We start from the raw sequence: 63,167 nt of genomic DNA on the forward strand, positions 1-63,167 counted from the left end.
GCATGAAACCAATACGCCTTCTTATAAACCCTGTGGTTTAGGGAACACGTTTTTGTCTCTCCTATACATTTTGTACTATTAGTTGTGAATGGTTTTCTAAAAGATACAGTAGATTCTCTGTATTCAGACACCAACTTGAACTCCTCCCACCCCACCCCAGTACGTGAGACCCGTAACATCAAAGGTCACCCATCACAATTATTTTTAAACAAAATAATCTCAGTTCACACAAACCAGACTGTATGCATGATGGGATGCACAGGAGGCATAGAATAATGTGAATTACAGTCTTGCTTTAAGGAGAGAGCTTCAGCCTTGGGTCTTACATTTTTCAGCTGACATCATGAAAAGGGACAAGAGTTAAGAACGAGCTGTCAAATCAGCACGTGAAATTCAGCCTCGCTGCCTCTGGTTCTTGGCTCTCATTGGCCCCTTCAGGTTTCCAGGATATAATGCTGCAATGGCAAGAGCAACCACAATGGACAGAACTCCCTGCTGATAGGGCTGGGTGAATATGTCAGCTTCTCATCTTTCCAATCTTAAGTTCAGTTTTCCACATCTGTTGAATTTTATTTTAAGGTCCTTATGAAAATTCACCAGCATGTTAGTGTGGATTTCTCCGAATATACACATTATTTTTTAGGCAAAGGAATTTCCCCAAATATGATGCATTTTATTATTTTTCCTAATATATTCCTTTTAATGCACATTTTGCCTTAATATATGTGTTTTTGTACACATCACTTGGCTGGAGAATTGCACCCTGCTGGAGAAGAGCAACTTTCAAAGGATGGCTGTGTTTTGCTTCGTGTGTCGTTTCAGAAAGCGTGAATTAGGCAGGTTCACCTTGAAATGTGAACTGAATTGAATTCCTCCCCCATTCCTACCTGCTCAGAGTTCAAGCTTGAAACTTTTGCTTCTCTGCTTCCTTCCTGTCACAGTGCACAACCCATCCTAAAGACCCATTATTGTGTATGCTTGTTCCACCATCTGGGAACCACTTTTCATTTGTCTTCTCAGTGGGTTGCATACTGAGGCATCTTTGCCCCATGAGTCAAGGCAATTCCAGTACTGTGGAAAGCTCCAGGTGAGCCACTAGCTCAAATTTAGGCTGGAGATGCAGTGAATAAGACCATATGGATGCTTTAGCATTACAGGGGGTTCCTTGGCGTCCCTTCCAACTCTACAATTCTATGAGTTCCTCATGCTCCACTCAGCCTGGCACAAGGCATTTTGGCACCTGAGATGGATCCCAAAATGGTGCTTCCCTCCCCGTCAGGATAGAAGGAGTGAAGGAAGATCTACAAAAGGAATAAAGCGGAGAAAGAAAGATTGACATCAGGATCTGCTGCCCCGGTGGATCCTGCAGTCTGAGGCAGTTGCTTCACCTTGCCTCATCGGTGAGCCAGCCCTGGCTCCACCGCTTACCTGAAGGGTGTGAATCCTTAAAGGGCCAACCCCCTGGCCTTAAGATGAGCATTTCACATTTTTCTGGCTTTCCTCATGCTGTACTCCCTCCCAGCCTTCCGATCCACAAGCCCAAGAGGCTCAGTGGTTTAGATCACAGCGCCACATGATGGGGTAAGTTCCTGTTGCTCTGTCCCAGCTCCTGCCAACCTAGCAGTTTGAAAGCACACCTGTGCAAGTAGATAAATAGGTACCACTGTGATGGAAAGGTAAATGGTGTTCCCATGCACTCTAGTTTCTGTCACAGTGTCCCGTTGTGCCAGAAGCGGTTTAGTCCTGCTGGCCACATGACCCGGAAAGCTGTATGTGGACAAATGCCGGCTCCCTCAGCCTGAAAAGCGAGATGAGTGCCGCACCTCATAGTTGCCTTTGGCTGGACTTAACCATCCAGGAGTCCTTTACCTTTACTTTTTTATCTACTCCCTGCACTGTAGGGCAGCTACACTGGGGAGGGGCGACTTTACTTATATCTGCTGAATTGAGCTAAAGGGATAGATAGCATCAACAATGGCTTGGCTGCTGACCACTAGCCTCAGGTTCAGTATCAGGAATCCAGTCTAGCTCCTCAGCAATCTTTCCATGGCCAGCTCATCCTCCTTTGACTCAGAGCTCAAGGCCAGGGTCACAACACACTATTCTTTGACTATAATATAAAATTTCATCTGCAGTTTTGCAGATGACCTCTCTCCAGGGTGTAGGACACTCTGAAGAGTGCAAACCTGTCCTTCATAGGTTTATGGATTCATTGTTACAGCTTTCATACTTTTCACCTCATTTGGTACCAAGAGGGGTCAAAATGTCTGAATGAGATCTCCCTCACATGTGGTGAGGGAGAGAGCTCCAGCCTTACAGTTGCAATTTGATGATTATAAGTTGATGCCTTCCAAGACTGAATTTAGAGAAAGTCAAACTTTAGGATTGGAGCCCCGCTTGGACTGGAGATTGACCTTTGGGACCTGGACTTGGGCCAGAAGGAGACTGGAGTTGTGGGGACTGCCAGACTTGGAGGAACTTTGAAACACGACTGGAAATATCTTTTGAATTTCAGTTCTAACTATGGAGATTTGGCTGACTTGTCGAGAAGGAATAAAAACATTGCTAGATGGGAATCTCCCGGAGATCTACTTTTCAGCATCAAAGGAAGGAAAATAAGAACAAGATCAGGAGAAGACAAAGTAAAGTGCATGTATAAACATGAAGAAGACTTGCAGAAGGGACCTGGAAAAGAGTTAAGAGCCTCGGACAAAAGATCACCAGGTTGATGGGCTATATGGTATTGACGGAAATGACTGGCAGAACCCGAGACCAGGGAGAAGAGACGGTGGAAGAATATTGGAAAAAGTTTAAAATCCATATATGGAAATAATGTAAAATTAATGATTGTTAGAAAAAGGTTGGAAGGGAATTATATGGCTTTAGTAGAAATATTTTAAGGAATTAAGTATAAATAAGTATTATAGTATTAATGGAAAATAAGGTTAAAATATGTTAAGATAATTACATGACAGAAAATAGAGAAAGATGGAAAGGATTTGCTGAAAAATTAATAGAAATGGAATACAAAAAGGAAGGTGAGAGGAGGTCGATGAAACAAGGGAATGAAAGAGAGGATATTGAGATGGTATGATGTGTGTTTTTTGAATTGTTTTTGCTTTTGTTTTGTTTAATGTGTTAATGTTAATGTTGCGTTCGGTATTGTTTATATATTGTATTGTATTGTTTTCTCTTTTGCTTTTTTGCTTTTTTTCTTTTTGTAAGGTATAAAAGCAATAAATATTATTTAAAAACAAAAAAACAAAATGTCTGAATGAGATCAACAGTGTAATGAAATAATGAGTGGAAGCATTAAGCAAATGAAAAAAGGGAAGGAAGGAATACTGAGAAAATGGTGCCAAACAAGTTAAGCATGGGGGAAGGGTGTGTGTGTGTGTGTGCAAGATTTTGTTTTCAGGTTTTGTTGATCTAGATTTTTATTTTATACATCTATATAGTGCCCTCCAGCCAAACGGTTTCAAGGGCAGTTCACAATAAAACACAGAACAATACGTTCAGTATAACAAAACCAAATCGCATTGGAAACCAGCAATTAAAAGCAGGAGATAAACAGCTTTATCCACAAAAACTGTTTTATGGAGCTCAGAGTTTTGATCCATATGCTGCACATTAAATCCTAAAATGCCCTCTCTTCCCACCCCACCCCTATTGGTATTGTGAAACACTGCTCACTTTGCAGATATGACTTTTTATAACATGAAGGAATGGAACGGCTCAGCCGTGTTATGTTCCGTTCTTACTTGGAGAACAGCCGCTTTTCTGTTCAGAAGCTGGTTTTTGCCATGAGGTTCTGGAGGTTACAAGAGGTCCAGAAAGCTATAGGAGGTATGATAGGTCAGCCAAGGAAACTGAAACCTAAAGGGAAAAATAGAAACAAAAGAAGCTGCCCTTCTGGTTAGCCAGGATGTTGGGAGAGGGAGGTACGAGTAGGGAATACAAGGAGAGTTGGCAAGCAGGCAAGAGATTTGTTGGGAATTTCAGAGAAGAGTTAGAAATCACAACAAGGGAGAGTTCTGTTGCGCTCATGCCCTGCTTATGAACATCCCATAAGCAGCCGGTTTGGGCCACTTTGAGAACATGGTGCTGGATTCGTTGAGATTATGTAATCTCCTCTACCAGTAGCGGTCCCCAGGAGAAGGAGAAATCAGGCTCCTTTTCACTAGACCTTGGTCTGACCCAACGGGGCTTGAACTCAGTAAAAGTCAGTATAGAAAGTGTTTTGCAGATGCCTATGAGAAACCTGCAGGCAAGACCTGAGCACAAAAGCACTCTCTCCTCTTGCGCTTTCTGGCAACTGGCCTTCAGAGACACTATTGCCTCTGACTGTGGAGACAGAGCACAGCCATCAGGGCTATTAGCTTATTATTATTATTATTATTATTATTATTATTATTATTATTTACTTATACTCCGCACATCTGGCTGGTTTCCCCAGCCACTCTGAGTGGCTTCCAACAAAAGATTAAAAATATATTAAAACATCAGTCATTAAAAACTTCCCTAAACAGGGCTGCCTTCAGATGTCTTCTAAACGTCAGATAGTTGTTAATTTATTTGACATCTGATGGGAGGGTGTTCCGCAGGGCAGGCACCACTACCAAGAAGGCCCTCTGTCTGGTTCCCTGTAATTTCGCTTCTCGCAGTGAGGGAACCGCCAGAAGGCCCTCGGCACTGGAACTCAGTGTCTGGTTTGAATGATAGGGGTGGAGACACTCCTTCAGGTGTACTAGGCCGAAGCCATTTAGGGCTTTAAAGGTCAACACCAATACTTTGAGTTGTGCTCGGAAACGTACTGGAAGCCAATGTAGGTCTTTCAAGACCAGTGTTATGTGGTCTCGGGGGGCACTCCCAGTCACCAGTCTAACTGCTGCATTCTGGATTAGTTGCAGTTTCTGGGTCACCTTCAAAGGTAGCCTTATCCCCCATAAAGGTGATTCTTCTCGTACCAAATAGCTGCTTTAGGAACTAGGCAATATTCATAAAGATGGTGGTGCAGGAGCAAAGCATTGCCCCACTTCCCTGCATGCTGCCATGCTTGTACTACCCTGGCCCCGATACTATGTACATTCAGAATCAACATTTAAAGGTCTGGTGGCGCTGTGGGCTAAACCACAGAGCCTAGGACTTGCCGATCAGAAGGTCGCGGTTCGAATCCCTGCAACGGGGTGAGCTCCCATTGCTCGGTCCCTGCTCCTGCCAACCTAGCAGTTTGAAAGCACGTCAAAGTGCAAGTAGATAAATAGGTACCGCTCCGGCGGGAAGGTAAACGGCGTTTTCGTGCGCTGCTCTGGTTCGCCAGAAGCGGCTTAGTCATGCTGGCCACATGACCCGGAAGCTGTACGCCGGCTCCCTCGGCCAATAAAGCAAGATGAGCCCCGCAACCCCAGAGTCGGCCACGACTGGACCCAATGGTCAGGGGTCCCTTTACCTTTACCTTTATCCAACCATAGAGTATATCCATTGAAATTAATAGATATGACTAAGGTAGGTCTATAGATTTCAGTGAGTCTCTGAATGCAACCCTGTAAAGTGTGCAGATTGGTGCTGTTAGACCACAGCATGACAACTTATTAAAGATAAATTTCTCCTGCTCCTTGGGAGCACTTTCCCACACAGTGCCCAATGGTCCTTTGGCAAATCCCAGTACATAAACTCTTCTTAATTTCCTTCTGTGCAGGAATAAAGATGAAATTACCACAAAACTGCTGACAGGAGGGTTCAGGTAGAGAAAGGAGCTCCGGATATTTGGCAGGGAGGATGTTTTTCAAGTCCCACACATTTTGGAAGAATCTTTCTTCTGGGGCACTATAAATATACAAAATACACGCACAGGGAATGGGGTAGTGAAGGTTCATACTAAATAAATAGGATGGAAAATTACTTATGGATTTTTTTTTAAGCTTCCCAAAAACCAGAGCACTACGTCAAGGACAGCAAAATGTATGTAATACACCATATTAATAAACATGAGACTGTAGTATACTTTATGATCCCATTTCCTCTGTATAGAGAAAGAGAGAAAGAGAGAGAGTATTTATAGCAGCCCTGAAGAAATTCTGAAATGCATCAAGCTTTAAATAAAACAAAACTATGCAACAGATAGTTATAATAATTTTTGATGGCACACTGCTTAGTAAAGAACTACAATACGATGCTGCCACTGAACAGAATTGGGCTTGCATCAAAGTACTTTAGAATAAAATTATAAGATATAAAACATATCGTTATGCAATACGAAAGCACCGTACAAAAATCAAATCACAATACATTATAAAATATATTATAAATAAGGATTGAGGTAAAAACCACAAAAACAATACAAGTAAACCACTCTTCGCCAACCAGGTGCCATCCAGATTTGGTTGGACTACAACTCCCACCAGCATGTGTTGGCTGCAGCTGATGGGAGTTGTAGTCCAACAGCATCTGGAGGGTGCCAGGTTGGTGCAGGATGAGTAAAACCAATGAATACATTAAATAACGCTGGGCAGAACAACATTTCAGTAGGCTTGGCCTCCTAAAGCATCACAGGAAAAGAAGCTCTTGAGATGCTTCTGGAAAGATGACCAGATAGGAAGGCCTCCCAAAGTTCCGGAGCTAAAACAAAGAAGACCCTGCGCTTCTTGGAATCTGACTTGACCTCAGCATAGGATGGTGCTTGCAGCAAGGCATTCGATCTTAAATTTCAGGGCAGGAGGCGAGGAGTCATGCAGGAAGGGACATTTCCAGAGATAATCAAGCCCGACAGCTTAGGGCTTTGGCACAGATTGTTATCTTGCTATCAAGGAAAATAATGTGGGGTGGTGCCACTGAACAGCTGGTTTCCCCCCTAGCTATTAAAATATTTGGAAAGGAGCACAAACCCACAAAAAACCCCACAACGACCTACAGAGAAGTGGAAAAGCTTTCTTCGTGATGATAAAAATGAAGACACACATAATAAATCCTTCTCATGCTCTACGTGGAAAGAGACAAATCCGCCTTTGAAATCCTTGGCCCTTAGCTCTCTTAATTCTCAGCACTTCTTCACTTGCACCACCCTGGGAGGTTTTAATCGCGTTGGGTGATAGGAAGGAAATTGCCTTAAACTGAGACAGATCGTCGGTCCGTCTAGCTCAGTATTGTCTACGTTTGACTGGCGGTGGTTCTCCAGGGTTTCAGACACTTCCGGCCCCACCTGGAGATGTTGAGTATTGAACTTGGGACCTTCTGAATGGAAAGCAGATGTCCTGCCACTGAGTTATGGCCCTTCCCGAATCCTAATGAAACAAACAGCTTTCTGTTCCCTCGCAGAACCTGGACTGCAAAATGCCGTGTGTTTTGGGCAACTGGTTTTTCACACCAGTTCATCCAATCAGCAGATGACATGTGATTCATAGGTCAGGTGCTTGTGAGTCACAAACTATGGTTTCCTGTAGTCCCTCTGGATTGCCCTTAATAAAGCTCCCAATTTTCCTTAACTTTATGAAAGTCAGAGTGAATGGATTCTTTTAATAACCGGAAATCATTTTCAGATTTTGCATGGCAAAGAGCCAACACCAGGGAAAAAAAATGATCTCATATCAGTGCAGGTTGATAATTTTGGAAGCTTAGCTATGTTGTTATAAAATTCCTGTAAATATCTATCAACACATTAGCTATTGAAGCACAATATTTGCTTTTACATGTCAAAACTAGGAACATTGTTCAAATCCTCTTCTTTGCACGTTTTCCTCATTAACTCGTTAGAAAAATATTGCTGCTTCTGTACAATCTGCTTAATTCTATCCTTCCTGATTTTTCATTTTCTTTCCCCATCTCTGCAATCTTCTGAGCAGATTTTGATTTTAAACACCCATATATGTGTATACATGTGCACACATAGCTCTCTGAAAACCAGTGCATTGGACATTGAATGGTTGAACACCAAAACTGATAGACTCATGGCACTCCTAGGAGGAAAGATAATAAAATCTGAACATCCAGGGTGCTTTCTTCAGCCAACTCAGTTCCGGCACCTCTCAGATGGGCACCAATGCCATTATAAGAGAACAAGGAAGGCATTCTGGGTGATTCCAACACAACTTTTTCTAGAAAAATAGCAATGTGAACATCTACTCTAAGGCAGAGTCCTCTGCACACCACAGACCCAGATTACCCTATGTAATACAAAACCTACATGCCACACAAATAAAGAGGAGGTGGTACCATGGCAGGGTGCCATGTTTCAAGTGGGTGAGCGAATGTGCTCTTTTCACTTAAGCATCACTCCCGGGTACCAAGCTAGAATAGAGCATTGGTCTTACCCAGTAAAAAGCAGATTCCTAAGTTTCTAAGGGTGTGCTAAAGCCAGTTTGACACTGAAAGATGTCACTGACACATCAAAAGATGCAGTCAAAGATGGTGATGAGGTGATGGATATTAAGGGTGGTGTTGACTATTTGGGGGGTTGTGGGTGCGGCCGTAAGGATGGTTTTATGGCATGAATGTTCAGTTGACATATGTTTGGCACATGCTTAGATGCAGCTTGCCACCCAACCTGCATCTGAAAGCCATTTCGTCATGTGTCTGGCAAATACACACAGCATAATCTTGGCCTATTGCATCGCCCCTTGCAACCATCAAGCACTGCCACCCAGGGTCCTCCACCCGAACAACCATCTTGAGATGTGCTTCTACCAAGTGTTGATGAATAATGAATCCAGACACAGACTGTTGGTCTCTTTAGTCTCCGTACTTCCATCTGGGATCCTCTAACTTAGACTGGATGATCGACACTAGTTTTGTGTCAAAACCGTCCTCCAATTTCTCAAAAGTTTCCTACACTTGTGAAAGAGCCTTTGGTTTTTCTTCCTCATCTGATGGACACTTTAGAATTTTGAATAATTCTAGTGGGTGAGCTTACTTTACCCTTGTGAGGGGGCTGGTGTGCGTGTTTTACTTTCCGCTACTTATTTCTCCAGGGCTTGGCAGCCTTCCTGCCTGCCGACATTTCCTGATCTGAAAAAGCTCAGTAGGAGGACTTACCTCATGATACCTTCTCTTGAGTTTTTAATTGAAATGAGGGAAGCCAGGGAGGGTAGCTAAGAAACACATGAAATTGGTGCACTCACTGGTTTTGTTTTTTAAGGGAAGTTCACCTTTTAGCTGCTTTAAAAAAATCTTTCTGTGCTGATTTCTTTAAAAGTAAAAATATGACTTAAAAAATAAATTGTACAGAGCAGCTGCCAGCAAGATGTTAGGCAATCTCCTTGGCTTCCTGTACTTACAACAAGACAGTGTGGTGTAGTAGTTGGACTAGGAGTTAATGGGGAGGGGGAATATATGTTGAAGTAACTTAGTCCAAGAGGGACACGGGAGGTGCTGTGGGTTAAACCACAAAGCCTAGGACTTGCCAATCAGAAGGTCGGCGGTTTGAATCCCTGCGACGGGGTGAGCTCCCATTGCTCGGTCCCTGCTCCTGCCAACCTAGCAGTTCGAAAGCACATCAAAGTGCAAGTAGATAAATAGATACCACTCCAGCGGGAAGGTAAATGGCGTTTCCGTGCGCTGCTCTGGTTCTCCAGAAGCAGCTTAGTCATGCTGGCCACATGTCCCAGATGCTGTACGCCGGCTCCCTCGGCCAATAAAGCGAGATGAGCGCCGCAACCCCAGAGTCGGTCACGACTGGACCTTTACCTTTACAACCTTAGTCCAGAGATAGCCAACACTGTGGCCTTCAGATATTATTGGGCTCCCACTAGCCCCAACCAGGGATGATGGGAACTGTAGCTCAACATCTGGGGTAGTCATTCCTGCCTCTGAATTCACACACACATTTCTTGTGTGAGTGAGGAATAGGCACTAAAGGTGCAATCCTTTGTCTGTCCACCCAGCAGAAAATCCTTAAGGGGACTTACTCTCAGAACAGTGTGCATAGGACTGCAACAGAAGAGTTCCCTGCCAGTGTGCCTCAGCAATATTCTAGAGCTTGTGGGTGTGTCGGGGAGCATTAATAATTCTTAAAGCATGAGCATTTGTATCACACAAATGGGAAACACAGCCATGATTTTTTTTTAAAGCTATTTATTGAAGCCTCTTAGTCCCTCAGCTGTTCTCCCAATATTCCTAGAGTTTAATTAGGATTCTCAACTCTTCACCCCAGCTTACTCCTACGTCTTAAACATCACCATGCTCTGCAGAAATTTAACTTTGCGTGACCAGGCAGCAACCGTCCCAGCCCCAGGGACCACCAGAAAGGAATAAAGACTCGTGACAACGTGTTATGGAATTAAAATTTAGCCACAACTTTATTAAACTTTCAAATGTAGGAAGACCTTGGCTTAGGCATTGGGCGTGTCTCGCTCCCAGCCCCCCAGCTGGGAGAACTGGGGATCCTCAGGGTAAATGGGATATGGGGGTGCCCTGCAAGATGCATGTGTATGCAGGCAGCCCACCCCATATCCCCACAAGCAGGGTAGTTCACTGATGACCTTTTAGTGTATGGCCAGTGACACCCATATTACAACCCCTTTAAGAGGGGACCCTGGAATCGCTGCCGTGGGGGGGGGGGATGAGTCACCACTTCACACCCCACACCCCAATTTAAGGAAGAAAAGACTAAAGGATTCCACCCAAGGCCTTAAACCATCAAAGTTGTGACAAAATTGCTATGGGGAAGACAAAACCTGCCAGTGCAGGAAAATTTCTTCCCGGTTCTTCAACAGCAACCAATCAAAAGACCGTCGCAGCGCCCGCTAAACAGGAAGAAAAAGATTAACCTGCAAATAAGAAACATTAAATAAAGGGTGGGTTGGGTGGGTGAAACTCCTGAGCCGACTGCCTGTAAATTCACTTAACTGAGGCTGGGCATGAACCTCCAATGCATAACACTGAGAGGCAGGCCAGCCCATACAACTGGTAAGTTCCCGGGGTCCGAAGCACCACATGCAATCCCACAAAGGGCACCCACAGTGTAAGTGTGAGTGCTCATTCCATGACAAAGAGATTAAAGTGTTGAAAAATATATATTGTGGGGGGTCGTCAGATACCAATGGACTCTTTGTTCTCTGTGCACTTGGGCAACAGGTGAAAAGACTCTACGGAAGTAGACATACATGTGTGTAGGGCTTCTCCATATGGGGAACCTGGCCTAATCAGGGTCCCCTCTAACACAGAGGAACTCTACATGCTGAAATACAGAGCCAGTGTGCAGTAGTGGTTAGAGTGTCAGACTAGGACCTGGGAGATGAGGGTTCAAATCCCCACTCAGCCATGAAGCTCATGGCCTCTCAGCCCAGTCTGCTTCACAGAGCTGTTGTGGGGGTTAAATGAGAGGAACCATCTACGCCACCTTCAGCTCCTTGGAGGAAAAGTTGGGGTGTAGATACAACAGATAAAAATAAATCAAATTGATTTGATTCACACAACACAGTGAGCAGACTTGTGGGCCACAATGCATTGAGCTAAGGCAAGGTTTGGCTTTACAGTGGTACCTCAGGTTAAGAACTTAATTTGTTCTGGAGGTCCATTCTTAACTTGAAACTGTTCTTACCCGGAAGCACCACTTTAGCTAATGGGGCCTCCTGCTGCCGCTGCACTGCTACTGTGAGATTTCTGTTCTCATCCTGAGGTAAAGTTCTTAACCAGAAGTACTATTTCTAGGTTAGCGGAGTCTGTAACCTGAAGCGTCTGTAACCCGAGGTACCACTGTATATGTCACCCAAACAACTAAGCTCTCTCCTTACCAATCACGAGCTGTAAGCAAGACCATAGTTTGGCTTACTGTGTCATGGAAACCAGTTCATTACTATGCCCAGACTCTTTGCACACCAGCCAGAAACATGAACAGCGGGGAGATGTGATTTCTGGATGCGTTGGTTGGGGTGGGGCTATTCCCCACCAGCCCCTCATATCTTCTCTCAGTGCTTAGAGGAGGAGTAATTGGGGGCAGGGAACAGTAATGGGGGTGAAGTATCCTGCTTTGTTCTGCCCCCATGCAGTTGTTAAGGACACTGGAGCAGAGCTGTGAAGAGATAAATAACGCCAGGATGAACGTAAGCTGAACAGAAGCCGAGGCTCATTGATCTCAGCCAGGGACTGGAGCTGGAATGGAATGGGATGTAGAGGAGCGTATAAGCAGAGTTGGGTCTGCTCCTTCCCTCAGATCTGGAAGCAGTAGTCAGGCTTCCCACATCAACACTGGCCCCTGTCCCATCACCAATGGCTGGCTCTGCAGCAATTAGCAGGTGATTGTGTTTATCTCAATGGCCCCAACAGCTTCAGCTGCTGATTTCTGCATATTAAACTTGGATGGAGATACAGAGGCAAACCACGCTTCTCCCTCTCCCTGCTGTCAGTTGGCAACTGTAATAATGCTTGCGAGTCCCACGGCCAGTAATTCACATCTGCAAATACCCCTATTTTCAGCTTTCCGCACAAGTCTTATCTCCAGGGGATCCTCCAGACAGCCCATTCATGGCCTCATTCAGAAGCTTATATGGCATTACCAGCAGCACCCGGAGTGAGCAAGCGACTGTATGAAAGGCTCTTTGATTGATAAGCTAGCTTATATCCTCCAGCTATTACCGGACCATTTATTTTGGCCTTTGAAACAACTGAAAAGTCTGTCTTGGGAGTCATTGCTTCCTCATTGTTTTATGGCTATGGCCTATCCCTTTGGCCAGGATTTCTCCAGTTCAGGCCAACTCTTCAACCACAATTGGAACCAGATATTGTAAAGTTCTCAACACCTACCAATTAAGAAGACATTCTTTCCCCCCTCCCCACCTCCTCTTTTTTTTACACTTCTCAGCACCGAGAGTCAAAAGAAGATCCCTTTCCACCCACCCAAAAGTTCTAGCCTACCAGATTGTGTAAAAATAAAAGGCTGATTTGGGAAGAACCCCAGGCACCCAACACTTTCAATACTCAACAGGGCAAGGTGTCTACCACACACACACAACACATTTGTAGTCTTCATCTGACACCTAAAAACAGAATGAGTGGGAACCAGTTGTACTCTATGTGGCTATGTAGCTCTTCATTGATGACTGAGTGGGATGGTTCTTGGAAGCACCATACTTGGCTGATGCCATTCTTACCTGTGTGGCCAAGTCCAGAGAGCGACGTTGGGGGACTGCTCTTCAACCCCCTGGCACTTTGGCTATGGGGTTCTCTAGGGCACCACTTTGTCCCCTTGTGTTATTTAACATCTATGTTTAATTTGTTATTAGTGAGTCACCACAATTGATTATCTGTACATTTTTAAAAACAAAACTAAATGATATTTTATGTTTTATAGTGTATACCACCTTGATATATTTTATGAGGTGGAGGTATAGAAATACTTAAATAAATAAAAGTTCAAATTTCATTTTTATAGTGAAATAGGGCTATTTCATTGTAAATTTAAGACGCGGGAAGTGCTATTGGGCTCACCTAGCAGGAGTCCAGTCCACAAGTCACCATTTGAAGTTTCCCCAAATGCCTCAAAGCACACAATGTAATATCACTCTGGTGCATTGTGGGAAATTTAAACGGCGGCTCAAAGTCAGTAGCAGTCCACTTGGGGAGGGGCAGGTGGGTCCTTCTGGGATGCTGTGACCCCCAACAACTGCATAAAGGTGCTGGGTGTTGATATATTATCTATGTAGCCAGGCAGGACTGGCCCACCCATGAGGCAAGGTGAGGAGACCATCTCAGGCAGCAGGACCCACAGGGGCAGCAGATCACAACATTGATCTTTATTTCCCCCTTGTTCCTAATGTGCATCTTCACTCACCCCTTCTTCGCTGGCAGTGGCGGGGGAGCTGCCATTTTGGGATTTGCATCAGGCGCCCAAATGTCTTGGGCCGTTCCTGCATCCAGCTCAGCCTTGCTGCCACAAAGCTAACATACCAATCTGTCTGAAGCTTAAACTACACCACACTTTCTGGATATGAACCATGAATTTTGAGTTGGGCGGCAACTGTACACAGAGCGACTGGCGCCAAGAGGTGTAGTGAGCTGGTGGAGACTATTCCTTTCCCGTTCTTCTACACATTCTCATTCCATTATGTGTAACTGTCCTGACTTATCCTTTTTCTCACTGACCTGAAGAGGATTAAGTAGTTGATTCTTCATACAAACTGGAAAATTCTTCGAACAAGTGTTTGAAGAGCAAAGATATATATATATATTTTAAAAACCACTAAAAAAATTCTCCCTCAGGAGACCCAATCAAGGATGAGCAAGCTGATTTGTTGGCATTCACACAGCCTTCTGGTAATAATGAAATCTGAGGAAACCAAGTGGCTCTCTTTATATCAAATGACTATTGAAAATAAACCAAATGGTCTCACTTCATGAACTGACCCTCCCTGCTGCTGGAGAATGTCTTGGTGATGATGCCCTGTAGGAAATGGTATTCTTTGGCAACTGTTGGCTAATCTGTTCTACGCCATTTAGAGTTTTGGGTTGTTGTTTTTTAAGTAAATGGTTTATACATTCTATAAATATATTCACCATTTTTGTGCATTTCAAATGGCATGTTTATCTTTCTCAATTATAGCAGAGACCATAAAGATTTCTAAGTAATCAAGTGATCATTCATGTACTCATTGCGTAGCCAAACTGCTGAGGGTTTTTGGGTCTTTTTGTAAATCCCACCCATTTTAATTGTATGGTTATGAGTTTGTACGGTGTTATACAATACAATTGTACAGTGCTGTACTGCACTGGATTTTGTTTTAGTGTTTTAGAAATTATTACTTTTTCCTGATATCATTTTTAAAAAAAAATTAAATTCAACTTTGGGTTCAGTACCTGTTATCATCAATTCTGTCCTCCACTTCATCTTAACATTTTATTCCTGTTCCTTAATAAAGGAAGCCTGTGCAGCAAGAACATAGTGGAACCACGTTGCACCCGCTTGAATCATTTTATGGAGGACTTAATAAAGGTAACCGACAGGGTAATTGTCAAATAATTTGTCTGCATCATCACAGCTTACACACAAAGAGCCTTTAATTGTTTTCTGGCATCCAAGGAAAGAGGGCCAAAGAAATGCTGAGCTCACAGACAGCATGTAATCCATCTGTGTTTGTTTTGGTGCATCCTGGATTTGTGGGAGATGCTGGCAAAAGATGTTGCCTGGGGTACAGTGACCTTTGCACACCCGCTGAAGGAATAGCTCACAAGACTAATAGCGTGTAAAACAAGAAGGCTGCTTGTCTTTAGATTATGACCTGGGTCACTTCAAGCATGTGGGAAAAATGTGTTCAGATAAAGGCAACAAAATTGTTAACACTTTTAATTATGCCCAGATTACAGGGGGGCATTATCCAAAGAGTGGAGTTCATGTTACTGAAAACCTTATCAACTGCCATTCGGTGAATGGTCAGGGCTAGCAAAATCCTTGGAGTTGCTGTCTTGGCATATTCATTCACAATGCCTCTCCATCCATTTAGCCTCTTTTGAAGAGTCAGCCCAATCTTAATCCCGATCAACAATAGCAGCTTCATTCAGGTCTCCATTATCACACGGTGCTTAAAGCAATCACCTCCTTACCGGAAGAACACAGTTTTTGTGTTCTAGGTTATTTGGCACAAGCTTCTGACCGAGCCGAAGAAAGCCTATGCGAAAACAATCCAGTTAGAACCTAAGGTGCTATTTCGTTTCTTGGAGACGAATGCCCAATTAACACGTTCCCTTTTCAATTGCATGCTGTTGCAAGATGTTCTAAGCCTGCACTTAAAAATGCAGTGTAACAAATGCATCCTTGCAAAAATGTGCATTATACAGGTATGTTCATCAGTCAAATATAATTGGCTGAAGCTCCTTGTCAAATGTGCAAAAAGGCAAAGGGACCCCTGACCATTAGGTCCAGTCGTGACCGACTCTGGGGTTGCGGCACTCATTTCGCTTTATTGGCCAAGGGAGCTGACGTACAGCTTCCGGGTCATGTGGCCAGCAGGACTAAGCCACTTCGGGTGAACCAGAGCAGCGCACGGAAAAGCCGTTTACCTTCCCGCCGGAGCGGTACCTATTTATCTACTTGCACTTTGATGTGCTTTCGAACTGCAAGGTGGGCAGGAGCTGGGACCGAGCAACGGGAGCTCAGCCTGTCGCGGGGATTCAAACCACTGACCTTCTGATCAGCAAGTCCTAGGCTCTGTGGTTTAACCCACAGCGCCACCCACGTCCCTGTAAAATGTGCACTTGGAGCCAAATACAAATTTGCTTCTGTGTGAAATAGAACTAACTGGAGGTGCTGGAGTAGTTCCCAGCAGCCAGGATTGGATATTTGGGGTTCTCAAAAACCCACCTCAGAGATGCAAGCTTTCATAGTCCCAGAATTCCACTGCTGCTTGGATCAAAATCCAAGCCAGAGAAGAATTCCCTCACTTGGCACATTCCCATCAGCCTTCGCCATCTCCAAAAGCCCTCCTAGCCAGTCCTTCCCCTTCCCATTTCTGTTCACATAGGTTGCAACTTGTTGAGTCAGTGAGAACAGTGGGGGGGGGGAGAGAGAGGAGAGAGGGGTTTGCCTCTTCTCTCACTTCCTGTTAATGGGCAAGATGGGTAGCGGCGTGGCAAAGCAGAAAGCCTGGAAGACTATGGACTATCTCCAGGCTTTTGCACCCTGGCACACTGCAAATTGGTGCTTGGGGGCAATAGAAAGAGGAGAATAAGGAGGGAACCCTCAGGCCATGAATCACTCCACCTGCCTCCAGTGCCCCTGTTACTTACAAGGTAAAAGAAGAGTAATAGGAAATGTGTTTGGTGGTGGAACATGAAGAACTGGGAGAGATGGCTGGAGCCTTGGATTGCTTCAGGCCGTGGAAAGTGTTGATATAAGAGTCATTTTCAGGGACAAGGATTTCAAACGTCGTGGTTGGAGATGGACAGCTGCAGCCCCATGCCTAGATACAAGGCCAATGGGCCTATTTAGTTGTTTAAACATTTTCTATAGAAGCTGGTCATTTTTGAATGATTGTTTGTATTGTTTTGATAGTAGCTAATGCTTTACTGCACCTGTGTCGCCAAGGAAGAAGGATGTTTTTCTGGACTCCATCTTGATATTTTATATGAGGTGGCAGTCTATAAAGATGGTTGCAAATAAACAAATAATATTCTCCAGTCCAGTAGGCAGATTCCCACCATGGCTAGCCATATGCTTCCGAGACTCTCACAAGCAAAGCATGAAAGTAGCAGCCATATTCAGAGATACGCTGCCTCTGAAGATGGCGTTCTAACATATGTCATACCCATTGATTGATTTGCCCTCCATTTAAGGGGAAAAAATCTAAGGTGTGGATTAGGTGGGTGGCGCTGTGGGTTAAACCACTGTGCCGCTTGGGCTTGCTGATCAAAAGGTCGGCAGTTCAAATCCCTGTGACGGGGTGAGCTCCCTTTGTTTGGTCCCAGCTCCTGCCCACCTAGCAGTTCGAAAACAAGTCAAAGTGCAAGTAGATAAATAAGTACCACTCCGGTGGGAAGGTAAACAGTGTTTCTGTGCGCTGCTCTGGTTTCACCAGAAGCGGCTTAGTCATGCTCGCCACATGACCTGGAAAGCTGTCTGTGGACAAATGCCGGCTCCCTCGGTCTGCAAAGCGAGATGAGCCCTGCAACCCCAGAGTCGTTCACAACTGGACTTAACTGTCAGGGGTCCCTTTACCCGTTATCCTTTAAGATGTGGATTATATGACCATTTAAGCCAATAACCATATCCATATCTTGTGGCAGTGAGTTCCATACACTACAACTACAATTGTGTGAAGAGGCACCAAGGATGGGAAGTTCAAAGTTGCCCGAGGCTAAGAAGTTTGAAATCCAGTAACTGAAACATTTCTTTGCAGAACAGGAAGGCATGTTACGCTGACTTTTTCCTTTTCTTTTCTCTTCTCTTCTCTTCATTACCCATTTGCAATATTTCCATACAAGAATACTCTGTCTTTTCTTGGGATAATCTTGTTATGTTCACAAATGTATGTCTGAGAGGTACAAATTGCTTTTCAAATGAAAATTAATCCACCGGGGCTCTTAATCATGTAGACTTTACATACACACAGTTAATCATGCAGATTAAATAATTAGGTGCAGATACTGAATGAGTAATGTAACTGGGAAATGTTTACCTGATTGTGGACATTTCTGCAGTTTAGCATTTCAAAGGCTGAGTGAGATTTGACCCCAGAGATGATGACTGCTCTTCGAGAATCAATGTGGTCCATATGCCTGATGAATAGCTTTGTCAGGAAGTTGCCTGGAATTGAGTTTCCCAGGAGGGCACCAGATCACAGGATTAGGCAGTGCAGCAGCCAAGTTTGTTACCTACAGGGAAAGAGAGAGTAAAGATCACACTCTACCACGCAGCAGAGTGGATAAAAGCAGGATGGGGGCAGAATCCATTGGTCAATGAAAACAAAGAATTTATTGGACTTAAAAAACAAAAACAAAACCCAACCCATACACGCATCTTTTGAGCCATGCTACTCTTTATAGAAAGCTTAAACACATAAGGTGAGTATTTTAACTTGGCTTCGTTTGAAGATTTACCTCAGCGCAGTATGGCTGCAATCCAATTGACCCAGCTCTGCTGAACTCAGTGGGATTTATTCCTGAGCAAATTAACCTCGAGTAAAATTGCTCTATGTGTTTCATTTACTCGTCAGCTCCTTGGTTTGCAAAAGGCAGGGAGGACACTTCTGTAAGCTATAGCCTTCTGTTTGCTCCTCGTTCTCTGTCTCCTGGTGGCATTTTATAGGCTGCTTAGATTTTATGCCAAATTGCAGTCGGGCAAAGGAGCAGAAATATCCTCCCCACTCTGACGCTGCTGTATCTTACTTGAACGGAGCTAGGCTGGGACAGGGTGGCACTGGCGACAGAACCAATGCAGCATCCCTGCCAATGTGCCCAGGCAGCCTTGACCTCATTACCACTCTGTCCCACCCCAGCCCCTTCCAGGTATGCCCCAAAACCTGCCCTACCACACCAGCTGATTCTGCTAACGTGGCTGGCTAAAATTACCATGCAGCTCATAGTTAAACTATGGAACTCACTCACACACATAGCTGTCAAGCGTCCCTTATTTGGCGGGACAGTCCCTTATATCAGCGCCATGTCCCGCTGCTGTCCCTTATTGATGATGTCCCTTAAATAAGCTACTGAAGGTAATGGGGCCCTTTCTATGTCCAGCTGTGCTTTGTCAACAATAAATTGTTGCTGTTTTTTTGTGTTGAATATATGCTATATGGTAATTTATGGACCTAATAGGTATCTAAAGCCATTTGCACGCAACAAAATATGTATTTCATCAAAGTAATTGTTGATCCCTTATTTTGGCTGCTGATCCCTTATTTTCGAGGCTGCTGGTCCCTTATTTTCAAATCTGTAAGTTGACAGCTATGCTCACACAAGAGACAGCGATGGCCACCAACTTAGATGAACTGGACAAATTCATGGAGGACAGCGCTATCAAGGGCTACTAGCTATGATGGTTATGCTCTTCTTCATGGGCAGAGGCAGTATAGCGTCTGAATATCAGTTGCTGGAAACCAATGGGAGGGAGAGCGCTGTTGTGCTTGGGTCCTGCTTGAGGGTTTACTGCAGCCACCTGGTTGGCCACTGTGAGAACAGGACGCTGGACTTAGATGGGCCGTTGGCCTCTTCCAGTAGGATCTTCCTATGTTCTTATTAATGCTTTGATTGCTGCACTTTTTGTTCATCATTGTCCTTGTGTGTCCGTTCTACAATTTTTATGTTGATAAAGGATCTTAATTTATTTCCATTCTCTCTTTCCTTTTTTTGTACACTGCCTTGGGAAAATGTGTGTGTGTGTGTGTTGAAAAGCAGCTTAAAAGTTATGTGATAAATGGATAAAAACAAACGTATAAGAAGCAATGCAGTCATCAATATCCATACCCGTATAAGAAGCGTTAGCCTGCAACGCTTCCCTAAAATATATTTTTCAAATGGGTGCATTTAGGCCTCGTCCCCTCTACATTCACCCTCCTTGCTATAATAATAATAATAATAATAATAATAATATATTTATTTATACCCCACCCATCAGGCTGGGTTTCCCCAGCCACTCTGGGCAGCTTTCAACAAAATATTAAAATAGAATACAGTGGGACCTCGGGTTAAGAACTTATTTCGTTCTGGAGGTCTGTTCTTAACCTGAAACTGTTCTTAACCTGAGGTACCACTTTAGCTAATGGGGCCTCCCTCTGCCGCCGCGCCGCCAGAGCATGATTTCTGTTCTCATCCTGAAGCAAAGTTCTTAACCCGAGGTACTATTTCTGGGTTAGCGGAGTCTGTAACCTGAAGCGTCTGTAACCCGAGGTACCACTGTAATTCCTCAAATTCAACACATACACTTGCCGTGTTTTCTTGAATCACACTCTGTCTGATTCCCTGCCCCCCCTTTTATGATGCCAGCCACCAGGAGGTGGCACAATTGCCCCTGACCTGAAGAAACTCAGGGCACAATGGAAATCCTAACCTCTGCTCCACACTCCCCCCCCCCCTCCATGGCCTTCAATATGGACAGATATGGATTAATCCGGAAACATTGAGGTGGTGGGTAGGATGAAAATAAGTCAGAATTTTAAAGCACTTTGTGCATTAAAGAACTAGAAGTAACTTGGCATAGTAACAGCAATCTGGATTCAGGCATTAGACACAAGGAGAGTAAGCCTATCTAAAACAAGCTATTCCCTCCCCCATTAACATTCCCCCCCCCCATTCATAACAATTGCTTATTCCTCTCAACACATCTGCTTTTTAAAACCCACAAAGTCTGATGCTGCCAGCAGGTAGGGGTGGCTGAGTAAGATATTCCTCAAATAGATTCAATAATAGCATAAGTAATTGCTGTAAATATTTACATCACAGTTATCAGTAAAATGGAGATATACACATGCATGCAAGCAAGCCCTAATAAGAACTGCTGTGCTTTCGTTAAGATACAGAGCAGCTGTTTGAGAAGTGTTGCCTTTTGACTGGTAGTTTAACCAATGAAAAAATGCTTCTGTTTCCTTTTGGATCCCTTAATTAAAATAATTCTCCTATCTTCTTTTTTTGCAAGGAAGCCTTTACATCTGATTCCTGTGAAAATTCCAGTTAGTATGCACATTGTTTCCACCCATCCTGAGCTACACACACACACACACACACACACACACACACACACACAAGCTCCCACACCCTCCACCCCTACACACTGGAGTCTTGGCCCATGTGCGCAAATGTAACATAAAAAAGAAGGTCTGATGCCAAGGAAATTCTCGATTTGCATTGCATCTTCAGGGGATCACATTCCGTTCAGCGTTTTTGTCCCTTTCTTTGTTGCCCACTTACTTGAGGCCTTTTCAAGAGGTGGAATGATAAATTAGTGTAATTTAGCAGGCCATTGTTGGGAGCGATTAGGTTTTTTAATTACCGCTGATGTAATCCCAGGAAACCACTCAGTGATTCTTCAGCAGTGGTTAATGACCAGTTTGTTAGTGAAGAGCTCTGAGCCAAGTGAGGGGCAGGTTAAACTCTTCTGAAGGGCTTGTTAATCCCCAAACAAGAGCTCAATGCAGCTATTAACCATGTTTGGCCATTTTAGAGCTCCCTCCGAATGGGTGCAGCGGTGGGAAATGGCCCCGGCTGTAATTGCCTTGCACAGCGTTTGCCTTGAGCTTTGAAGAAAGGCCACCTCAAAGTCAAGACATCTCACTTCTTTGTCTTCAGACTTCGCCTCAATCCCACGAGTTTTAAAGGGAGCACTTTGTGGGTTTACGAACCAGCCGCTCCAAGCAGAAACTGAACGACTGCAGCAAACGATTGCCAGAAATAAACCTTGCTCTGGACTGCTCCCACTGTGAATATACTGACTTTCACTCGATAACTTGCTATTTCTTCTTGCCAGTCCTTTGATTACTGACTAAGCACCTGCTCCTAAGCACACACCAATCATGCCCTTTTAAGATGCTTGCAGCAAATATGGGGTGGGGAAATCCCATGAGCTTTCATAGAACCACTGAACTGTAGAGTTGGAAAGGACCCCAAGGGTCATGTACTTCAACTCTCTGCAATGCGGGTTGTTGTTGTTTAGTCGTGTCCGACTCTTCATGACCCCATGGACCAGAGCACGCCAGGCACTCCTGTCTTCCACTGCCTCCCGCAGTTTGGTCAGACTCATGTTTGTAGCTTCGAGAACACTATCCAACCATCTCGTCCTCTGTCGTCCCCTTCTCCTTGTGCCCTCCATCTTTCCCAACATCAGGGTCTTTTCCAGGGAGTCTTCTCTTCTCATGAGGTGGCCAAAGTACTGGAGTCTCAGCTTCATGATCTGTCCTTCCAGTGAGCACTCAGGGCTGATTTCCTTAAGAATGGATCGGTTTGATCTTCTTGCAGTCCATGGGACTCTCAAGAGTCTCCTCCAGCACCATAATTCAAAAGCATCAATTCTTCGGCGATCAGCCTTCTTTATGGTCCAGCAATGCTGGTATCACAGCTAAATAATCCCTCTGTTTAAAAACCTCCAATGAAGGACAGTCCACCACCTTCCGAAGGCAGGCAGAAGCATTTTAGGCTGCACTTGCATGGTGAGCAACCACGTTTGTTTGTTTGTTTGTTTGTTTGTTTGTTTGTTTGGTAGGCCACCCCATCCATAGGGAGCAGTGGGATCAATATGTCTAAAACATACGTATAAGAGTCAACTCATTAAAACAGAATAAATAAAGCCTTATAAACAGGGGTTGGGCCCTGTAGTGCCTGTGAGGGTCTTAGCAAAGATCTCAAAAATTCTGCTCAGATCCTGATTGCACTGACTCTGCCTCTTCTTGCAATGAACACAGCCCTCCTGGATTCAGATATCCAAACAGCCAGACCTGTGTGTAGTACTGTAAGCCAATAAGCAGCGTCAAGCAAGCCTTGCTTTTTTGTGTTTTGCTGGTTTGTGGGAGCCGTTTCTCTAGAAACCATAGTGGGAGGGAAGGGAAGGACAAGGGTAAAGGGAGAGAGTCTGGGCAAATAAGAGAGTTTTCCCCCTTTCCTTGCTTGCCCTACCTGCCCGCAGACTGTCTTGCCAGAGTGGTGCATGCTCTACTTATCTCCCGCTTGGACTTCTGCAATGCGCTCTACGTGGGGCTACCTTTGAAGGTGACTCGGAAACTGCGCTTAATCCAGAATGCGGCAGCTAGACTGGTGACTGGGAGTGGCTGATGAGTCCATATAACACCGGCCCTGAAAGATCTTCATTGGCTCCCAGTACATTTCCGAGCACAATTCAAAGTGTTGGTACTGACCTTTAAAGCCCTAAATGGCCTCAGCCCAGTATACCTGAAGGAGTGTCTCCACCCCCATTGTTCAGCCCGGACACTGAGGTCCAGTGCCAAGGGCCTTCTGGCGATTCCCTCGCTGCGAGAAGTGAAGTTACAGGGAACCAGGCAGAGAGCCTTCTCAGTAGTGGCTCCTGCCCTGTGGAACGCTCCCCCCCCCCAGCAGATGTCAAGGCAATAAACAACTATTTTACTTTTAAAAGACCCTGTTTAGGGAAGTTTTTAATGTCTGATGCTGTATTGTTTTTGATATTTGGTTGGAAGCCACCCAGAGTGGCTGGGGAGACCCAGTCAGATGGGCGGGGTATAAATATATTATTATTATTATTATTATTATTATTATTATTATTATTATTATTTTGCCTTTTGCAAGGTGTCAGTGGGTTTTCCTGGGTTTTCCCGCCATTTGGGGGGGGCAGAATTCCATGGTCGTAAACACATTAGAAATTTTCAGACATGAATCAATGGAAATCGTCGACTCATTATGCAAACTCTTGCCTATCAAACAGTTCCCTGAGAACTCATTGTGTTTGGATTCTGGGGCCGTGCATGTACACTACTAAGGGACTTTATCTTAGCACAACATCAAATTCCTCCCCATAGGTTGAAAAAAAATAATGCCTTAACGTGTAACAGGAAGTAGCATTAGGAGGGCAAAATTACATCAGGAAAATGACAGAGGGCAAGGGTTCCTTCTCCCACACCATAGTACAAACCTCCCACTCCATGGCTGCTCTCAATTTTTAAAAAACAAGGAGACCCTGTTACAGATATCCCAGGTTTCATCTAGGTTGGAGCATCAGTGTGTGGCTCACCAACCCCACTGTGATGACCATACCCCCAAGTCCACAACCTCAAGGCTACTGGTGTAGTGGCAGCAGGACAATGAGATCACAGTTATGATGTTTTCCTTCTTCGGGATGAAATCCAGCTTGTCTCACTTGGGAATGAATTAACACTCAGTCCCTGGGTTCTCTATTAGTAGTCAGAAGATACGGGTTTAAGGACAGTTCTTAAAGACGGGTTTTTTCCCCAGCCTGGTTATGTGCATGTTTCCCCCATGACCGAACTGCTTTTATTTTGGGCTATTAGACATAGTTGTAACATAGCCAAGCATTGCCATATAACATCCACACATTTCTTAGCACATGTGCTCATTTCTTTTCCCTCGGGAACTACCTTTCTGCTGTAATCTGGCCTGGAAAGGAACCTATTATTTAAATGACCTTGGCATTTTACATCACATTTCCGTCAATTATGCCTCTTGGGCTTCTTTAGCAGGTGGGGGAGAGAACCTCCAGTATGTTGTACAAACTGTAGAACAATGTTACTATGAAAAATTGCACTTTAAGGAGTTACCAATATAAATGAATTTGGACTTGTGCCAGAATCGCATCTTATCGGCTCATTCTCCCTGTATGGGCATTTATAAAATTATGCTGGCCAGCATCAATGGCCCCTGGAGATGTGAACTCTTTAACGTTAAGACCCTAACATCCTAGTCATAGTTAGTTTTTAAAAATGCAGGAGCCACCAACTTTTTATGTAGGGTTTCAGTTTCTGTGTTTCGTTTCTATATGTTTCCAAACAAGTTTAATAATCAGACATTGCTTTAGGGCTGTATTTTCCAGTTATGAGTTGCAAGCTTGTGAATACAGTTGTGGAGTTGCCTTTAGAAAGCAGCACTTTTAAAACTGCAGTTGATGGAGTCCAAAGGTTCTCTCATGGCCAGCTGTGATTCTGCACGTTAACCTCTTGCGACTATACTTGTTTGCCTCTGATCTCCTTCCTTAGAGCAGTTAACTGAGCACGTGGTCATCCCAGAACATTTCTGGATAAGATATCGATTTCCCCCCAGTAAGATTTCCCATGGGTCTGTGGTTGCGTAATAAAATTGGATTGGCTGGTTGGTTGGTTGATTGATTGAGTTATGTTTCCGACCTGGCTTTGGAACTGATACTGTTTTGGTGATAATGGTGGAAGATAGAGTTATCTATTTATTTTAGTGGAAGGTCTGTGTCAGGGGTTCCAGAGGAGGAAACTACCATGAGAGGAGAAGTTGAACCCTACTGGTTCAAAGCAAGGCATGAAGCAACAGTCTGCTCCAATTGTTACGTGCTTTCCTCTGCTAATCTGAGCCATACTGTCTCTGAACCTAGAGGATCAATATAGCCATCCAGTTATTAGGAGACCCCTTTTCCTCTCACAATTACTTTAGTAGTTTCACAGACAGGGATCTTTGGGAAAGGCCTGTCCCTGGAGGTTGATGAATTCAACTGGTTTCTGACCATTCTGAAGGATTTGCCAGCTAAAATGGCACACCTCTCAAAGCCCTGGCTTTGTGGAACACAAGGGTGAGTCAGGTAGTTGATGGGTCTTGACTCTTGAGCATCCTCTCAAGAATCATTGTCAACCCTACTTGGTGCTAGTGTAGACACTTGGCTGCTGTTATTGCACCCTCGTTAAACCATCCAGCAGAGCTTTTGGGGTGGGGGTTAGTTCTTGGGTTTTTCCATGCTGGCCAGAAATAGCAGTGGCCCACTGTGATTTGTTTGGAAAGCATTTCAAACAGGTTCCCTTCCAACGCAACAATTCTATGATAAAGCCACTTGCATCCTCCAGTATATTATAGCAGATGACTCTCAGGAGGCATCCAGAACACAGTCTAGTCCTGTGTTGGAATAATTCTAGGAGGTGATGTCTCCACTTTGGAAAGTTTTTGTGTAAACTGTTAAGATTTGTTCTGTGCAGGAGCAGCTGGTGGGGGTGGCACAGATATCTCCATCGCTACGGTTAACCTGGTTACTAAACTGCCCTGACAACGTTGAGCCTGCTCAGTCCCTTAAATGATGTAGAACAGAATGAGGCTCATGAGTTCAAGTCATTCCAGTATCCCAAGATTTGTTCCCAAACACGCTGCCCTGGCAAAGAGGCTCAACTGAGGATCACATATTCTTGAGGGTCTTGTCTGAGACTGGCAGCAGAGAAGTCATCTTCGGGTGTACAGTAAATATTGATTCAGATCTGGTTTGTGGGCTCTGACTTCTTATCTCACACGGCTTTATCGTTCAGACGGTGATAGGTTATCTCTGCTGGAAAGCAGAAGGACCTCTGTAAATATGTGAAACTTACCTCTAAACACCATTTGCAGATCATTTACATATAACAGTCTTAGGTCAAAAGGGTTGGAGACTCCATCCTAAGTGTATGTCTGGCTGATGATATGAAGAACAGCAGGAGGAACTGGTCATGGGGAGCTCAGGGGAGAAGCTGGTTGCTTTCAAATATTTAAAGAATGGCAGGGGTGGTGGAAGGGATGTTTGTGGCTGGAATGAAGTGTTTATCTTACACACTTTAGATAGGATAAGAAGTAATGGCCCCAGTACCTTGATCCTAAAGTGTAAGACTAGACTGTGAACAAATACAAATGTGTGTTTGGCTCATTAAAAGAATTTCAGGAGGGATGAACTTCAAATCAAAAATAACGTGAGAACTTCAAATAAATTAAAAATAAATCAAAAATAACAGAGGCATATTTCCTTGTCATACTTGTTGGTGTTTGGAAACTTTTAAAGAGTGGGCTATCTATATTCTATTGAACACAGGCTATAGTTTTAGAATAGTAAAGTGATTATCAATTTCAGTAATCCTCTCCCTAAGGATTTACTGAAAAGTTTATTCTGTAACATTTGCATAACATTTGTCTTTACTAAGCTGGAGTTAAGCTCCATGGGGTTCAGTGGGATTTACACCCAAGTAAGTGTATATAGGGTTGCAGGCAAGGGTCCAAAAATACCACATAGAAATTAGTAGTTTTGCTAATAGTGTAAAAATGCCCTCTTCATAATTGGCAATGTAAAGAAATAAAAAAGAAAGGCTGAAAATGAGTAGAGGCGCTATGATGTTTTGGATGAAATGGAATGTTAGAAGTCAGACAGGTCTTGCTGAGCTTTCACTATTGGCTTGGGTAATTCTTTGCTTTTTTGAATGGCAGAATCTGGTTGGCTTGTTGAGTGTGAATAGATGTGGAAGTCTACGGCGCATTCTGCATCTTGGCAATGATGCTGACTTTCGTCACTCTGTGGCATGTCGGAGGCCTCTATGCTCAGCCAGTTTGGGGTGCGGGGACACAGAAGTGCCCTCAGCCCAACTCAGGCTTAACCATATATATGTGCAAAAACTGCTGTCCATATTACACATAAAAGTGGACCAAAGACAGCATCAGCCCATGCGATGTGCTCAAAGTATCTTATCCAGCCATCTGATGGCCCCTTAGATATGTTTTGCCACCATGCTTGAAGCGTCCAGTAAAGCAAATTAATAAGAACATGCTGTTCTGAGTAAGCAAACTGTGCTGATCCCTAGCATAGAGCAGGACAGTTCATTCTTAACTATTCTTATCTATTCCTCATAACAATTCCCCCCGCCCAACAATTCTAGCCAAGGCTAAAATACTTAGACCATTTGTGCAGCCCCCTGCCCCGCCCCTCCCCGGCCAGCCCACATTTACTCTATGGGTTTGTGTTTTTTCATCCACTGTGTTAATACGTACAGTTTTTGATTCATTTTAAAGAAATAGATTCCTCCCCCCACCCCCCCAAAAAACACCCTCTAATGCTCTGGAGGAACATATGAAACAGATATTGAAGCCATAGAACCTAGCTCTGCCTGCCTGCCTGCTGGAAGCAAGGGAGCTGAGACTATAGGCTCCATCATTCAGAGAGACCTTGCCTGAAGACAAGGCAAGGCTGGAGATTACATGAGTAATACTTAGAAAAGCTAACGTGTGCTAACGTATGTTCTTCCTCACAGGCAGGCGTCTGAAATGTATAAATCCGTCTCTATTAAATTCCAGGTTCCATTCATCAGCCTGGATAACTCAGCTGGTTAAAGCGTGGTGCTGATAACGCTAAGGTTGCAGGTTCGAGCCCTGTATGGGGCAGCTGCATTGCAGGGAACTGGACTATAGATAATCCTCAGGGTCCCTTCCAACTCTACAATTCTATGATTACTTAAGCATCCCAAAATATGGAATGTAAATGTGTCAATGTACGTGGAAGCAGTCAGGACAGCAGTCAAGAAGATAAACTTAGTCACACAGAGAGGGAACAGCTACCAGAAAAAGATTCAGCAAGAGAGAGAGAGAGAGAGAGAGAGAGAGAGAGAGAGAGAGAGAGAGAGAACACACACGCAGAAGGGTCAGAGAAAGTTAGGAATGAAAGAAAGCCTGTTTAAATAAAGCTATTTGTTGTATAATACTACTGCCTGATCCTTAATGATAAGGGGTGGGGGTTATTGCTTTGTTTTTGTTTCATTATGTATTTTGTTTTCTTGTTTTGTAGTTTTTCTGTTGTGATCTTCAGGTGAAGGGTGGTATATAAATTTAATAAATAACGGAAACTGTGAAAACAGTCCTTTTAACTGTCTGATGGTACTCACCGATATGGAGTACTGTCACTGAAATTTCTCCCCATCCCTTCATTCAGTGCCAGAAGGGGCATTTTGTAACTAGATAGTTACATAAGGGGAAGAATTTCCTGAGGGATAGCTTTTCATTTCTATCATGCCCCCCCCCCCCAATTTGGCCCCGTGAAGCATTGACCTTATGACAATCATGTTCCCTTTCATTTGCACCTGATCTGTTTGCCTCATGTTCCTAACAGGATAGCTCCACCTCAGGAAACATATAATCACATGCAAAATGCATAGAGCTTGCCGTCTTCCTCTTCTCCTTGTCCGTGCCAAGTCTGAAAATCACTTCTCAAGACAAATATCTTTTTCAGAGCTGGTCACGCTATGCTGGGGCACACAGCTCTCTATTATCCCTCAGACAGATTTGCTTGGGAGCATTTGAAGGGGGAAGAAGGAGGGATAAAATATCTCTTGTTATAAAATGGTAGGCTTTCAGCACAAGATAAATGACGCTTGCCATACCAGCAATGAGGATACTAGCTGCAACCAAGGTCTCAGCAAAGTACTGGGACACAGAAGACAGTCCTTTTAGCTCCCCAAACCACACATGCTTCTCTTTAGATGTCTGGGTCATAAGAAGAGCCCCACTGGATCCTGACCCACCCAGTCCAGCATCCTGTTTTCCAAAATAGCCAGCCAGGTGCTTCAGGGGTGCCCTTGTATAAGCAGGGCTTGAAGGCAACAACCATCTCCTGTTGATGCTCCCCAGCAACAAGTACAGTGGTACCTCAGGTTACAGATGCTTCAGCTTACAGATGCTTCAGGTTACAGACTCTGCTAACCCAGAAATAGTACCTTGTGTTAAGAACTTTGCTTCAGGATGAGAACAGAAATCATGCTCCAGCGGCGCCCATTAGCTAAAGTGGTGCTTCAGGTTAAGAACAGTTCCAGGTTAAGAACGGACCTCCAGAACGAATTAAGTTCTTAACCCGAGGTACCACTGCACTATGCTGCCCATGAACCTGGAGTTAGCATATACAGTGGTACCACGGTTCTCAAACATCTCCATTGATGAACATTTCGGAACCTGAACGCCGAAAACCCGGAAGTAAATGCTTCCGTTTTTGAACGCGCCTTAGAAGTCGAATGGCTTCCACTGTGTGTTTTTCAATTTTCTCAACTGAATTTGCAGGCAGCGCTTTGGTTTTCGAATGTTTCGGAACTCGAACGGTCTTCAGAAACGGATTACATTTGAGAACCCAGGTACCACTGTAACCATAATGACTAATGGCCATTGAAAGACTGAGAGCCACCACTGCAGCCAATGGCCTGCCAGTTAGGGCAGAAGGTGGGTGGGCTGATGAGAACCTGTGAGTTTTTAGGAGATACAGAATAGTAATGGCAACTGAATCTAGAGAATGCTCAAAGATGGGAGAGAGCCTCCTGCCCTCCAGATATTTTGGACTACAACTGCCTTTATGTCAGAGACTGGGCAGAGGAGGAAGACTGCCTCCCCAGCCTGACCCTCCAGGGTGGAGGAAGAGGAAGACAGTATAGATTTGCAACAGGGGTTTGAGGGAGGTCACAGCTCAGTAGCAGATGAGGGGGAAAGCTGGGAAATGATGGGAGAGGAGGAAGAGGCAGAGCCGGAGCAGCTGGCTGACATGTTATCACTGGAAAGCATTCCAGGCCCTCCATCTCCCAGAACCCAGCGAGCCGTAAAAGTAGGAGAGCAAAGAGCTCAAAGACAGAGGGCATGTAGCAGCACCCATAGAAGTGATGAATGAGGAAGTGGGAGAGACGGGGTGTGTGGAGATTCACTCAGGACAATGCCAATATCCAAGAGGCTGGGTTCTATAGCCTCTCTCTGTAAAGAATGAAATAAAAAAGGACTGTAAGAAACTTTTCCTTGTCTTTATACTTTCCTGGGCAACCAGCCGGGAACCACTGACAGCATCCTGACCCTTTAGTTCCAGTGGCCTACTGCCATACTGACTGGGGCTGATGGGACCTGTGGTCCAAAACATCTGGAAGGCTAGCAAAGACTGGTGCAGAGCCTTGCAGCCAATTGCATTACAAAATCTAAGCAGCTACCCCGGCCCTGCAATCTCCACTGCTGCTCTCATGAACAGAACACAAGATCTATTCCTTTCTGTCCTACCATGCCGCTCGAAATACCACTGGACTCATTGGTAACACAAGGGCTGGAAATTGAGCCAAGAGTTTAGCATTTCAATACAATGTTTTGCAAGCCTTCTATATGGTGCAGTAGAGAAAGGATAGGGAACCTGTGGCGCTCTCTCCATATTGCTGACCTCCAGCTCCCATTAGCCCCAACCAGCATGGTGTGTGCTTAGAGGTGATGGGAGTTGTGGTCCACAACATCTGGAGGGATGCAGCTTCTGCATCCCTGGGATAGAAAGAATCCTTCCTTCTCTTTCCTATACTTACATATTACTTTCTAGGAAAGCAAATGCATGTTGTTGTTGTTGTTTAGTCATTTAGTCATGTCCGACTCTTCATGACCCCATGGACCAGAGCACGCCAGGCACTCCTGTCTTCCACTGCCTCCCCCAGTTTGGTCAAACTCATGCTGGTAGCTTTGAGAACACTGACCAACCATCTCGTCCTCTGTCGTCCCCTTCTCCTTGTGCCCTCCATCTTTCCCAACATCAGGGTCTTTTCCAGGGAGTCTTCTCTTCTCATGAGGTGGCCAAAGTATTGGAGCCTCAGCTTCAGGATCTGTCCTTCCAGTGAGCACTCAGGGCTGATTTCCTTAAGAATGGAGAGGTATGATCTTCTTGCAGTCCATGGGACTCTCAAGAGTCTCCTCCAGCACCATAATTCAAAATTCAGCATAATTCAGCAAATGCATACTGGAGAACAAAATACAGAATATTTTGTCTTCCAGAACCCAAAAAAACCAGAGGGTGTTTCTTGTTTCTTTCTCTCTCTCTTTGGCTTTCATGTTGTGTCTATGAAAGACAGAATTTTACAGGCACAGATGGCATGACAGTTTTGCAGACATTGTTCTTGTGTTGAAACAGCTTGTTGGTTTTGCTACGAGATAAGATTTCCTTTTACTACCACTGCAGTGTGCAAATGTAAACATTTCAGGTGGTTACTAAGCAAAACAATGGGGAAGTTTTGGGCAAAAGGACAGTCATATTTCTCGGTATCTGACAAACAAAGCCATTCTTCAGAGTTGATCTAGTGTAACTAGGGACTTCAGCTTGAACAAAGGTCCAACTTCTTTTGCCAAGGAACTGGATCTCATACATTGCAATCCCATGCAGGGTTACTCAGAAGTAAGTACTATTGTGCTCAATGGTGCAAACGTTCCCATACGCAAGTGTGCAGAAGATTGCAGCCTTAGATGCTTTTTGGCAAGAACGCCATTAAAACGAACAAGGTCTGGAATGGTTAAGCAATTTAAATATTTTATGGAAACCCTGCTTTCTCAAATTCTTTTACTTGATCTAGCAGAGCAGACACAGGGCGGTCCCTCATTCTGTTTATAGATTGAGGCCTCTCTTGTATCTCTTCATACAGACCCAGACTGCTAGCACTTGTACAAAACAATTGTCAATGAATTTCAACCCATTCTATACCTAAATTTGAAGTGTGAGGTGGAAGCACACCTGCACTGATTCAGAGTGTGATGAACTTCACTGGGCAAGTAGAGGGAGTCCATCTCCCACATCTGGGATTAAAGGAAGCACTTCCGGGTCAGAGGGCACTGTTTCCAAACAAGGCTAGCCCAAGACATTTTGATTCCTGGAATGGAACAACAAATGCCCCAATCCAAATCAAGATGGTTTGCAAACAGGGTAGCCATTTATTCATCATCAGAGAAGGGAGTGCAGATAATTTTTTCATATGCTAACTTATAGAGACAGATGCAAATGTAGAGATACTTGCTATAATTAAGATTTTTAAAATGCAGTAAATCTCACAATGGTGGGAGTAGACTGTGATTGGATGCTCAGTCGGCTGTCTATGTGCTGACTGTTGATGGATACATTCAGGGGCGCTGCTCACCATTCTTATCTTTCAAACAGCCTTGGGCCAGATAGCCCTTCAAAGAAAGAACTGTCTTCTGTAAAGTAGGACACCCAGCAACCCTCTTTCCAAGCCAGAATTGGAAATGGAAAGGGGGAAAGGAATATTCTCGCCCAAGACTCAGAACGCCCAAGCCATAGCATTCTACATGGCACTCCTGCATTGCATAACAGCCCCCGGACATATTAGATTTGTAGCAGGGGGGCATGCCCTAAATGCAAGGGAGGCTGAAACGCAGCTCCTCAAACATAGCTTGCTGTTCTCTGAATGGAGTTCTGAAGCCTGCCTTTTTCAATGGCCTGGCCTAGGTCAGTTGCAGTCATTAAGAAAGGCATGATCTCATGCTGAGGGAGTTCTGTCTGATCAGTTTAGCGCATAAGGTTTCAGCACAGAAAAAGCTTGACCTGCTCTAAATTGGAAGTGTATAAAGGCATCCCAGGGATTGTATTTAACAGAAAAAGCTGTTGAAGAAGAAGAAGAAAAGTTACATAGCAGCAGAAGATCTCTTGTCTTGTAACTCACAGAACTCCAGCCCAATGGTTGCCATTAATCTGATTTGAACTGATTTTATAATGAAATGATTTTAGAATGTTGTATCATTTTACTGTTGTTAGCCGCTCTGAGTCCGGCTTTGGCTGGGGAGGGCGGGATATAAATAAAATATTATTATTATTATATTATTATTATTATTATTATTAAAATTCTACAGCCTTTTAAATATGTTTATGGGAGGGGGACTATTGTTTTCTTGTTTCTGTTTATTTGTGCTTTTATCTTGTATTTTTGTCTTGTGAACCACCCTGAGATCTGTTTATGAAGGCCAGTATATAAGACAAACAAGCAAACAAACAAATACATAATCAAGTCCTAGCCTCCAGAGCAGGAGAAAATAAGCTTGCTCCATCTTCCATGTGGCAGCCCTTTAGATATTTGAAGATGGCCATCATATCACCTCTCAGTCTCCTCTTCTGCAGGCTAAACATACCCTCAACTGTTCCTCATCAGGCTTTGTTCACAGACCCTTCATCATCTTGGCTGCTCACCTCAGTACATGCTCCATCCTAATTCCATCATGGGCAAGAAATCCCATGGAGAACCCTTCCCCTCTGTTGACTTTTGTGAGTGGGGAGATTTAGCTCGAAAGTCAATCATTTGCTTAACAGCCATCTGCCAGCTTTCCTAGCAGGAGAAATCGACTGCAGTGAACTTCAGAAAATCTGAAGCTAGCTGTGTACAAAGAGCTGAACGCATGGCTTCGTTGGGCAGACTGTTGGGCACAACTTGTAGGTGGCATCTCGGACTTCCGGGTCAGCGCCATTGGTGAATGGCGGAGTTCCTCCGATTGGAGGAACGGGCTCCGTGAAAACTGGGTCTTCCCGCCGCGGCGAAGGTGGGGACCCGCTAGAAATCCCAGGTGGAGGAAGCCTGGGAACGTGGGGTTCGGCAGGGCACCAGAAGCGCCCCCTACTCGCGGGGAATCCCATCTAGGGGCTCCGGAGCGAAGTGGGGTGAGAAGCGTGGTGCTACGAACTGACTGCTACTTTCACGGAGTGAAGCCGCACAGCCATTGCCAGAGAGCGCTGACTTTTTCCTGTGGACAATTGGACTTAAAACAAGTACCCGTGAGTAGAAACGGAAAATTGGATCAAGAAATTGTTTTAATTTGGTAACGAAGCGGGAAGGTGTAAACAGGAAGTCCGCCTTCCGTTTCCTTGTATATAGACTAAAGCAAAAATTTTGCAAGCTAAAGCCGGGAAGCTGTCAAAAAAGGACTAAATTTCCTTCATTTAGAACCACTGAAACCCCCCTTGGAAGCAGGAGAAAAGGGGGGGGGACTCTGTTTAACTCTACCAGGAGAGGGAGTTAAGAAGGATAAGTTTCCATCGTCTCTAACCTGGGAACAGGGTGTCAGAGACAGAAACTGTTGCTGAGGTTCATTGACGGTGAACGTAACACTTTGACAGATAGCTAATGAAGAGAAACAAGTTGATTCTAATGTTGCCTTTTGCATCTTAAAGAAACAAAATATCTGAAAAACGTCTGAAATATCTGAAAAATGAAAGTAACTTTCCTTTGTCTTTAAAAAAAAATGGCTACAAGTAGATTGTCTCCTCTAGAGGGAGCTTGCTAAATTGTTGTTGCAGCATATTTGAGACTCAACATCTGTGAGATTAAGACTGTGGGAACAGACTTTTTCGACCTTGAACAAAGATGAGCTGGGAGAAAGACTGGTTGCTTGCTCTATGCAAGACAAATGCTTTGTTGGAACAGATGCATGAAAAGATGGACTTAATGAATGAGAAAATGGATTTGACTGTTGTGGTTAATAACACTGATACAGAAATCATCCAAGAACCAACCTATCAATCTGTACCGACTGGGCAAGTGCAGTTGACAATGGAGGAGGATGTGGCTGCACCTCAAATAGTACAAATGGAGAGACCCGAGGCCCTACAGGAGCATAAGCCACTGTTATTGAAGATTGAAGCTGGAGCGGGCCAAGGGGAGTCTGGAGATGAGGAGACTTCTAGCTTTGGAGAGATTCTGAAATTTGATTTTAAATTCATTTTGGATTACATCGAGGACTGTGGGGAGTGGGACTGTGGGGAATGGGTGAGCTGGATGAAGGGTGATGGAGACAATTTTGGGTTGGAACCCCCCAGAGACCTACTCCTCAATGAGAAAGGAAAGAAACTAAGACAGAGACCAACAAGAGACAAGGAAAAGGGCAAGCACAAACAAGATGAAGAAGAATTGCAGAAGGGACATGGAAGAGATTTAAGGGCCTCGGACATAAGGCTTCCAGGTTGATGGACTAGACGGAATGGACAATAAGGACAATAAGGACTGACATGACCCGAGACCAGGAAGAAGAGACGCTGGATGATGATTGGAAGAGAATTTATAATGGAAACTTTTTTATTTTAGAATCAGCTAATGAATATTAGGGAAAATGTGGGAATGAAACTATACGACTCTAGCAGAAATGATATTAGGAGTTATGTATATTTGAAATTTAAGATTTAAGTTTTAAGGCACTTAGGGGTAAGATAAGGATAAATAAATTAAGGTAATCTGAATAATAGAATATGGGGAAAGATGGTAAGGATTTGTTGAGCTAATTACTAGGTTAAATTGTTAAGACAAATCTTATAACAAAAATTGAGAAAGATGGAAATAATTTGCTGAAATAATTACTAAACTAGAATACAAAAACGGAGGTGTGAGGAGGTCAATGAAACAAGCAAATGGAAATTATGGATATGCAATTTGGGATTTGTGTTTTCCCCCCCTCTTTTTTCTTCTTTTTTACTTTTTTATTGCTGTATTTTTATATTGGTTTTCTCATTTTGTGCTTTTCTCCTTTTTTATTGTCTTCTTCTTCTTCTTTCTTTTTTGTATTGTAGCGTTGTTTGTCATTTTTTATTTTTCTTGTAATTTTGAAATTATCAATAAATATTATTTTTTAAAAAAAAACTTGTAGGTGGCATCTCAACCCTGTGCAGTTTGTTAAACAATCAACAGTGATGGCTCCATCGTATTGTTTAAATAAACCTCGGAAATCTGTTTGTTTGTTGCATCTGACATTATGCCACAGAAGGCAAATTGCAACTGAGTTCTTCAGTGCGCAGCAGAAATAAAATGAGAGTCACAGCTACGGGTGTGGCAGCTGTGCAGTGACTGTGAACATAAGAATGTAAGTCAAGGCTGCAGGATCAGGCCAAGGGCCCATCTAGTTCAGAATCCTGTTCTCATGCTGGCCAACCAGATGACTGCCAGAAGCTGGGATGCTAGACATGAACGAACCAGCAATCTGCTCACATGCAGTTCCTAGAAACTGATATTCAGAGGCATGATGCCTCTCTGACAATTGTGGTGGGACAGAGCCATTGTGGCTAGTAGCCCTTGGGTAGCTTTGCACTCCATGAATTTGTCTAATCCATCCAAGTTGTCTAAAGCCATCCAAGGTGGTCACCATCACAGCCTCGTGTGAGAGTTCCATAGTTTTGCTATGGACACAGGATGAGTTTGTTCCAAAATGATCAAGACGTCAACTGCAGTGGATATTGGCTTCAATTCTTCCCCGCTCCCCATACCCTCTTGAGGTTTGCCAGAATCCGAGCATCCTCAGGGCTGATGCAAGAGCAAGCGCCTAATGGCCTTGGTTAAGCAAGGGTAAGTGCTAGCAAAATATAGTATCGGTGATGTGCATTTTATGCACATCTGGCATCTATTTCTGAGCTGCCGTTCTGCCTGCAGAGAAGTGAGGGCAAAAATTGGGAATGTTGGGCAAAGCAATAAAAGAGTGAGAGGTCAAGCCAACCTCCCACAGCTCTGAAACCCTACCTAAATTTCAAGAGCTTGCAAGTAATCTGTGCCAATTTTTTTTGTTGTTTTGGACCAAGGAGCTGCATAGCTGCCTCCCACCCCAAACTTTGTGCTTTGGAACTGGAGTTGATTCTTGTGTAAGACAGGGCCTGATTCCCCCCCCCAGTCACTTAGACTTCCACAGTCAACTGGTTTCCATAGATATAGATACAGATATAAATAGATATATGTATAGGTATAGATGTGCCAGAACTCACCATCTGTCCTCCCTTTGTTCTCTTATAATGGCAATGGAGCCACTGTTGGTTTGCAAGCCCCCCTCCATAGAGGCTGGCCCCTTTCACTTTCCTCGGAGCTTGTCCTCCTCTGGCTGATATCTTGGACAGACCAGGGAGATTTTGATAGGCGACATTTTCCCAAGCGTGTGTAAAATGCACAACCCCTCCTCCTGCTTCCGCAGGGGAAAGAAAAGTAGTCAGAAATCTATTTACATGATGTTTATTTCTGACATTACAGCACTAAAGGAAAACACGTCCTTTCAGTTCAGTTCTTCCAGCACATCTGACAAACTTCCTGAACATGCGCAAACGGAAGGTTTCAAATTACACTCTTCACAAAGACTTATCCAGCCTGTGAACGTCCGGGGAAATTCTTCTTTCCCACAGATAGGCGCATCATGTGATGTAACAATCTGGCTGTCTGCAGCGGTGATGTTTCCATATACTGACAGCCACCTGAGAGGTGCCTGAACTGAGTTCTGGTGAGTTCCGGTTGAAAAAAAATCAGTTGTCACCAGTAAGCAAAAGAGAATTTGGTGGTGGGAAAAGCTCAGTTTAGACAAAATACAGAGCATGTCAGAAAATTAAAAAATGACAAAAATCAACAGTTTGGTAAACACAGAATAAATTCAACATTAGCAAAAAAATAAAATTTAGATCATGTAGATTTCAAAACCTAAAAAGAAAGTTTAATTGTCATTTCAGGCCATTTCAAAATGGCTTCAACCACATGGTTGCCTGACCACCACATTAGAAATAAAGGGGAGTTGCTCATCATCATAGGAATGCTTGCGGAATTAGAGCTTTGGAAGTTCCTGTACAAATGACTGGTTTACAGGACAACTAGCCAGTGTGCAAGCTTTGTTGATTTGCAAAAACTGAGAATTGCCCTCTGGAAGCTACCCATGTCAAGCTGGCCAACATAAGCCTCTCTGCCAATGGACAACTCTGGTAGGAGCTATGATGGATTTGGGCTCATGGAAAGACTTCAGCTTTGAGTCTGTTTTCATGTGAGACCATGCGTGAATCTGCTTTTGTGTTTCTGTGTTTGTGTTTCTCGTGTGAACGAACGTGTGTATTAGAGAGACAGGCTGTAACTCGGTGACTGGGCGCAGGATCATAAGAACATAAAAGTATGAAAGCCCTGCTGGTTCAGACCAAAGGCCTATCTAGCCCCACAGATGCCTATGGGAAGTTCACGAGCAAGACCCCTTTCCAGCCTGTTATTCCTCAGCAACTGGTGTTCAGAGGCTGAAATATACTCGGAGTCAAGAGTGGATTTCATGCTCTTTATTCAGCTCATAGTGGTGAGGAAGAATGCCAGTTCCCCCAAAGTATCTGCTTTACATACATTATTTACACAATGGGCTGCACGTGATTGGCTAATTCTGGAATTCTCCTGTAGGCAATCAGGTTGTGGATTCACTTCCATCTGGAACTGGACTGGGTGGCTCCTGCAGACCAATCATACTGCTGCATTGTTCTAGGACCAGTCAGACTGCTGCATTGTTCTAGGACCAATCAGACTGCTGCATTTTGGATCCTATTCAACTCAGTACATAACAGAGGCAGTTTGCCTCTGATCCCGGAGGGGCCATAAAGCCATCATGACAAATAGCCATTGCTAGCCTCATTCATCATGAATTTATCTAACTTTCTTTTAATGCCACTTAGGTTTGTGGCTGTCACCACATCTTGGCACAGCAAATTCCACTGACTGTGTGCTGTGTGAAGAAATGCTCCGTTTTAACCAGCGCTGCTTTCCCCAGGAGGTACTCAGTGGTACTCAGTACCAGCACCTCTTTTTGTTGTTAAAAAGTGTGGCACTTACGGTAACAACTCCATGGTGAGTACCGCAGAGCCGTAGCTACTGGAGGGCTAGCAAGGTTTTCGCCCCGGGTGAAACCTGTAGAGGGCCACCATTGAGGCTCCCAGCCTGCGTGTGGGTGTGGGTGCAAATATGCATTGTGGGTACCAAACTGGGTCTTTGTCCAGGGTGAAATAAAGCCTGATTTCACCCCTGAGTACCAGCGCTTATTTTTCTAGAAAGAAAAAATAAAAACCACTGCCTTAAACTGACCTGAATCTTCCAGTGCTTGGCTTCACTGGGTGAATTACTGGCAGCCCCTGCTTGTTATATCATGTCTGCAGAGCTAGAAGCCAAAATACACCACGGTACTTTGCAGGAAGGAGTATTCCTAGATGTTGTTCGTTGCCTGGCAGAGATGACAGATTCTACATCCAAATAAAATAAAATAAAATAGACTTGTCTGTTGCTCGGCATAATAAGACTTTGTTTCCAACGGCTGCCCTCTGGAACGATCGCAGTGCCCCTTCGTTAGCAGCGTGGAAGGAATAGGCCTGGGTGGCGATAGAATTTTCTTCCCCGCGATCCCAAGTACCTAGATTCTAAAGCTATTTTATAGCTTTTCACTTCACTGACCTCGCCTTGTGTTTCTCTCTGTCTGTTCATGCATTATGCATCCCTAATTCCAAGCACCATATGAGGCTTCACTGTAATGTGAGTAATCCCATGGGAACCATCGACATAGGTATCTTTAATAGGGGACGGTTCCTTTTTTTTATATAACCGTGATCGCCAAACCAAACTCCCAAAGTGGACAACGAGGTGACTTTCCTTTGTCTGCCCCCAGCCATAAAAGCTTGCTGATGCTAATACGTCTCCAGTGCTGTTCGTCAGTGCCTAGAGCCCTTTGACCTGCACAGCGAGGGGGAAACCCAACCATGCCCAACAACCCCTCGGAAGTGTAGGGGAAAGGGAAGAGGCTCAGTAGTAGGGAGCAGGCTTTGCCTGAAGAAGGTCCAGGTTCCATCCTATCTGAAATCTTGCAATCCTTGGCCAGTCAGTATAAATCAGTGGTTCCCAATTGCTGGTTCCCCAGGAAGTCTGCGGCCATGTCACCCTTCACATAACAAAAACTACCATGGAGATATCAAAATATCTCCTGGTCTGGAGGGTAGGACTCGAGGCAATGGCTTCAAGTTACAAGAAAGGAGATTCTGACTAAACATCAGGAAGAACTTTCTGACAGTAAGAGCTGTTTGGCAGTGGAACAGACTTCCTTGGGAGGTGGTGGACTCTCCTTCCTTGGAGGTTTTTAAGCAGAGGTTGGATGGCCATGTCTCATGGATTCCTTGGAAGAAGAAGAAGAAGAAGAGTTTGGATTTGATATCCCGCCTTTCACTCCCCTTCAGGAGTCTCAAAGCGGCTAACATTCTCCTTTCCCTTCCTCCCCCTCAACAAACACTCTGTGAGGTGAGTGAGGCTGAGAGACTTCAGAGAAGTGTGACTGGCCCAAGGTCACCCAGCAGCTGCATGTGGAGGAGCGGAGACGCGAACCCGGTTCCCCAGATTACGAGACTACCGCTCTTAACCACTACACCACACTGGCTGCCGAGATTCCTGCATTGCAGGGGGTTCGACCAGATTACCCTTGGGGTCCCTTCCAACTCTAAGATTCTATGATTCCATGAAAAGTCCATGGCTTGGCTTTTGAAAAGCAGGGCATTTGCAGTAGTTAGCTAACTGGGAACCACTGGTGTACAGTGGTACCTCAGTTTATGAACAGCCCTGTTAACAAACTACAGTGGTACCTTGGGTTAATAACTTAATTCATTCCGGAGGTCCGTTCTTAACCTGAAACTGTTCTTAACCTGAAGCACCACTTTAGCTAATGGGGCCTCCTGCTGCCGCTGCTGCACCACCACCGCTTGATTTCTGTTCTCATCCTGAGGTAAAGTTCTTAACCCGAAGTACTATTTCTGGGTTAGCAGAGTCTGTAACCTGAAGCGTCTGTAACCTGAAACATCTGTAACCTGAGGTACCACTGTATTCGGTTTATGAACTACGCAAAACCGGTAGTGTTCTGGTTTGTGAACTTTACCTCAGTCTACAAATGGAAGCCGAACGGTGGAAGGGCACCGGCGGCAGGAGGCCTCATTAGGGAAAGTGTGCCTCGGTTTAAGAACAGCTTTGGTTTAAGAACGGACTTCAGGAATGGATTAAGTTTGTAAACCAAGGTACCACTGTAGATGGACACATGGTCTCAGTCTATCAATCAGCTTCCTTTGCTTCTGTGAGAAGGCTGCAATTTGCACCATGTCAAATGTGTTGCCTTTATCAGTGTCCTTGGTGCTTTTGTGCAGGCACAGGCCATTTTGTGGCATGTGGCGTCCTAGTAATGGACCTGCCGCTTTCGTAATTCTTGTGGGACTCTACTGTTTCAAGTTCCCATGAATGTATAGGGGGTACATTGATGCACAGAATTGAAGTGGGGGGACTGAATGGAGTTCTCAATTATATGGGGCACCAACACAGATGGGAAAAGTGCCTCCCTTCTAAAGTTATTCCTTAAAAACATGAGAGGCTGAGAGGAGCTGCACAATGTCTGGCGGAGCTAAATATGCAGCTCCTGTGGATCCTGGCTGCGATGGGTGCAAACGATCCCTATAGTTCCACATACAGAGCCAGCTCTGCTTGAGCAACCTCTCCAGTTGTTTCCAAGGATCTTTCTGAGCAAAACAAGTGTGCATTTCAAAACCTCTGCTATGGAGTAAAGATGATCTGCAGTACTATGGCAACATCACGATCTTCCATGAGCCCTTCTGCACTGCCTCACTTTGAAACAGTAACTGGAATCAGAAAAAGAAGACTTTGACTTCTCAGAATGGATTTCTGAGGCATGGCATTCATGGCTGATCCTTCCAAGTGGCATTTGTTTATATATAAAAACAAAAAAAGAAAAGAAAACCTTCCTGTGGTGATCACACAGGGTCCCTGGATGTCTGACGGTCTATTGATCCCTGTGCCACCACTGTGCTCGCTTCCCCGCTGCCACCAACCCGTTACTCTCGGGTACACACTGAGTCCAGACAGTTGTTTAAAATTAAATCAAATAAACAAGTTTATTTTGTAAGCATTAACAAGTATGGTTTCTCAGTTAATTTTCTTGTCAGTTTCTTATCCTTAGTTTCTTTACCGGCCTATACCTTCCTAATACTTTCTGACTGATTATCTCAACTTAACAGTTTCTCTCACTCTCTCACATCAAACTAGCCCAACCCACAGACTTATCCTCCCTCTCCCTTCTCTAACTCCAGACTGACTTCTTAACAACTCTAACTCTAACTCCTCCCCTTGGGTTCCTATTGGTTAGTCATTTTACAGTTAGTTAACCCTTTCCTTATGAACCCAGTATGATGTCACACACCTAGGAGGGCAAACGCCACACTTCCTTTTTCTCCAGAGCGTCCAATAATAGCCCTGCTCCATCAACCACATTTGATGAATAAGAAATCTTTGTGCAAATAGGAATGGATGAGGAACACGCTTTCTGTTCTTGCCCCTTAGTGTCACACATTCACCTGGCATTCCCCTGAGCACAACACATGTACCAGCAACATGCATGTAGGCTAGTCTGCACCCTGCATTTTTGTGGAGAGAGCCTTGAGGATGGTCCTTCCTCAAGAATCCAGTCCACAACTGTGCAGTTAGGCTCTGTGCAGAAGTTCCTATGGATCCCGCTCTGTCTCACCTCCATAGTGTGTGGCCTCTGGTACTGAACTGGACGTCATTCCTTTGGCTTAAGGGGAAAACACATGAAAATCTTGTTGTCATGTGTTTCTGCAGTTTGAATACATTGTGCCATTTTGAATGATCAGACTAAAAGCTTCACCGTGAGGGACAGGGAGGCAGCCACCTCAGGCAGCAAACGCTTTATGCCACATCAGACCCATTGGTCTATCTAGCTTAATATGGTCTGCATTGATTGGCTGCAGCTCTCCAGAGTCTTGTGAAGATGTTATCCTCAGTACTAACCTGGAGAGACTTCCCACTCACACAGTGTTTCAGGAATTCAGGAGGGGAGGAAGCAGCCAACTTGCCTTCCTAACACTCCATCCCAATCAGTAGTATCCCTTTGCTGGATCAAAAGTCTTCCAAGGATGGAAGTCTTCCAAGGATGGAAGAAGCCTTTTCACCCATGGAAATTGAAGTTGGGCTCCAACCCAATGGCTTATTTAGACTCGCCTTCTGCACCAGAGCAGAGGAATCTAGCCCAAGCACTTTGGAAGTTAGGCACCACTAGAAAACAAGTCCATCTCAACTCCCACAGCTGATTCCAACTTCTGTTTACTTGCCACAAAGTTTTGGATCACGCTTTCAGAGAAACCATTATCGCAATTTCTCACGTCACGTTTCTTGGAAGGACAATTTGTATTGCACTTGCCTTTGTTTACCGCCAGAGAAGATACACCCATCCATAGCTGCAATCTTTTTAAAGTGCAGATGCCAAGGACTGACAGGGTAATCTTATGTGTTTGCTCAGAATTAAGTCTGACTATGCTCAGTGAAGCTTACTTCCTAGTAAGGATGCAAACAATACACACCTACCAGGGAGTAAGTGCCATTGAACTCAGTAGGAATTATTTCTAGTAGACATATAGTTGTGCTTAGGGTTGCAACCTGTATCTGGGACCATGTGTGCAGGGAATGCCCTCTTCCACTAATCTCCATTAATCCATCCCCATTAATCAAGTTAAGCAAAATCGACCCCTTTTTTGTTTTGGCTAAGAATGCCAGGTTACCATACGTAAATTAACACAATATGCAGCCTTCCCGAAGGGAGTTTTCTTGTGCTAGAGTTTAAACACCAAGTCTGTTCAAATAACATGACTTTACTCTCCTATTAAAAAGGCCTGTAGACCAGTGGTGATTTATACAGATGGATTGTATAAGGGCATGTTCCTCTCACAGCAATTCATTTATCATCATTATTATTGGTGTCATGAGATAGATATTATAAATGTATTGTTACAAGTTTGGCTTAGCCCCTGCTATCTTTCATTCTTCCCTTCTTTTTATCTTGGCCTCTTCTGTATTCAGTCACAAATCTTCTTTTTAAACCCCATTTATCACCTGCTATTTCTTAGCTTTGTCCTTTTTTCCTTTCTTTCTTGTCAAATTGCATTGCTCGGAACGTTCTTCCACCATACATCCAAATGCTTTCTTCTCTTCCTTTAAGATCTTTTTCGAAACCTCCCTCCTCTTATTATTTTCTTTACACTTGCTTTTCCTTCTTGGTCCTTGTTTTATTCCTGGTCAACATTTAGGATGCTCTTGCTCTTGCAAAAACAGCCCAGTTCCTTTCCCCTTGGTTACCAGACTGCAAGCCTGCATGGAGAATTATATCCCTTTTAACTTCTGCATGGTGCCTCAAATAGCAATAAGTAAGGCAGTGATGCTCCTCCTTATTCATGCACAAATCCCCCCCAAATCAGTGGGACTTAACCCAGGTACACCTATAGGCAGGATTGCAACACACACCCCTCCTGGTTTTTTATTCTTCAGTTGGTAGTTTGCCACTTGTCCTTTGCCTGGGCTCCTCAGGGAGCTCAATATCCCTTTCACGTCTTACTGAGATCACGCTCTGATGAGAGGGGGACACTTCCTGAAGTGCTTATTTAGCACAACAGGGGAGAGGCAGTCAGGCAGTACCGAGCGCATGGTTTTCAATCGCACAATTGCACGAAGAGGGGAGAGAAAAGCAGAAAATAGGAGGCTGGGTTTCATTGATGTCTTACCGGTACACACACACCCCTAGCAGGAAGGAAGCAACATCGATGGCCTTGGGCTGATGTAGTAATCAGTTAAGGAAAGGGAGATATAAAGAGACAGTATCGTTTTTCACCACAGGAGCCTCCAGGGTTGAGAAACACAATTGGCACAGTAGGTCAGAAGACAGAGGAGAAGACATGGTTATCTCCCAAGCTGTTTGTTTTGTTTTCGAAGTTGGGTTGAGGACAGGCATCTCGAATGGTAAGATAGTCCTTTGTTTCTCTCTTCCTTCCTGGGGGAAGGGCAGAGGCCAAACCAGTTTGTGGAGCATCGCATATGGTAGCCACACATGCATTGCCCCCACAAAAGATACATATTTGCATGTAAGTTGCCTGTGTTATCTGTATGAATAGATGCAGGTGTAGAAGTAAAGGTAAGGTAAAGGGTAAAGGGACCCCTGACCATTAGGTCCAGTTGTGACCGACTCTGGGGTTGCAGTGCTCATCTCGCTTTATTGGCCGAGGGAGCTGGCGTACAGCTTCCAGGTCATGTGGCCAGCTTGACTAAGCCGCTTCTGGCGAATCAGAGCAGTGCATGGAAACGCCGTTTACCTTCCCGCCGGAGTGGTACCTATTTATCTACTTGCACTTTGATGTGCTTTTGAACTGCTAGGTTGGCAGGAGCAGGGACCGAGCAACGGGAGCTCACCCCATTGTGGGGATTTGAACCGCTGACCTTCTGATCGGCAAGTCCTAGGCTCTGTGGTTTAACCCATAGCACCACCCGCGTCCCTTAGGTGTAGAAGTATTATAACTTAGATGTATAGTACAATAGTTTGGGAGCATGTGACCAGATGACCTGCATGCCTGCTCACCTTGCTCTCCAGGAGCTACTTGAAGATGGCTCTTTATCTTTAAACCAGTCTTGGACTAGACAGACCTTCCAATGGAGCCTTTTAATGGAGGACTGTCAGAGGAATGGGACACACAGCTACCCTGGGACGGCAATGCATGACTAATTTGCACAGGGAACTCCAGGAGGATTCTGAACCAAGGGGAGGCATCATCTGAAACAATCCAGTAGTGAGAGTCATAATAAGGAGTAGACCGAGTGAGGGGAAGCCATCTAATGAAATCCTAAGCTATGTGTGGAAATAACAGAGAAAAGGGCAACTCTTACATCAGTGGGCCAAAGAGGAGAAGTTAACCATTTGCCCCCTACAAAGCTATAATGTCCAGTTCACCGACTAAGCAAAGGGTGTGAGAAGGAGTTAGACCAGTGGTTCCCAATGTGGGGCACACACCCCACAGGGAGGCAATTAGATTTTTAAGGGGGCAATTCAATAATGAATTAGACCAAGTTAATGGCATTTTAGGTTTCCTCCACTTGAATATGAGTTCACTTTTTGAATAATAAGAATTATATGTCACGGGGGGGGGGCACAATCAATATTTTAGAGATGCTTAGGTGAGGCATGGCCAAAAAAAGGTTGGAACCACTGGGTTAGCCAGAAGGACTTTTCTGGCACCCATTGTTGATTTGTCTCTGTGTGTGATTATTTTACAGTTGCTGCACATCAAATTTTGGATTCCTCAAAGTTTTTTTCCACCACGTAAGATCCTGCGCAATATGTTTGTTATGAACTGTGCTTGATCTATATAGTTATTCAGAAGTACCACTGAGTAAGGGTTACTCTCTGGTAAGGATGAACTGGTCTTTAATCATTTACACCATACCTTTCTTTCCACTGGGATCTGCAAGACAACCTAATAACAAAATGAAAACCACACAAAATGAAAACCACAATGCAAACAGCAGTATCATGAAACCAGAACTGAACTGGGCATAGGAGCAGCTAGAATTGTAGAGCTGGAAGGGACTTCAAAGGACATCTAGTCTATTCCCCTGCCAACACAGGAAATCCAGATATCTAAAAACTAATTGGCTTAGAGTCCAGCTGAGGTTCTGCTCATGCAAGCATCTCATGACAGAAGTTCCAGTAACGGGATACACATGCCAGTGGAAGGGGGGCTGTAGCATTTTTTGCTGATCTGCACCAGAGGGTTGGGGGGTGTTTCAGATAAAGCAGGCAAGTACCACAGGGCGAAAGGGATGCGGGTGGCACTGTGGGTTAAACAACAGAGCCTAGGACTTGCTGATGAGAAGGTTGGCGGTTCGAATCCCCGCGACGGGGTGAGCTCCCGTTGCTCAGTCCCTGCTCCTGCCAACCTCGCAGTTCAAAAGCACGTCAAAGTGCAAGTAGATAAATAGGTACCGCTCCAGCAGGAAGGTAAATGCGTTTCCATGCACTGCTCTGGTTCACCCGAAGCGGCTTAGTCATGCTGGCCACATGACCCGGAAGCTGTACGCCGGCTCCCTCGGCCAATAAAGCGAGATGAGCACCGCAACCCCAGAGTTGGCCATGACTAGACCTAATGGTCAGGGTTCCCTTTACCTTTACCACAGGGTGAAGGCTTCATCAGTGAAAAATGCTGCCCCACCCCTATACTCCAATGGGGCATCTTCTGGATCCTAGTTTCCCCCATGAACAAAAGGTGTCCTTCTGCTCATGGAGGGCTAGTGAGGATCCAAGCCACTACTTGTTATCCCCAAGGTCCTCTGAAACAGCAGGTTCTTAATGAACTATCTCAATAAGATAACTGAAGAAGATGTGCTAGCCTCTCATAAGAAGGGAGTTGCATTTTAGGCGCCGCTACTGAAAGAGTCCTGCCCATGAGGTTACATAGGGAGCATAGCATAGTTAATAATAATGATGATGATGATAATAATAATAATAATAATAATAATAATAATAATAATAATTTATTATTTATACCCCGCCCATCTGGCTGAGTTTCCCCAGCCACTCTGGGCGGCTCTCAATCAAGTGTTAAAAACAGTACAGCGTTAAATATTAAAAACTTCCCTAAACAGGGCCGCCTTCAGTTGTCTTTTAAAGATAGGATAGCTGCTTATTTCCTTCACATCTGAAGGGAGGGTGTTCCACAGGGTGGGCACCACTACCGAGAAGGCCCTCTGTCTGGTTCCCTGTAACCTCACTTCTTGCAATGAGGGAACCGCCAGAAGGCCCTCGGTGCTGGATCTCAGTGTTCAGAAGAGAGAGCAAATGCTTTGCATGCAGAAGGTCCCAGGTTCAATCCCTGACATCTCCACTTAGAAGGTCACAGGTGATGGAAAATATATTTTGTCTGGGACCTTGTCAGTCAGAATAAACAACAAGGTGCTTGGTAGGTAAATAGTCTGGCCCGGTGTATGCTAAGATGTGTATAATGACCACAATATTTTCTCATATCTGTAGCATTTGGGGACAGCCTGGTCTGTTTTAGAACGGCTCGGTGTCATTTTCATTTAATTCTTTATTTAGGTCCAAATCTGATCTGTTAAACACAAAGTTCTGTTTTGTCCCCATTGATTATAATGGAGAATCTAAACATGGCTGCAACTTTCCCTGCTTTTCACATAAGTGGATGAAATTTGCAGGCAAAGAAACCCCTCCAGAGTGGATTACGCTTGCCAAATTTCAGGCAGGTCATCCATGGTTCACAAACGCTTATGTCACAATAAATGTGTGAGTTCTTAAGGTGTCACAAAAAAACCCCTCTTTGCTGCTTTTGCTGCAGCTGTCTAACACAACTACCCCTCTGGAAACTGTAACAAGGGAAGTTATAATGTGGTTTTCTTTGGAATCTTTTTGAGCGAGTGTTTGATACATGATATTTTCTTCTCTCATCGAAGGAAAAAAACATTGTCTTTTCTGTACAAACGTGAGCATAACAAGATAAACATTGCACTTGGCATGGCAACCAAAGGAAAATATCTAGAGGTCAACTGAGATGTGGAGATGGAATTAGGAGACAAAGCATCCTTTGTATCATAATCAGAAGAAACACATCCTATAAGACCCTCATAATGTCATCAGATAAAAGAGAACCTTTGCATGCACACACAAAAGCACCTACTAGTATGGACGTGTTCTTTGTAGTCTTTGCACTGCCAATATCAATATCTCTCCTTTTCTTTGTTCCTTTACCTGCTTGAAAAGCAAAATAAACTAGTGGCCACAGTTTAGTCCATTTCTATGGGGCAACCAGATTTAGTTTTGATCCATCTTCCCGGGGTTTAAAATCTTTTGGTTTCATAAATGTGCTTCCCGGGATATATGGGCAATTTGGAACCTTGATTTTATTACCTTTTTTTTAAGGGATCATAAACCAAGCCCTGAAGATCGCCACTAGGGTGAAATAAGCAGTTTAACAAAGCCAGCCATAAAGCATACTGCCACTGGAAGGTGAATAAAACTTGTGGAATAACAGGGTTTGGTTTTGTTGCATGGCAGAAATATGGGTGAGCTGCCCATCCTAGCCAGTGGCACTGAATCCATTTCCTTGGTGCGACATTTGTTTTTACAAACATTCTACGAACAATAAAAATGCACCATCAATTTTATTTGTTCCACTGCTGTCTGCAGCACAGATCGCCATTTTGCCACTGTGATACACATGAGGAGCCATCCCTATTTTTCTAATGGTGGTTACATTGATTTCTCACTGCGGCCATTAATTTGGCCATTAATTTTAATTGTACATAGATGCTGCAGTGCTCACTATTTAGTGGAATCAATGGAGGGAGGGAACAGCTCCAGCAGCAGTTAGAAAAAAGGCCCTTCCTTTTGGGACAATTTAATTGGCCATTTTCAGTTCTAGGCTTATCCCAACTAGTGAATTAATCTCCAGGGAGAAATACCAAAATTGTCAGTAAGGACTTTTCTTCAGGACATAATTATGAGAGTAAGGAAGCAGCATAAGTTATTCAACACTGAGAAAACTCACCAATTAACTATTTTATCCTCCCAAAAGTTACTTTCCCCTTTCCTCTCCTCAGAAGCAAATGTGCAGAAGTCCTTACTTAAGTTGGAAGATGTCATATCCATGAAAAACCACGGGGCTGTCCGGGCTCCATGCAATCGGAGAGGGCGCTTCGGAGCCAAACAGTCAATAGCCCTGGTTAACTCCACATTCCAGCGGGCCGCCAGGGAATCAGCTGAAAGGCCATCAACATGGGATAAAGCATCCCCTACCACTCTCTGGAAACCATTTGGATCCATTAAGTGGCGGGGGTGGACCATCCGAATCGGTCCCACCTCCCTGCAGAGGGGAAGGGTCGCGGAGAAGTCAAGTTGCACCAGGAAGTGGTCTGACCATGGCACTTCTTTCATTTCGCTTTTACTTAGTGTCAGATCACCAACATCCATAGAGGTAAACACCAGGTCCAAGGCATGTCCGCGGCTATGGGTTGGGCCAAACTTATTCAGGGACAGCCCCATGGAGGCCATGCTTTCCACGAAGTCCCGAGCAGCCTCTTGTAAGGTCGTGTCGGCATGGATATTAAAATCCCCTAGGACAACCAAACTAGGTGTCTCCAGGATAACATCCGCCATGACCTGAAGCAGCTCGGGCAGGGAATCCTTGGTGCAGCGGGGAGGTCGGTACACCAAAAGGAATCCTGTACTGCCCCTATTACCCAACTTCCAGAACATGCACTCAGAGAACTGGGTCTTCCAAATAGGATGCCTGGTGCAAACTAATGACTTCCTAAAAATCACTGCAACCCCCCCTCCCCGCCCACAAGGCCTGGGTTGCTGTGCGCAAGAGAAACCTGGTGGACAAGCAGCTGCAAGGACAGGCCCATCTGCTTCATCCAACCAAGTCTCTGTTACACATGCCAGGTCAAATCCTCCATCCATGATCAAGTCATGGATGGCAGTGGTCTTATGAATCATTGACCTGGCATTGCACAGCAGCACCTTCAGGTCATGTGGGTATCCCTTGCTGATTCTAGTATCCGTCCAGTCAGGACCAGACCCGGAGGCAGGGATAGTCCTCAGACAACAACTAAACCTGCCTCCTCTGTAATGACATGGTCTGGTCTTAGCGTAACTCCTCCTCCTACCCGTGATCACTGAGATCGGTTGTCCCAGCGCATCCCCCTCTGTGGAACATGCCCCAGCCATTTTGTTGGCTGGGACCCACTCCCCGGCAGCCCTGACCCCTCCCCTTAAGAACAAAATAAGACCTTAAAACAATAAAAACAAAAAACAAAACAAAAAGAAACCCCAGAAAACAAAAAACAATACAAATAAAAAACTGTAAAAATTACAAATCCATCAAAATCAAACAAATTCCCAACTAAACATCCATCCCACCCCCATCCCTATCCCCAAATATACCAAAAAAAAAAAAAAGGAAAAGGAAAATTTTAAAACATTTTAAAAAGAACTCTGCGCCCCTCCGGATCCCCCTGGGCCGCAGCAGCAGTGACAGCAACCGTCCCTGTGAGGCCTGTCAGGCCCCACCCTGGGTCAGGTGGTAAGTGGCAGGAGCAGGGCCCTCAGGCACTCACACAGGAGAGTCCTCCTGGGCAGCAGAGTGCAGCAGTCCCTGTGAGGCTTCAGGCCCCGCCCTGGGCCAGGTAGATGGTAAGCGGCAAGAGCAGGGCCCTCAGACACTCACACAGGAGAGTCCTCCTGGGCAGCCGAGCACAGCAGTCCTTGTGAGGCTTCAGGCCCTGCCCTGGGCCAGATGGTGAGTAGCAGGAAGGAGCAGGGCCCTCAGACACTCACATAGGAGAGTCCTCCTGGGCAGCAGAGCACAGCAGTCCTTGTGAGGCTTCAGGCCCCGCCCTGGGCCAGGTAGGTGGTAAGCGGCAAGAGCAGGGCCCTCAGACACTCACACAGGAGAGTGTGAAACAATCATTGAGACGGCTAGAGCGCCGGTGGCGGATGAGCCATTCTGAAGCTGACCGGACACAGGTTTGAGCTCAATGTTGAGCCTACCAAGTGGCGGTAGCGACGGCGAAGAAGACTTTCTTCACCGCCTCTATTGCATCTGCAGAAAACAGCAGCAGGAGACTTTTTCAGGTGGTCCGCAATTTAGCGGAACCACCTGCTACATCGGGGCCCAGTACGGGCCACATGATCTCCTGCAATGATTTTGCAAAGTTTTTTGCAGATAAAGTCACTCAGATTCGGGAAGAGGTAGACGCCACCGTAGGAGCAGGGCCGGGGCGGGAGAGTGCTAGAGTCCTGTCTAGTCAAATTGCGTGGGATCATTTCCAATCTGTTACCTCCGAGGATGTGGACAGGCTGCTTGGACGAGTGAAACCAACCACCTGTCTCCTGGATCCTTGCCCATCCTGGCTTATAAAAGCTAGTCGGGAAGGGCTGGGCGATGGGCTTTGTAGGGTGGTGAATGCTTCCCTCCGTGAGGGAGCCTTCCCAGACCCGCTGAAAGAGGCGGTTATTAAACCGCTTCTTAAAAAACCATCTTTAGATGCGGCCACGATGGCCAACCATCGCCCAGTCTCAAATCTTCCATTCTTGGGCTAGGTGATTCAGCGAGTGGTTGCTGAACAACTCCAGGCACGCCTGGAAGAAGCGGACCATTTGGATCCCTTCCAGTCGGGATTCAGGCCTCATCACGGGACTGAAACTGCCTTGGTCGCACTGGTTGATGATCTCCGGCGGGCTAGGGACAAAGGTGAGAGCCTAGGGACAAAGGAGAGATCCTAGTTCTGCTGGATCTCTCAGCGGCGTTTGATACCATCGACCATAACATCCTTCTGGACCGTCTTGAGGGGCTAGGAGCTGGGGGCACTGTCATACAGTGGTTCCGCTCCTTCCTCCTGGGCCGTGTTCAGAAAGTGGTGGTGGGGGATGAGTGTTCAGACCCCTGGGCTCTCACTTGTGGGGTGCCTCAGGGTTCTGTCCTCTCCCCCATGCTTTTCAACATCTACATGCAGCCGCTGGGAGAGATCATCAGGGGGTTTGGGCTGGGTGTTCATCAGTATGCGGATGATACCCAGCTCTACCTCTCTTTCAAATCAGAACCAGTGAAGGCGGTGACGGTCCTGTGTGAGTGTCTGGAGGCGGTTGGAGGATGGATGGCGGCTAACAGATTGAGATTGAATCCTGACAAGACAGAAGTACTGTTTCTGGGGGACAGGAGGCGGGCAGGTGTGGAGGATTCCCTGATCCTGAATGGGGTAACTGTGCCCCTGAAGGACCAGGTGCGCAGCCTGGGAGTCATTTTGGACTCACAGCTGTCCATGGAGGCACAGGTTAAATCCGTGTCCAGGGCAGCTGTGTACCAGCTCCATCTGGTACGCAGGCTGAGACCCTATCTGCCTGCGGACTGCCTCGCCAGAGTGGTGCATGCTCTGGTTATCTCCCGCTTGGACTACTGCAATGTGCTCTACGTGGGGCTACCTTTGAAGGTGACCCGGAAACTACAACTAATCCAGAACGCAGCAGCCAGACTGGTGACTGGGAGCGGCCGCCGAGACCATATAACACCGGTCTTGAAAGACCTACATTGGCTCCCAGTACATTTCCGAGCACAATTCAAAGTGTTGGTGCTGACCTTTAAAGCCCTAAACAGCCTCGGTCCAGTATATCTGAAGGAGCGTCTCCACTCCCATCATTCTACCCGGACACTGAGGTCCAGCACCGAGGGCCTTCTGGCGGTTCCCTCACTGCGAGAAGCCAAGTTACAGGGAACCAGGCAGAGGGCCTTCTTGGTAGTGGCGCCCTCCTTGTGGAACGCCCTCCCACCAGATGTCAAAGAGAACAACAACTACCAGACTTTTAGAAGACATCTGAAGGCAGCCCTCTTTAGGGAAGCTTTTAATGTTTGATGTATCACAGTATTTTAATATTCTTTTGGAAGCCGCCCAGAGTGGCTGGGGAAGCCCAGCCAGATGGGCGGGGTATAAATAATAAATAATTATTATTATATTATTATATGTAAGAGCCTACTTAAGGCCACATTCACACCACACATTTAAAGCACAACGATAACACTCTGAATACTCATGGCTTCCCCCAAGGAATTCTGGGAGTTGTAAATATTAAGGTGCTGGCAGTTATTAGGAGACCCCTATTCTTCTCAAAGAGCTACAATTCCCTGAGTTACCTGTGAAGAGGGATTGACTATTAAACCACTTTGGCTACCATAGCTCCGTGAGGGGAAAAGGGGTTTCCTAATATTTCTCAGCACCCATAACAAACTACTATCCCCATGACAGTTCCTTGGGGGAAGCCATGACAGTTAAAATGGTACCATAGTGCTTTAAATGTATGGTGCTGACGTGGCCTGAGAGCACACAAATAGCAGAATGAAGTCATGGGACCCAACATCACTTCACCATATGCCACATATACAAGACTTTGTTCTTTCTTTATTTAATGAAGAGGAACTCCATAACTCAGTGTATGGAGCAAGCGTGTTAGCCAGAGAGATGGAGATATTCCTGATTTGTTCCTCAACACTGGTGGGGTGGGGAGGCAGTTCGTATCTTTTCCCCTGCTGTCCCTAAATGGCACTCTTGCGTGAACTACGAGGAGGGATTTGGAACAGGATGAGGAAGTGACTTGACAAGTGGAGGGGGTAGGCTGTTTATAGGATGTAGCAAGAGGCCCAAAACAGGAAGGGGAGGAGACAAAAGGACTGATAATCAACCGCTTACTATTCTTTTGTTGTCTTGTCTCTTCAAACAGCCCATACCCTGCACACCTACACAGCAGGTCCAAGGCCTGGCCGGCTTAAATGAATAATAAACAAATCACTCTTCATAAAAATAATGCTTTCTGTGAAGCATAGATGTCAAGTTTTGAACACAAAACCAATGTGGTAGCTCAGTGGCAGAGCAACTGCTTTGCGTGTAGAAGATTCAGTCCCTGGCATTTCCAGATAAGGCTGTCAGAGATCCCTGCCTTAAGTTCTGGAGAGCCACTGGCAAGCAGTGTAGACAATACTGAGTATATGGACCAGTGGCCTGCTTTGGTATAAGGCAGCTTCCTATGTGGTCTTAGCACTCCTCGCTTCTGAAAAAATGATGTGAGCAGCCCTAGGCGCCCTTGTGAAATTAATTGTCTCCTTCCACCACACCAGCTCCAGTTTTTGCAGGATCCCTGGCCAAGGCATCTCCTGTGCTTGCCTCTGCCTTGAGGCTGTGACTCCTCAAGGTGTTGTTGTTGTTGTTGTTGTTGTTGTTGTTGTTGTTGTTGTTTAGTCATTTCCGACTCTTAGTGACCCCATGGACCAGAGCACGCCAGGCACTCCTGTCTTCCACTGCCTCCCGCAGTTTGGTCAGACTCATGTTTGTAGCTTCGAGAACACTGTCCAACCATCTCATCCTCTGTCGTCCCCTTCTCCTTGTGCCCTCCATCTTTCCCAACATCAGGGTCTTTTCCAGGGAGTCTTCTCTTCTCACGAGGTGGCCAAAGTATTGGAGCCTCAGCTTCAGGATCTGTCCTTCCAGTGAGCACTCAGGGCTGATTTCCTTAAGAATGGAGAGGTTTGATCTTCTTGCAGTCCATGGGACTCTCAAGAGTCTCCTCCAGCTCCATAATTCAAAAGCATCAATTCTTCAGCGATCAGCCTTCTTCATGGTCAAGCTTTCACTTCCATACTGGGAAAACCATAGCTTTTACTATACGGACCTTTGTTGGCAAGGTGATGTCTCTACTTTTTAAGATGCTCAAGGTAGAGCAGGTTAATGAATTCTGCAGTTTTTACACACATTAATAACCATCGCTTTCATTGCATGGGGGTTCCATTTCCTCTCCCTCTCTCTCTCTCACTCTCTCTGGCTTTCTCTAATTTTGCTTCTCTCTCTTTTGACATATCATGGGAGTGAGTGATCTATCAGGGGACTTTTGAATAGTTACCCCAGCATCCAGGGATTACTTTAGAAGTTGACTCCTCTGAAAGTATTCGTTGCTTACTGCTGCAGAATGTCATCTGTACAGCCAGGAAGCTGCTATCCAGCCAAATATGAAGCCAGCAGGATTCAATTCAAAGGAATGCTTAGCCAACTTTGGAAAATGAATAGAATTTGTGACCCAGAAACTAGAGAAGTATATAAACGAGTGGTCAGATACAGCTGTACTACATAGCGCTTTCCAGGGGGTTCTAATCTGATACATGTCATGTTTTATGTCATTTAAAAAGATATTGCTTGTTTTGCTTTCTAGATTATTTCACGAAGCAGCCAGTGAAACCGTTGACAAAAATTATCACTGCTAGTTGTTTAAGCTTTGCATAAATGTTTGGGTCCAGAATGTTTAGCTTCAGAAGTTGAGTATGTAGCTTTCCATTCCAAGTTGCAGTCGTATCGCTTCCATGTGTCTGAGAAATCCAAAAACATTTTGAGCATGCTTTGTCTGCTGCTTCCCCAGAAACTCAGTTGTGTATGTCTGCTGACTTGAGGGGGTGGGAGGTGGGGATCACATGTTTGAGATCATAAGTTATCCTCACGTGTTGGGATCCCACAAGGCTGTTCATCATGTACAGTGGCTGGAAGCAAGCCCAAAGCGAAAATGAAATGGGCAAGAGTTGATAGTACATAGCGATTCTGACATTCCTGAGCTGTTACGTGGGGTTTGCATCTCACCAGAAACCAAGAGGGCCTAGAAACTCAAATCAGCAAGCAAAGGATCACATTCCTGGTGAAGATGAGGCAACAGATCTCCTCCAGCGCTATTGTAAGGTTGCTGCTGGACTGCTCTGTGTTGCATTTTAGAACCACCGATGAGATAGTATTGTGGATACTACAGATGGGAGGCAAAAGGGGAAGGTGAAATCTGCTCACCTCTTTATGCCTTGCGTCCTTCCACTGCCATTTATTTGGCAGTAGCAACAGCAGGACTTTTCTCGATGCCAACACTCTCCATCCCAGTTGAAGTGTACAGTGGTACCTCGGGTTAAGAAGTTAATTTGTTCTGGAGGTCGGTTCTTAACTTGAAACTGTTCTTAACCTGAGGTACCACTTTAGCTAATGGGGCCTCCTACTGCCGCTGCGCCGCTGGAGCACAATTTCTGTTCTCATCCTGAAGCAAAGTTCTTAACCCGAGGTACTATTTCTGGGTTAGCAGAGTCTGTAGCCTGAAGCGTCTGTAATCCGAGGTAACACTGTACCTGGGTTTCTACAAGGTGAGACACAGTGATAACAGGAAGAGACTTTATTGAGCTAATAGAACTGAACAAAAGGGGGAAAGCAACTGCTTGTATGTATTTCTGAAGGCCTGGGCCACTCTCATCGTGATTGGCTGTCTAAACCCCTAAGCTGTGAATCGCAACTCAGAGCTTAAAAGCCAATGCAAGTAGACCAAAACCTGATAATGCTATGTGATTGGATACCATGTATCAAATTAGAATACCCCCAGTGCTTTTTTTCTAAAAAAAATGTTTAGGGTACTCTCATTTTGACTCAGGAAAATCACCATTTTATAGGTCAAATCGGGGAAAATAAATACAGTAAATGGACAAAAGTACAAAGATTCACAAAATGTTTAGGGGTATGCGTACCCCCCAGAAAAAAGCACTGAATACCCCTGAAAGCAACAATATATTGCCATCTAGTCAGGTTGGGGAAACTTTTCCAGTTTGAGGGCATCATTCCCCTATGAACAACCTGTCAGAGGCCACATGCCAACTGTGAGGCAAAAGTGGGCAAGGCCAGAGTTGTAAAATCCAGTGATGCAATTGCGAGAGGTTTCTACACACAAACATACACATATCTCAGTTGTCTGTCAAGGCAAGCAAGAGGCATTACCTCACTTGAAGGATACATGGCCACAGTGGAGTTTGGTCTGGAGGAGATGTGGCCTGAGAAAGGTCCTGAGGTGTAGATAGAGAGGGCTGAGGAGCTGCATTTGGGCCCAGAGATCTCTCAGAGTATTCCTCTCAGAGGAACACTTTTCTGATTGTTCTGTCAGCACAAGCATTTCCACTTGCCGGATGGAAGAATCCCCCCCTCTCCTTCCCCCATGCACTGTTTTCCCCAACTCACAGAGCAGAACTGGGGTGCAGGAAAGGCCCTTTGCACTAGTAGGAGCCCTTGTTCTGCTTTTCACAAGCACACCAGATTAGTTGAATCCGGGCCTGAGGTTCCCTATCCCTGTCAAATAGCGTCATTCATCAGTAGGACACACCATTTATTTATTTTTAAACCACACAGAAGGCTACCAAATGACATAGCATCACTCACAGTGGCTTGGAACATCTTTGATTTTACAAAGTTACTCGTATTTTAATTTGCCCTGTTTTCCTCCCTCATAATAGCCTCGTAGCAACCCTCTAAAAAGCCATACATTGGCAGAGGGAGAGAAGTCATTTCGTTTTATAGCTGCACTCATTCATTATCCACCCGAACTGGAAATCTGGCAGACATTGCCTTGGTTCTGTCATTCTTGGCTGGTTTCGTGTATCTTGTCTTCAGTCCTGAGAACGGCAGCTTTCATCTGGGTTGCACTCTCACATACATATATTTGTACCCTGAAATTAAATGGTTTTCCTTGTTTTGGTTTATTGAAGACTCAAACCACACAACGAACAAACAAGTCGTAAATCCTTGATGGGTGTGGGGCCTCTGCCCTAGCGACCGTTTCACCACATTAGATGCAACATCACCTTTGATTGTTGCCTTAAAAACCAGGCTAAGTAGGACTCGGAAGGACACCCAGCAAGCCGCAGACTGAAAAGGAAATGGACTGAACCTCTCACTGATCTCTTCATTTGTATTTTAGGAATCTGTGGCACATCAAAAAGAAGCTTCCTTCCCCACATATTGCAACCAACAGAAAGGGTTCATTTGCAACTCTTTCAATCACAGCGTATTGGTTATTTTTCTGCATATGTGATTTAAAGCTGCAGCCTATGGGCTGTTTAAATCAACATTTCTTGTCCTCAGCTAAGCCAGAGATCCATTCCTGCTTCCGGAATATGCAGGATCTAGTGCAAAGAGAAATTGCCTTCTCATCCCAGTGGTGGGCATTGGTCTGTTCCACTGCGCAATTCATGGACAGCTGTTGCATTACTATTACCATTAATTACATTTGTATCCCACCTTTCTTCCAAAGAGCTCAAGATGGCTTACATAGTTATCCTTCCCATTTGATCCACGCAACGTCTTACTGTGAGGTCCGTTGTTGGGCTGAGGGTAAGGTCACCCAGTGAACTTCATGGATTTGAACCCTGGTCTCTCAGGTCATAGCCCAACACTCTAGTCACTATGCCACATGGCATGGTTGGGCCAATACATTTCTCTGGCATTGGCATGAAGTAGAGGATAAGGCTCTCTCTACCACTCTCTTAAGGGATGCGGGTGGCGCTGTGGTCTAAACCACAGAGCCTAGGGCTTGCCGATCAGAAGATCGGTGGTTCGAATCCCCATGATGGGGTGAGCTCCCGTTGCTCGGTCCCAGCTCCTGCCAACATAGCAGTTCGAAAACACATCAAAGTGCAAGTAGATAAATAGGTACCGCTCCGGCAAGAAGGTAAACGGCATTTCCGTGCGCTGCTCTGGTTCACTAGAAGCGGCTTAGTCATGCTGGCCACATGACCCAGAAGCTGTACGCCGGCTTCCTCGGCCAATAAAGCGAGATGAGCGCCGCAACCCCAGAGTCAGCCACGACTGGACCTAACGGTCAGGGGTCCCTTTACCTTACTACCCTCTTGCGGAGCATTGCCAGGCAGCTTTGTTTCCCAAGCATAGGATCATACTTCAATAACCCTGTTGTCTGTCGCTCTTTGTGCTACCGCAGCTGAACCAAAGGATCAGCAGAGAGTCCTTTTGATTGCCTCTAGGCCTGCATTCAGTTATGTCCAATGAAATCAGTGGGGCTCATGCGGGTGTAACCTCCATCACAGCAGCAACAGAAAACTGGGAGTCCTGCCCTTCCCCTACCAACCGGTTTGATTTGCAGGAATGTTGTCAGTATAGAGAAATTGAAGTGAGGGTGTAAGTGCCCAGTCTTTCCCTTTTCATATATTGCTTTCGCTTGGGACAGAAGTACCTCCTGACCAGTTTCCATCTGGTCCAAACTTAGCTGCTGTTATGGTTGCTCAGAGTATATAAGAACTTATAGCCTTGTACTGAGTCAGGCTATTGGTCTTCTAGTCTAGTCTTGGATACGAGACAATTCCTCCCCAAGACCTCAGGCAGATCTCACTCCATTGACCTGATAAGCTTTTGGCTGCAAGTGCTGCAAGTTTAACCTGGAACCTTTTGCATGTGAAGATGCTGTGGTCTATCACTAAGCTGTGGTCCTTCCTCTCTTGAGTAGCGAATGATGAGGAAGCGAAATAGCACTCACAACTTCCTGTTTCTTCTCTTCTACTGTAAACTTAGCAGTGTACCAGTAATGGGTTGTGAGTACTCATGTGCTGGGTAACCATTGGACCAGGAATTGGGTAACCCTGGCCTGCAGGTGTTGTTGGACTGCAACTCCCATCATCTCCTGACTATTGGCCATTTCTCCTGGGGCTGATGGATGTTGGAGTCCAACAATATCTGCAGAGCCACAGGTTATCTCCCTCCCTGCATTAAGTTGAAGTCATCTATATGGGTGGAGGGCAGGGGGACCAACCTGTTTTGGTAGGTTTTGGAATTGCACTGTATTTTGCATATGTTTTTATTGCAGATATTGCCTCATCCAGAAATTATCTGCAAAGAGTTACGGCTCAACGCACCTAGCTTTCCTTCAAGCAAACTCCCAACTTGCACTCCTCTATTTGCATGTCTTTAAACTTATAGGCATAATGCACAACATTTATGTTATGTTTCAGTCTCATGATCCCTGTGGGACAAAACATGCATATTTAAATGTATATTTGGCTTCAGCTACTTCCTGGCTCCAGAAATAGAACAGGAGTGGCAGACGGTTTTCTGCAATGTCTTCCAATGTTCCACCCAGAGACAGGTGAATCAGCTAATTTCCGGTCTTTGTCACTTTTGCATATACAGCAGTTCATAGAATCATTAGACTAATAGAGGTTGGAAGGGACTGTGAGAGTCATCTAGTCCAACCCCCTGCAATGCAGGAATCTCAACACACAGTCCCTCATCCAATTTGAAACTATACTTAGCTTTGCAAATGTGCTAGCGGTTTTATCGCTGCACTATTCCCATTCATGCACTGATCTGTTGCTGTTGTTGTTGAAACAAACCATTTGGGGTTGCGTTCAACGAAGCATGTCCCATCAGTGCAAGGATTTCTCCTTGTGCAGCAGAATCTTCTCCCTCTCGCCTCCCCACAAGCATTCCCCAAATCTGTTCTGGGCTTCCCCCAACACTCAACAGTAGATTTGGTAACAGGATGGGGAAGGAGAGAGGAGGGAATCCCAGTGAGCTTACACTCATCTTTATGCTAGCATGGTGGGGTGGTTAAGAGCAGTGGACTCGTAATCTGGTGAATCGGGTTTGCTTCCCTGCTCCTCCACATGCAGCTGCTGGGTGACCTTGGGCCAGTCACACTTCTCTGAAGTCTCTCAGCCTCACTCACCTCACAGAGTGTTTGTTGTGGGGGAGGAAGGGAAAGGAGATTGTTAGCCACTTTGAGACTCCTTAAGGTGAGTGAAAGGTGGGATATCAAGTCCAAACTCCTCCACTTCTTCTTCTTCTTCTTCTTCTTCTTCTTCTTCTTCTTCTTCTTCCAGCACAGATATGTCACTGAATACCGTCCATGGTAATTCACATTTAAATATGTATTTAAACACACATTTCTGAACATCTTTTCTCTCAGGATATTATTTGTGGTTGTGATTGTTATTTTTTTATTTTATATCCTTCCCTTCCTCCCTAGGAGCTCAGGGTGGCAAGCAGATATACAATTTAAAAACAAAGCAATGTGTTAAAAAAAATGCTAAAAGCAATTACAATTGAAAGCATCTAAAAGCAGTTACAGTTAAAAACATTCTAAAGGCAATTACAATTTTAAAAATTGATTTTAAGGTTGCCAGGAGCAGCATGCTTCAAGCACCAAATGCCTGGATTTGCAGGGATGCTTTCAAATTCTTCCTGAAAGTTAATAATGATGGAGACAGGCACACTTCTCTAGGGAGGGCATTCCCCAACTGGAGAACCATCACTGAAAAGGCCCTGCCACAGGTCAGCGACGGCACCACCACCAAGGCTTTGCCTGAGGTCAGCCTTTGCATTTTTGATCCAAGACCTGTGGCAGATCATTTTTTTATTTATGCATGTATTCATTGTATAGATGCCACATAACTGAGTTCTTTGGTCAGGTTCAATAAGTGCAAAAACTGGTGAATAACAAAGGCTATAATTCTAACCCCGCTTACCTGGAAGTGAACCCCTATGAAGTCAGTCAGGCTTAATTCGGAGTAGGATTGCTACGACATTAGTTTTGCACCTTAGCCTGAAAGGTTCTCACTGGAATTCACAAAGTTCAGGATCCTTGGCTATCCCTGGTTCCCCCATTGTTCATCTCTGACTGGACTGAGGACCACCAGGGATGAGGGAATAAACTGATCTCCTCCTGTTTACTTAATAATCCTCACACACAATGAAGCACTTCTAGTTTAATAGAAACATAAACGTGAAGTTCTTTCCTCCTCTCGTAATTATCTCTGCCCTTGATTTCCCCACCACCACCAGAGTAGTGTTAGCGCATTGTCACTTTCTTGTGATTTTTCCCCCTTCTCACATTGATGTGCAAAAAGTTACTTTATTCTGGAGAAGATAATTGTATTAGCATGTTGTTCTGTTTCTTCAGCAGCTGATGACAAGGCTGCAGTTTCATGTCTCTTCAACCTCATTGAGCTCCCTTCTTTTTATTGCCTTTGTCTCATCTCATTGTAGACATGCTGGGATGAAAGAATCGGGTGGCCTATTGTCAAAAGATTTGAGGCTGGCGTTCTCTGTCACTTCTCTCATTAAAACATCCTCTGGTGATTTCTATTAAAAAACACTTGAAGCTGTGATCTTCAGCACCCTTAGATGAAAGGGACTTCCATTGAAATCCGTGGGATTTATGTCCAAGTAAATAAGTAGCGATGTAGAACAGTAAAAAAAAACACAGCAAGAACAAAACACTCTGATATTTGTTCATATAACTAGGACGTTATATGGATCCATGTTAGATGGGGAAGAAAGCCTTGTATACAAACAAAACATATGCTCACAAGATATGTACAGTGGTACCTCTGGTTACGTACTTAATTCGTTCCGTTCTTAATCTGAAACTGTTCTTAACCTGAAGCACCACTTTAGCTAATGGGGCCTCCTGCTGCTGCCGCACCGTCGGAGCACGATTTCTGTTCTCATCCTGAAGCAAAGTTCTTAACCTGAGGTAATATTTCTGGGTTAGCGGAGTCTGTAACCTGAAGCGTATGT

At 44.9% G+C, this 63,167-nt stretch overlaps 1 long non-coding RNA gene across 1 annotated transcript; it reads right to left on the minus strand.

The window, feature by feature from the left end:
- Positions 1-14,956: 14,956 nt before the first annotated feature.
- LOC308471719 lies at positions 14,957-37,371 on the minus strand. Its single transcript, XR_013983118.1, has 3 exons — positions 37,355-37,371; positions 18,099-18,294; positions 14,957-15,593 (listed from the first exon to the last, which is right to left on the minus strand). It is a non-coding gene; the product is annotated as an uncharacterized lncRNA (long non-coding RNA).
- Positions 37,372-63,167: the final 25,796 nt, after the last annotated feature.

The sequence above is a fragment of the Podarcis pityusensis genome, assembly GCF_964106645.2.
Source record: "Podarcis pityusensis genome assembly, chromosome: 2".
NCBI classification, from domain to species: domain Eukaryota; kingdom Metazoa; phylum Chordata; class Lepidosauria; order Squamata; family Lacertidae; genus Podarcis; species Podarcis pityusensis.